The sequence below is a fragment of the Phoca vitulina genome, unplaced genomic scaffold (genome assembly GCF_004348235.1).
Source record: "Phoca vitulina isolate PV1807 unplaced genomic scaffold, GSC_HSeal_1.0 scaffold63, whole genome shotgun sequence".
Lineage (NCBI taxonomy): Eukaryota > Metazoa > Chordata > Mammalia > Carnivora > Phocidae > Phoca > Phoca vitulina.
Genome location: NW_022589766.1, coordinates 5,071,640 through 5,132,587, shown reverse-complemented (window position 1 = coordinate 5,132,587; position 60,948 = coordinate 5,071,640). Strand labels below are relative to the sequence as shown.

At 54.7% G+C, this 60,948-nt stretch overlaps 1 protein-coding gene across 1 annotated transcript; it reads right to left on the bottom strand.

Annotated features, from left to right (window-relative positions):
• Positions 1 to 1,371: 1,371 nt before the first annotated feature.
• Positions 1,372 to 37,083, bottom strand: KCNK3 (potassium two pore domain channel subfamily K member 3). The gene is made up of 2 exons (XM_032391654.1): positions 36,761 to 37,083; positions 1,372 to 2,346 (listed from the first exon to the last, which is right to left on the bottom strand). The coding sequence occupies exons 1-2, from the start codon at positions 37,041 to 37,043 to the stop codon at positions 1,421 to 1,423; spliced, it is 1,209 nt and encodes a 402-aa protein (XP_032247545.1). The 5' UTR covers positions 37,044 to 37,083; the 3' UTR covers positions 1,372 to 1,420.
• Between the last annotated feature and the right edge of the window lie 23,865 nt (positions 37,084 to 60,948).

The following is a 60,948-nucleotide window of genomic DNA, read 5'->3' as shown; positions in this document are numbered from 1 at the left end:
AGGCTGGCTGTGCAGCCAGGGATAATGTCCCAGGAGGACATGCCTGACACTTGTCTAGCTCATTCTGCCCCATTCCCCCACCCCTAGAGCCCCCGCTCCTGGCCTTTCTTCCATGAGCCTCAGCCCTGCTTCCCGGTCTGTAAGCAGGCAATCCAGGGACTGAGGGCTCCTACCCTGCCTCAGGGGCCCATGCAGAAGGCCTGCCTCCCGGCCAAGCGGCGTAGAGGCTGAGCCCCGACACGGCTCCGTCCTGGAGTCTGCTTCTGGTTTAAGCCCCGGGGGCTCACACAACGCCTGGGCGTGCAGGGCAGGAGCCTTGCTTTCAACAGTGGGCAGAGGAGTCCGAAGGAAAGGGCGCTGAGGCTCAGCACAAGCAGCCTGGGTTCTTGTCCCCCTGGGCCTTTTGCCATCTGTGTCACCCTGGGCAAGTCACGTCGCCGTTCCGGGTGTCCATGTCATCTGTAAAATGGGGATGAGAACTCCTGCCCTGGTGACCTAACTGGGGCGTTGTGAGAATCACATGAATGAGTAGGCAGGACAGGGTTTTGGGAGGCTGAAACTCATTCCACAGATTTAAGAGTTGGTCGTTGTCAGCAGCGGCTGGGGATGGCAAGTATGAAGTGTTCTGTTTGATTCTAAGGGCAGTGTCTGAGGCTGGACTTCTCTCGCCCGATGTGGCTGGAGACCAGTGAACTCCCATCGACCACCCTGCAGACTTGGGGTGGGGCGCTGTCTCCCCATCCCTTCCCTGTCCCTCCCGCAGCCTGCCTGTCCTTGCTTCAGTCTGCCTGCCTTCTGGGGACTAGCTCTGGGGACTGCTGGGTTTCCACTTTCTCCATAACTGCAAAGCCATGCAAAACAACACAAAAGGTAGTGGGAGGTTGGGAGACACAGCTGGGGATGAGGAAGGGGAGTGGGGCTGAGTGGGGGTGACCTGAACAAAGACACCCTGGCTTTTGGAGCCTCGGGAAGGTGGGAGACCTGGCAGGACAGAGGTATAAATAGAGATGCAAACTTACACGGAACACAAAGTTCCCTCCGGACGGAGGAGAGGGTGGAGGGGGGGTGGTCTGGGTACCAGCAGGGCCTCTGAGAACTGGGGAGCTCCTTAGATTTCCAGAGGGATGAGAGGCTCCCAGCTTCTGCCTTCCCTCCCCCACCCCCACCCCCCAAATTTCACATTTCTCGGAATTTGCAGGGCGCCGATGTCCTGAGACATCCTCAGAGCCCGGGCTCCTGCCGGCTGGTGCGCGAGCAGGCACAGTTGGAGATGGGGGGGCCGGGGGAGGGTGGTGAGGGATGTGGGGGGAGCCCCACGGGGCCTCCTCGCCGACCCCTACTGCTCCCCCCACCCCGGCAGGAGCCCCCCCACCCCCGGCGCCCCTGCACTCCCAGGCGCTCCAGGCCCCGGCGGGGGCGTTCACACGGAGCTCCTGCGCTTCATGAGGCCGCGGAAGGTGGACAGGCTGTGCAGGCCCGTGGACACGGAGCTGATGGCGGAGCGCTGCGCCCCGCTGCACAGGCAGCGGTGCGAGGGCGTGTCGCTGTAGCGGCCGCCCCCTCCCGGCGACGAGTGGCTCTGCTCGACGCACGTGTCGGACGTGGAGAGGTCCCGCGGGATGATCATGGGGATGGAGTACTGCAGCTTCTCGCGGCTCTTGTACCAGAGGCACGAGCACATGGACTGGAAGTGCAGCACCTCGGCGTAGACGTTGCGGAAGCCGCCGCCGCCGCCCGCCGCCGCCGTGGACGAGCCGGTGTCCGTGGTGTGCGCGCTGCCGCCCGCGCCGCCGCCCGCGCCGCCCCCGCCGCCCCCGCCCGCCTGCCCGTTGCGCGTGAGCAGCGCGCGGTGCTCGGCGTCGCGCTTCTCGTCCTCGGCGTTCATGGTCATGAAGCGCAGCACCACGAGGTTGAGGAAGGCGCCGATGACCGTGAGGCCCGTGAGGATGTACACGAAGCTGAAGGCCACGTACTGCGGCTGCGTCTGCAGCGCCTGGTCCTTCTGCAGCGCCACGTAGTCGCCGAAGCCGATGGTGGTGAGCGTGATGAAGCAGTAGTAGTAGGCCTGGAAGAAGGTCCAGTGCTCGTAGTAGGAGAAGGCGGCGGCGCCGATGCACAGCGTGCTGATGCACGAGAAGAAGCCGATGAGCACCATGTTGGCCATGGACACGTCGGCGCGCCGCATGCCCAAACCCCTCTTGGCGCGGTGCAGCAGGTACTTCACGAAGGTGTTGATGCGCTCGCCCAGGCTCTGGAACATGACGAGCGTGAGCGGGATGCCCAGCAGCGCGTAGAACATGCAGAACACCTTGCCGCCATCCGTGCTGGGTGCCGCGTGGCCGTAGCCTGGGGGAGAGCGGGGGAAGAGGAGAGAAAGCACTGCGCTGTGGGGCTGCTCTTCCAGGAACCCTGCCCCCTTCCCCGGGATCTCTGCCCTCCACCTCCCCGACTTTGCAGATTCGGGCTTCTCCTTCCAGCAGAAGAGAGGACAACACACACTTATGGGCGCGTCCTTGACCCCGTACACTGTGCCAGTCCTTGTTGATGCTCTTGGTTGAGTCCGTAGGGTAGGTAGGAAGGAAGGAGGAAACAGGGAGGGTTAAGTGACTTTTCCAAGGTCACACCCTTTGGAAGTAGAGCAGCCTGCGTCTGAACTACACAGTCTGGTTTCAAAGACCTAACTTTTCTAAATCTAGAGTGGGAGCTGACACAGAGAATTGAGGGAGGCAGCAGGGATAGGGTGAAGGGTGCTGGCAGGTCATTTGGGAGACCTGGCTTCTAGTGCAGTGTCTGTGGGCTTTGGACCTGTTCCTCGTCCTCTCTGGGCCTCAGTTTCCTTGACTGTAATGGGTGGAGGTTGGACATCCCATGATTCAGTGTGGAGGGAGGGAAACTGAGGCATGGATGGCTCCTTGATGATTTCCCTGCTGCCAGCCAAAGCTTATGAGAGGTAGTTGGCAACCAGGGTCCACCAGTCTCCCTGAGGCAGCTGGCCGACCAGTGTCAGGGGAGAAAGGGGACATTGCCTCTCTGTTAGCTGGATGAATGATGCTCCAGGATCTTCATCAGCCACCAGTCTGGAGCCCTGGGGTCATCCTCTGTGCCTGGCCCTGAAGTAGGGTCTGTCGTCATGGAGAGGGGGCATTGCCCTTGTTAAAGCAGGGACCCTGCCTGTCCTTCCAGGTATTACTGTCACCAGCCAGACAAACCCAACCCCTGTCTCCTTTACACTGCCCCCAGCCCTCACTGAGCCAGGAGCCATGCAGAGGCAAAGCCTCCCTCTGAGCCAACCATCAAATGGCCTTAAGTCAGGAGTTGTGCCTGGAGACCTGAAGGGGAAAAGACCCTGGATGGGAACCCAGAAGCCCTAAGCACAAGTTCTGGCCCTGTCACTAGTGGCTGTGTGACCTTGGGCAAATTACTCACCCTATCTGAGCATGTTTCCTCATTTGTAAAATGAGGTCTGCTGGTCCTGGACCTGCTTTTTTCACTGGGCTGTTATGATATTTATTACTTTTATTAATAGGATTACTATAACAAAATAATGCTGGTTGGCAGGATTTCCAATTTTTCCTCCTCTCTAAGCCTTATCAAAAATGTAACCAGATGCTGCTTCTTCCATGCAGTTATCCAGGATTCCTCACTGGAAGTGATCTTCTCTGCTTTGAGTGGCACTGAGAATGTTTAGCTTTGAACTCCAGGGCCAATTTTACCACCATCCCTGCTCTGTCCCCTGGGTCCCCCAACTACATATGTACAGCTAAACACTGGCTGGGGGTAGCGGGGTGGGCACTGCTCTACCTTGTCATGCTCCTTGCAAGCTTCCCCTCCACATTGCCAGCCATGCCCGTGGAGTAGGCCCAAAACATGTGGACGGCAAGGTAGGGTACCATGTGCTTTAATGTCTGATCTGAATTCCCATCCTGACTCTGCCGTGGACAGTTTTTTGTTTTGTTTTGTTTTTAAAAGCTGTGAGCCTTAGTTTCCACAGGTGTAAAATGGGGCTAATAAGTAGAACCTGTCTCCCAGGGCTTTTTGGGAGAAATGAATGAGATAATGTGTATGATGCACTTAGCCTAGAGTCTGGTACGTATCAAATGGTCAATACTGGCTCACGATGATTAGCAATGAATGAAGGGCCAGATTTCCCTCACATTTCCAGGCTGGGGGGCAGCTCAGTTCCAGTCAAGCTGGCATCTCTAGCAGCCCAAGGCCATTTGAATCTGAAACCTCAGGCAGACCTGGGGACAGCTGCCTGAACTGTGTGAGGCTGTGGACTCCCCTGCTCCCCACCAGGGCACCGAGCTGGTTGACTGTGTCACTCTGTGCCAGGGGCCTGGCTAGCTGAGCTGTTGAGCCGCCAGGCCTGGCCTGTCCGCATCCCAGCAGGGTGAGAACAGATCGTGCCCGCCAGCTCGGCCACGGCAGCCAGACCACAACTCACCTCGACAGCTGGGCAGGCCCTGAGCCAGAGCTGCTTCTCATCCTGTCCTCCTCTGTCCCCCGGGGCCGGAGCCGGCGCTGCACTGGTGGGGGAGGGCGCGGCACTGTGGATGGGGCCGGACAGGGATTGGGGAGCATGGGCCCAGCGCCGGCTTGACCACATGCTGCCTGTGTGACCTTGGGCAAATCCATTCCCCTCTCTGGACCTCTTTTGCCTTGTCCGCACTCTGGGGGTGGGTTGAGCTACAGCTGTTAATACCCGCCTGGTGGCCCGGCACCGCGCCGTCAGGGGGAAAGGAGAGACTGGAAGTGCAGGTACTTCAGAACCTGTGGGGTTTGTGATGAAGCAGTGGTGATGGAATCTCATAGGGGAAAGGCCGCCTGAGAGTGTGGTCTGGGGGTAGGGCAGCCTCTGTGGGGTCAGCGAGAAGGACCCCCTCTCGCTGCCACCACCACCTCGCCCCGTGCTCACTCAGAGGCTCCGACTTCTCTGGGACCCATGGGCCTTTAGGAAAACCCAGTGTCTGCGGGCCTGGCAGCACTGTGGCTGCCCACAAGGTCCCCCAGCTGCAGAGAGGCCCTCTCTGGTCTGAATACCGCCCATGTCCCCGCAGACATGAGGCCACCTTCTTCCCCTGGGCTTGTCGGCACACTGCGACCTCCCTGCCTCGCCGGCTTCGATCCTGAGTGCCCTTGTGTTTTCCTAGCTCCCAGCCAGAAGGGACAGCTCCTTCCCCTGCCTGCCCCCTGCTGAGGTGCAAAGCAGTGGCACGTCCGGGCTCACCCAAAGGCTCTTATCAAGCCAGAGCCTTGTGCCCCGCTCTGTCCACCGTCCTGTCCAGGGTGGCCCCAGGCTGGATGTGCCTCATCCTTGGGGTCAGATGCTCCCCCCCCCACCCTAGGCCCACCCTCCCTCCCTCCCTCCCTCCCTCCCACAGGCTGAGGCTTAAGGTCTTATCCTTCAGATACATTTTAAACTTTAATCCTGAAAAACTTCCACAAGGCCATTATTATGACTATCTCTGTTTTATAGCTGAAAAAGGCTGGAGAGGCCTTGTGAGTTGGCCAAGGCCTCTAGGACTTTCTGACTCATCTCTCATTCCGATGCCTCAGAGCCAATTCATCACCCAGGAACAGTGACCAGGATGGGAAACTGAGGCCCCGAGAGGTGAGCCTTCCACTTGGAGCCTCTTCCTTGGGCACGGCCCTGAGCCGGATGTGGAACAAGTGGCGACAGGAGCACGATGCCCGGGGAACCAGATGCTTCTGCAAGTACCTGGCCCCGGCTCAGCATGCTCCTGTCCCTTTATCTGTTCTCTTGTCACTGGGTGAAAGGGCAAGGGAGCTATGAGGACCTGCTGACGTGGGCGCCCAGCTGGGAGGTGTGCCAGCGGGGGTGGAGCCAGTCCCGGGGGGCCCCGAAACTTCTGGGAAGTAACTGGGAATTTGGCAATGCCTGTCTGCCATCCAGCAGGCCCGCCGCCTGCCTGGGCCTTGCCCACACCGGGCGTGGGTTTACGAGAGAGGGGGCAAAAGGTAGTCCCCACCTTCTCCTTGCTGTCCAGCTCTGCGAGTCTTTGGGCGAGGGGCTCCATCTGTCCTTGTGTGTCACTGACACACACGGAAGCTGGCGCTCTGGTCCGAGGACCCTCCCTCCCAGGACCTGATGGACCGGCCAGCCAGAACTCATGGCCCGACCATGAGACTCTAGCCACTGCCTCTCAGAGCCCTGGCTGGGGCTGTCACTGCCCCCTCATCTCCCAGCCTCCCTTCCTGAATCCACCAGACGTACGAGTTCTCGGAGTCAGGAAAGTGCTTCGTGATCCTATGACCCAGTCCTTCTGTTGTACGGATGAGGAGATAGAGGTCCAGAGAAGGAAAGTGAGCTGCTCGAGGTCACACAGCCAGTGAATGGCAGAGCCAGGACTATACTCCACACTCAATGCTCTGTCCTCTGCCCTGTGGCTCAGTGTGACCAAGGTTGACTTGTTCATTCAACAAGGGCCCAGCAGCACCTGCTTGCGAGCAGCTCAGCTAAGAGATGGCCCTGGAACCTGGCCAGAGGCATGGAATTCACCTGAGGAAGCCAGGTGGCTGGACATATCAATTAATTATGTGGTCAGACATAAATATTGATTATGGATATTTGGGGCAACAGGAAAAATGAGAGGTGGGAGGAAGCCCTGGGCCTCAGTTTCTCTGTTTTCCTCCTGATATCACCAAGGAGCTCAGAAACTGGCCAAAGCTGTCTTCCAGGCAGATGCAGAGGGTTAGGGCATCTAGTGGCTCCCCCCCAACCCCTGCTCCTTACTGGATTTTCTCTCTCGGTGGCCTGTTTCCTTCTAGTCAAAGCACAAATAGCCAATCTGAACCCTTGGTGATGGCCTTGGCTGGACTGGGCTCAGCTGCCTGTTCCCCACTGCTTCATGTGCTCCCCCAGTCTGAGTGCCTGACCTCCTACCCCTGGCTTGGCTGGCTACAAAGCCAGAACTCTGGCCACAGCCTTGGGTGGAGAAAAAAGCATGGGGCTATGGAGGCAGGAGATCTGGCGGTCTGGCTTGGCCCTGGCCATAACCACTTTTGTGTCTTGAGCAAGTCCTTTTCCCTCCCTGGGCCTTGATCTTCCTCCTCTGTGACTTGTGGGATAGGGCAAGATAAAAGGTTTCCATTATCTTCCCTGCTATGGATACCTCTTAATGATTTTTTTTCTATTAACCCACCCATTAGTAGAGTCTAAATTTTGAAAGACGTTATTTATGAAGTACAAGGTGTTGATCAGTGCGGGGAGCTGCTGCATAAAACAGAACAGGCACTGGATAGATCATTGTGAAAGCAAGAATTCATTCTTTCCCCCCATCAGAATGAATTAAGAGCAGCCCTGCCAATCCGAACTTCTGATTAGTATGGGCTAACTGATTCTAGAGACTGAATTAAGTTACTGTTATGCTTTTGAAATACTGAAAATAGGTTATTTCTATTTTCTACAGGGGATCTTGGCAGGTTGGTGGTGCCCATGACTGCCCACAGCCTGCGAGGAACTCATCTTCGGGGACCTCGGTTTCCTCATCTGTAAGATGGGACCCATGATCCACAGACCTCATAGAGTTGCTGCGGGCATTTTGAGGCTTTGGCAGACTTAGGATGCTTAGGGCATTGGCATCAATGAATATTAATTATGAGTATGAATATTTTGGGGGAACATCAAGATTAGATTGTCTTTAAAGTTCCTTTTGGCACCAGCAGTTTGATTCGTGTTTCCCCAAGTTAATTTCCTGGAACACCAGTTCCAGGGACTGCTCATAACTGTTGGATGCAAAGAGCGTTGCTTGGTTCGATTAAATGAGATGAATGCTGAATTTAACAGGACTTGTCATCACTGGATTTCAGTGTAGATTTTATCAGCGCCACACACGGGCTAAGGTGTGAGGCGGGTCAAGTTGGGGGAGTGTGCTAAGTGTTCCCGCTTATTTGACCTTTGAGCGCTTTCCTTACGGTGCGTGTTGTCGGACGGGTGTTCCTGGAGCAGTTTGGGAAATGCTCGTCTCTAGCATTAAGAACTCTGAGGTCTTCTCTCTAGGTCTCTGACTTTGAGAGTCTCAGATGGCCCGTCTCTGGTTGGCCCGGCCCTTCTGCAGATTAGAAACACGCAGCCCTTGGTAGTGCCTGGCTGCATCCTGTTTCCTGGTTCCCTGTAGACCTAGTTATCTAATGTAAATATGGCACCAGCCAGGCTAATGTTTGCCCTGAGGGAAGATGGATCAGACCTGTGGCCTGAGGCACCCAAAGGCTGTGAACTCCGGGCCAAGCCGGGCTGGTGCAGAGGTGGACAGGGGAGGGGACCCGCCCTTGGAGCTGCCCCAGGCTTGGTGGGGCAGCCGGAGAGAAGTGGGGGCTTGAGGGAGACACAGGCAGCTCCAGGGGACCAGCTGTAAGACGCAGGTGCCCCAGAGGGTAGCCGGGCCCTCCTTCGGGGCCTGCAGAGGGTAGTCAGGCCTGAGCCCTTCGGTGCCCTCAGAAAGGCCCACTGAGCACGCTGCCTCCTCAGGGGCCTGAGGCGCCGACAGGGAGCCGCCCCCTGGGTCTGGAGATGGCAGCCCTGTGGAGCCAGGAAGTGGGACAGGAGGCTCCACGGGAGTCTAATTGGTGTGTTAAAGGAGATGAGGCGGAAGGAAGCTGGCAGGAGTGCCCAGGCCCTTGGAAGGAGGGAGGAGGCTGCCGGGCTGGGCGGAGACAGGGAGGAGAATGCAGGCCTTCTCCTCCAGCCGCACTGTCCGGCTCTGACAACGCCTTTCCCAGAACCCTCTGGGATCTTCCCTAGTACTCGAGGCTCTGCTCCCCCTGCCTGGCTACAGTGCCCGCCTTTCTGCTCTCAGGTCTAAAGAGGAGTTCTTCAGGGCTCTGGGCTCCCAGGGGGCCAGCAAGTCCCCTCAGTGTCCAGCGCAAGGCCTGGTGGGAACCGCTGTTCGGAAAATGCCGTTCAACCCAGAGAGCTTCGAAGTCTGGGGTGCAGAGTTGGGGAGAGGAACCTCCCCTCAGACACCCAGCAGGGGGAGGGGAGGTGGCCTTGGCAGGAAGGCCTTTAGTGACTCATACCTCCTGTCCTTCTTGTGGCCCCAGGCCCTTGCAAAATGAGGTCAGCTTCAGGGCTCCAGAAGGAATACCCCTGCCCTAGGCCTGGCGAAGGCCTGAGCGAGGCCTGGGAAACCACCAGGGCCTCATGGACCTGGGCTGTGGGGGAGGGACCAGTGTGCAGAACTCCGTCTGGAGTTCATCCCCTCCAGGCTAGAGCTCCCAGGAAGGACAGCGCTGCCGCACAGCACCCTCCCTCCCTCCCTCCTGCCCCTTTCCAAGGCCTCTTTCCCATCTTCCCAGCTCCTCTTTCAGCTCTTCTCCCCATTCCCCACTGGCAGGTGCTCTCCCTACCCCTGCTTTCCCACCACACTTGGCACATGGAGGCCCACTGCTCTCTCCTCTCTCCCTTTTCGCTCTACCCCATCCACAGGAGCCCCACTGCTATGATTCAGGGTCCTCTGGACTAGTACAGCCCCTACCACTCCCATCCCCCCCCTCCCCAGGCCCACGTGAGATTAGGGGGAGCTAAGGGGGAGGGTGCTGGTGTCATGGAAAATCCCTGCGGCAGCCAAGGTCAGTGTTTGCAGACACAGCCTGGCCTGGAGCCAGGCCTGCCTCCCTGGCCAGCTCCCTCCGGCCTATCCCAGAGGCTGGCTTTGCAAGGGGCTCTCAGAGGCACCCCAGGGCTGCTCTGGGTGCTTGGGGCCGCAGGGCCAATCAGTCCCAGAGGGTGAGAGACTCTGTAGTTCAACCCACTCATTTTATAGATGAGTAGACTGAGGCCCAGAGAGGGACAGGGACCGGGACATCGAGTCACTAACAGAGCCAGGACTGGCGTCCAGGGCCTCTGTCCCAGTCAGTCCTCACTGCAGAGAACATCCTAAAATCTGTTCCAGTGGACCAAGGAATAACGAAGGCTGTTGTCAAACTCCATTAAATCAGGGGCTGGCTTGAGGTTGGGCTAGATCTGAGATTGGCAATGGGGCCCAATGGGGCCCAATGGGGCCAGGGTAAGTAGACCCAGATGATCAAACCATGGTCCTTGACCTCAAAACGCTTTGTATCTGAAGTGAATCAGATGAAACATCTCAGTGGAATACTTTGGAAACTTCAATGTCTTGTACAGAGAAGAGGATGATAATGTGTATTGTTATATACATTGTTCAAATGCATGGCCTCAGAGGGAATTATCTTAGGGAGAATTTAAGACAGGGGCTGAAGGAGGGCTAGAGGTGGAGAACTTGGGTTGGGCTATCAGGAGGGGCTTCCTGGAAGAGGCGGCCTTTGCCCTGAGTTCTGAAGGTTGGATGGGAAATGCAGGGTTCTGACAGAGGGGAGCTGCTGAAGCAAAGACACAATGCAGGAAGACACGTGGTACAGTAGGGGCAGAGAAAATGTATCTGTCTGAGGCTAGTGGGCATTCTCACAAAGTGGGGGAGAGGGGACCGACAAACTCTCAGGAAGGCAGCTTCATGATACGCATCAAGAACCTTAGAAATGTGTCTGCCCAGTGACCCTGCAATGCCACTTCTAGGAATCTCTGCTGGGAAAATAACCAGAGATTGGAACAAAGATTTATGAACAAGGATGTTTATAGCAGCATTTTCATTGTGAAAAATTGTAAACAGTCCAAATGTTCACCAATAGGGTTTGGTTAAACATATTAAGGTATATTTATGTGGTGGAATATTGTGCAGCCACTCAATATACTCTTCAGGAGTCTCTTAATTACATAGAAAACCACCATAGAATGTTAAATAAAAATGGCAGGATACAACACTATGTGTAACGGGATGCCATACTAAATATATAAATATAACAAATGTATTCACACACATAGAAAGAAAAGCTGGAAAGAAATATACTAAAAAGCTCATAGAGTTTATCTTTGAATCATGGGCTCATAATTAATATTAATTTGCTCTTATATATTGTGTATTTTCTACAAAAATCTATTACTTTTATAAGTAGATACCAACGAATATTATAAATCTAACACCAACAAAAACTCTGGAGTTCTCGGAGCAGAAAAGTTCACTTGAGCAGCGTAGGTTGGTAAGAAGAGCAAGGGCTAAAATGTGAAGTGCTTTGAAGGGTAGGTGCAGGCGTTCAAATCTTAACTTGAAGGCAGTGAGGAGCCACTGAGGGCTCCTGAGTAGGGGAGGGACATGTCAAAGAAGGGTCGAGATGGATTTTCCTTGCATCCCGGTTCAGGGGGTGGCAGTGGGAAATGGGGGGCAGGAGGTTTCATTAGGAGGCCTGTGCATGCATGGTCCTATTGTCAAGTGCTCAGGCCTAAACTGAGTTCAGGAGGGGAGAGAAGAGGGGAGGGATGGAAGAGGGGAGGGAGGAGAGAGTAGATACACAGCGTATGGGATGCTCTTGCATTTGTGGGCTTCAACTGTAAGCTCGGTGAGGGCAGGGATTTTGGTCTCTTTTGTTACTACTATTTTCCCTGCACCCAGAAAAGTGCTTGGCACGTAGCTGGCATTTAATTACTCTCTGTTGAATGACGCTGTTAGGGAAGGGAGGCATCACCAATGAGCCTGAGAGGTGAAGGGGGCGGAGACAGGGAGGATGAAGAGAGCCTGAGGCCTGCAGCGGGCGGGGCCACACAACAGGGCAGCAACCCCGCTTGTCCTCGGAAGTGCGCTGACCCGGGGCTTCTGGGCTCTATTATAGGCCAGTCACTGTACCAGGCGGCCGTGGCCCAGGCCTCTGGCCTGTCTGCATCCTTATGACCAATTGGCCAGGACATGTGTGAACTCAGAACTTCTAACAGATTGGATCTGCTGGGGTTTTAATTAAACGAATCCACCAGGGACAGTCTGGCACGGAGAAAGTAATTCTACAGCGCAATAAAGTGGACTTGGCCATCTCAGCAGATGGCTGGAGATGCCAGTCCTCCTCTGTGTGCTTCTTGAAAGGCTGTGTCCATAACTCTGGCATCTGGCTGGCCTGAGTCCTACACTTAACACTCTCTGGCTCTTTCTGTTTTGCCCGTGGAGGAGAAGCAGGCGCATGTTGGCATCTCCTTGTCAGACTCCCCCAAAAGGGGCTGAACTGCTTCCAACAAGAAACCCTGTTGTGTCATGGGAGTAACTGTGGCCAGCCCAGATGTTCCCTGTTGGCTGCACCATGTGTCCTGGAGTTGAGCTTGTCCAGAGCCTGGCTGCCTGAATTCTCACCCTGCAGGCAGTGTGACGGGGGGGAAGCAGGGGCGCCGAGGGGCGAGGTGCACGGAATTAAAGAGCACCCAACCAGGAGTCAGAGGCCTGGCTCCCATCCCAACTCTTGCCACCACCTTACTGTAGGATGGGAGTTGGCAAACTTTCTTCTATGAAGGGCCAGATAGTAAATATTTTAGATTTCCTAGTCCATGTGGCCTCTTGCAACTACTCAGCTCTGCCATATCAAGGCAGCAGCCAAAGACAATATGTAAATGAATGGCTGTGCCTGTGTTCCAATAAAACTTTATTTATAAAAACAGGCGGTGGGCCAAATTTGGTTTATAGGCCCTAGTTTGCTGAGTCTGCTGTAGGGCCTTTGCGAAGGCATGCCAGCGTCCTGAGCCTCAGTTTTCTTACCTATCAAATGGAATGTTAGATTAGGAGGGTATTTCTTCTCTGACCAAGTTGTATTTAAGGATTTCATAAATTGCTAGCTCCCCCTGTCCCAGGCACCGTGCAGAGGCCTGGAGGAGAGAGTTGAGTTTCAAGCAGGGTCTGGAGCCCAAACCTGCATGTGAAATTGGTGTCCACAGCCCTTTGGAGGCCACAGCTGCATTTCCACATTGGTGGACACTGCTCATGCTTTTCTCCGTCCTGATGGGCGTCTTCTCTTCCATCAAAGCCCATCTCAAAAGTCATCCCCTCAGTGACACCTCCCCTGATCCTACCCACCTAAACACATCAGTACTCCTGGAGCTCTTCATTCATCACTCGCCATGCCTCAAACATTCATCCATCCAACCAGCAGACTTTGTGAGTCCTTAATACGTGCAGTGCTCTTAAGTTCTAGAATAAGAATATTTTCTGTTCAAACGCGGTTCTCTTTCCACTGCCCCAGGCTGTCTGTCCCTGGGCTCTTCCATGGGAATGAGAGTCAGAAGATCTGGACTCTGCTTCTAGCTGTGCCACTGGGTGATCACGGGAAATACCCTGCCCTTTTCTTAGCCTGGAGGCCCTCCTGTGGGAAGCAACGAGGCTGGAGATGTTCTTGAGGCCCTGTGACATTCTAGGATTCTGGACCTCTAGAGGGGCCATGTACCCTGCCCCACAAACAGTGGAGAAAGCACTGTTGCGTCCCCAGAACAATGGCTCTGAGCCTTTGGGCGCACATGAGATGCACAACTGCTGGGGCCCGCATGTCTGCGGAGCTGCCCTTGCTGGCCCTGAGTAGATGCTGGGGATCCCGTGAGGACCCCTGCACTGTCCTGGGAGGGGGCTGGAGCTCAGCAGTGCTCTAAATAACGCCCCCCAGCTGAGGCAGAGGGACAGCCAGAATCATCTCTTTGGGTACCAAATCGTGCCCCGCACCCCACCCACATCCAGCCTCCTGGCACAGGAGGCCACATGGAGTCAGGGAGGAGACGGCCACATGTCCCATCTGGGTGTCCCAGGGCCAAGATGGGCCAGGGCATCCAGGGAGTCTTTTTGGTCCCCAGGTTCCCCCTTACTGACTGCCGAACCCTTGAGGGACCCCTCACCGCACCCGCATCCAGCCCTGGAGACCAGTCTCCTGGGGCCTCGCGTCTTTGCTTCTTTTTGCTTTTTTGGCTGCTTCTCTGTTTTGTCTTCCTTCTCTTTTCCTTTTTCTCTCCTCCCCCTTCTCCTTTTCTCGTTTTGTACTCTCAAGCTCCCCCTGGACTCTGAGGACAGTGATGGTGTCTCATACTTCTTGGGAGCTCAGTGCCTGGCGCGCAGTAGCTGAGAATACTGGTGGGGGGGGCTGGTAGGAATGTTGTAGTGGTGGTAGGAACAGTGGCAAATAACAAAGCTTGCATTTACTGAGCATTTGTGTGCCGGGCACTGTACTAAGGGCTTTCCACATATCATTTAATCTTCACAACAACTTACTGAGAGCTGTATTACCTCCATTTTACAGGTGAGAAAATGGAGGCACAGAAAGTTCGCAGAACTCATTTAAGACCACACAGCTGATGAGTGGCCGAGTCAGGGTGCACATTCAGGCCTGCGGCCTTGGGCAGCCTGGCCGATGTTAGTTGATTAGATGCTGCATTCTGGAAGGCAGGTGCCTGGGTTTTCCTGCTGAGGAGACTGAGCCGAGTGGCTGGGTGACTCGGACAAGGCCACACAGGTATATGGCAGACAGGCCTTCCTGCTCTCTTCCTTCCGTGTCTTGGTGGTCTCCAGGCCTTCTGGACCGGAGTCAAAGCAGGTGCCCTCTCCAGCTACCATTCCTCCTCCTTCCCATCCAGGCCCTTCTCCCAGGAAGGTGGACCTTGGCATGCCGCAGAGGACACGCTCCCCGGCCAGAGCCAGATGGCAGGAGGCAGTGGGGTGCTCCGAGCCTGCCCTGGAAGAGGGGGGGCACAGCCCCTGCAGTGGCTGAGTGGGCAGCAGGGGACCCAGGAAGGTTGCAGCACCGGGCTGGTCTCAAGAATATCAGCTGGAAAATCAGCGAGGCCAAGATGGCTTCTTTCCCTCTTAGCTTGTCTTAATCAATCAATAGAGCAAACCTCCTCCTCGGCACCAGGCACTCTACTCTGCGCTGGGAGAGGACGCAGGGATGAGGATGGCTCGGTCATGCCCTCCGGGAACAGAAGCAAGCTGGGGGCAGCTGAGAGGAGACTGTCCCTTAAGTAAAGACCTTCCCCAGGCTGCGCTGAGTCTATGCCAGAGGCACCATTCTGTGACGGGGGACCGTGGGCACCCAGAAACCAGAAGGGAGGTGGAAGGCGTAGCAAGCTTGCCAACACTCCTGTGGCTGGGAACGTGGCATGTTCTGTTCCTTAAAGCATCCAGAGATGTCCCTGGATACCTGGGAGCATTGTCCCGGGCGGGCGTGAACACCTGGCTGGCGTGCGGCCTACTCCACCCTCCTCGTCGCTAGAAACCGTGCCAAGGTCACTGTCAGAGCCCATACTGCCCCCTTCCTCCTCCTCCATGTCCTCCTCCTCCCCCACTTCTGTCTTCTTCCTCTTCTCCTCCTCCTCCTGCTTCTACCATTTACTATTTTATTTAAGTAAACTTTTAATTTTAGAACAATTCTAGATTTACAGAATTATTGTGAAGACGTTCCTTCCTTCTTCAACATTCCCCGCCTCCCCTATGCTGATGCGAAGCTGGTTGCTGTGTCTGCCCCCCCCCTCCCCGCCCCCGCCCCGCCTTCTCCCTCCCTGGGGCCTTCTGAGGAGACTTCCTCCAGCTCTGGCCCAAGAGCATCCCTTTCTCTCAGCTCTCTGCACAGCATCCGTCTCTGCCACTCACTTGCCTCTCCTGGCGGACGCTGGCATATTTACCCACCTCCTGATGCACAGTGGTGTCTTTGTGAGCAAAGCTTCAGTTAGTCAAGTCTACGCAGGAAGCAGGGAGGGGGCTGGCCGGCCTGGGGGCGCTGGACACTGGACCAGGTTTCTATGAGGCGGTTGGCTCCCTGGGTGGAGACTTGCCTCCCGGCCCCCCACTCTGTGCGGCTGGCTGTGGGGTGGCAGGTGGGAACAGGGAGAGGATAGAGTCCGAGAGGAAGAGGGGGGAGAGCAAGGGGGGGCATTCCCAGGCCAGAGCAGAGCCTGGGCTTTGTCTGCCCTTAGCGCCTCTACAGCTAAGGGTGACAGTATCAGGTACCCCAGTGCCTTTGCATTAATTATCTCCAGTCCTCGCCATGACCTTCCAGGTAGGCATCATTAGCTCCATTTGATGAGGAAACCGAGCCTCAGGGAGGCTAAAGAGCCCGGGCCTAAAGTCATAGCGATAAAAGTTGGCAAAGCTAGGATTCAGCATAGATCTTTTGGCCTTCAGAGTCCAGGCCCTGTCAGGTGTCCCTGGGACCATGCAGTTTGTTGAGAGAGTGTGGAAAATGTGTCCAAGGGGCCATCATCCTAAGATCACTGTGAGCCCTTCAGGGCAGGACAGTGGCTGTTCAAACCATGTGAGGAGGGAAATGGTGTCCTTCCAAAGGCTGGTCCTTTCTGTCCCAGGGAGCAGCCCTCTGGAGGTCTCTTTGCAGACTGCTGGGATGCTTCAGTATGGCCCTGAGCCGGACGGAGCAGGAGGTGAGGAGGGGGCAGCAGCAGGGCAAAGGGACAGGGCCCTGAGGGAGGCTGTCTTTGGTGGATGTGGCTGGAGTCCCTGCCCCTTTCCTGGGACAACCTTAGTTGAGGGCCTAAGCAGCCCCTTTCTACCACGTGACCTTGGCCTAGGCCGCAGTGGGTTGGACTCGTGGTGGCCCCCGATCCAAGAGGACCGAAGCTATCAGCTGCGCCAATCAGGTCACCTCTCCCAGGGACTGGGATTCCGGGCTGAGGGGCTGGTCGGCTTTTGGGGGCTGAGCTGCAGGGTTATAAAGAGTTGGGTCCTAGGTGGGACCACTGTGAGCCGAAGTCACACTGGAGTTAGAGTTGCAGGGGAAGAGAAGCCAGAGTGACTGGGCACAGCAGAGATGGGCGGTGTCGCCCGAGAGAGCGGGAGGGAGAGGCCTGGGCTTCTGATCACTGGCCCTCCCACTGGCTAAGCGCTGCTGTCCCCTTTTATTCGCACTGGTGCAAAGGGGCCCTGTGCCTCGCTAAGCTCCAGCCGCTGTTCATGGAGGGGCTAGGCTCCCAAGCCCTGAACAGGGTTTGCTCCCTGCGAGGTGACGGCACAGCAGAAGGGCCCTGGCTGGGTTTCAGAAGACCCACCTGGGCACAGCACTCTACAGTGTTGAGGAACATTCCTGTGTGGCCCACTGGGCAGGGGTGGTCTGCATTCAACAGCCGGGGACAGTGAAGCCTGGGCAAGTGGGTGTCTCCCCTAAGGTTATAGCCCCAGAGCTGGACCTGAGAGCCAGGTCCCCTGATTCCAAGCCTGCTGCCTCTCCCACAGCTCACACTGCCCCTCTGATCCCCTGTCTTGCTAGGTAGCTCGGGGGCCTGGGGTTGAGAAATACAGTGTGGAAAGTACCTAGTACAAGGCCTTGCGCATGGAGAGTCTCAGGAGGTAGGAGCTGTTACTAATGCTATTACTTTTTAAAGCACAGCTCTGAGCTGCCACCCACCACCCAGAAGCCTTCCTTAGTTCCCCAAATGTACACAACACAGTCTGGGGTGTCCTCGCCCAGCACACAGATTGTCGGGCCACAACCTTACCCCCTACCTGGCCTGCTCTCTTCTCACTCCAATACTTCCGGTCCCCTCTCTTGCCAGGGTTTCCAACATCTTTCCCGCACCCCACCTCCGAAGCTTCCTCATGTTGCCTGGAATTCCCTCCCTCATCTCTCCTGCCCCCCAAAGACAACTCCGACTCTTTGGGCCCACCTCCCCCTGTCCCCCAGCTGGAAGAATGGCACCTTCTTCTGCCCTCGCCACTCTGCCAGGTGGTAGGTTTTTGCGTGGAGTTGGGTCTCTCTCCGCTGGCCCACCTTGCCCAGTGTTGCCAGTGGATTCCCAGCAGATGTAGGAAGCCGGTCTCAGTGACTGAGTCGGTTTTGGTGGGGAGGTCTTGGAGTGCGTGTGGCCCCTGTAGGCCCTGTCTCTACCACCTGCTTGCATACTCTCCTTTCTGGTCATGGATAGTGGCCCAGACAGCTCTGGGCTGGCAGGGAATTTGGGAACAGATGCCAGGAGATGTGAAGGAGGCTTTTCTTAGGCTCAGCACTCTCCCCAGGGCTCAGGAGCTCAGATGGTGCAGGTTGGCATAGTGCCAGGAGCAGAAGGACTCCAGGCAACACGGACTTCAGCCTGGAGCCAGCTGCTGGGACCTTCTCTTCGCCTGAGCCCGCCTGCAGATGTGGTGTCCCCACCCCCACTAATCATGTGTGCACCCACAAACACATGCGCATACCCGCCCGCTCCAACACCCCGCAGGTCCCCGCAGTAGCCTGCTGGCACCATTCCGTCCACCATCCGGGGCAGAGAATGCAAGAACCAGATGGGGTCCCGGGCGGACAGGGAAGCAGGAGAGTCTGCCCCTCAATAAAGGGAGAGGGAACCCCTCACAGGACCTGGCCTCTGGGCCCTGCTGTTCCTTCAAGTCATTAGGATTTAAAGAAGTCCCCAAATCCAGCCCCTCCCCCACAAAGACAGACTTCTCGGAGGCTAAGATTCCATCACTCTCCATGGAAACACATTTCACCAAACCCTACGCCCTGTCAGAAATACTCCTTAGGCGGAATGAAATGACCAAGGCTCAGGCCCTTCCCTTTCAGCCTGTTGTCCTCATTGGAGACAGCAGGTAGCTGTCCCCATCCTTGGGGACACTGCCCTTCACACAGAGACACAGAGGCAGATGCTCAGCCCCCAGCCTGCCTCCCTCTGCCTGACTCCCCCCGGGCTTGCCATCTCTCTTCTGCCCTCTGATTGCCCAGCCTTTTCAATGGTCTCTGCCGCTCTGCCACCTTCCAGGCCCTCCATCTTCACTGCTGTTCCCAGTGCAGAGTTGGGTATAAGAGGAGAGTGACTTCAAGGCTCCTGTGGCCTAAAGAGGCTGCCTATTTATCCACTGGTGTCCTGAGAGTGCTTTTTATAGTGCCAAGAGCTCCACGCTGGGCAGTGTCCCCAGCACCCGGCCAGTCTCCCCAGCTGCTGCTTACAGTTCCGCCCGCCGTGCCTCCCCTCCCCAGCCCACCGCACCCCAATGTGAAGTCTGGGCGAGCTAGCTTTCTCTGCACTTGACTTTATTCAAATGATAAATGCCTCTGTCACTGCTTCCTCCTCCCGGATTCAAAACAATACTAGCTGACTTCTATATAGTGCTTACTACGTGCCACATTGTTCTAGGCGAGCAAATACATGCTCCTCTTTTAATCCTCAGACAACCCTATTTGGTACGTGCTATTATTATCCCCATTTAAAGATGCAGGAGCTGAGCCACAGCGAGGTGAAGTGACTTGCTCGAGGTCATACAGCCAGAACATGGCCGAGTGAGACCCTCCTTATACTGCTTCTCCTGTTCTTTTTGTGGGCCTTGCTCCCTTCCCGCTTCTCCCATTCAGAGGAGGAGAGAACCCCCCTTCCCAAGGCTGACCCCCTAACTGCACTCTGCCCCTGAAGAGCCCTGGGCTCTTCCTCCTGGGCTTTGCTTCTGGAGGCACACGCTTCCCCCACCCCCCTCCCCTGCCCCCATTTGGCGGTATTTTCAAACTGTCGTCTGCTGGTGTCTCACTATTGGCCTCAAGGTTTTTCAAAAAGAGAAGGGAGGGAGACAGGCCCACCATGCTCTTTCCTCCGTCTTACTCTCCACCCCCCCAGAGAATTGCTTCCCTCTCACCCCTCAGGCTACCCTCACTTCACCAAGACTATGCTTGCTGAAAACCTCAGGAATGTCCTGAGTACCAGAGCCAGTGAGGAAGGGCTGCGCTAGCTACGGCACTCTAGGACAGATTAGAAAAAAATGGGCCCCTCTGGGTGGATGCAGCCTCTGGGAGTGCAGAGCTTGGTGAGGAGGCTGAACTTCGGCTTCCCAACCCATCAGCTGGATTCTTTGGGACAGTGCACAACCTGGACAACCACACATGGTGGTCTTGGATGTTGGCATCCTGATTTGCTCTTCGTATTCTGGCCACACTCAGCCCTGATGGCCAGTCTTCCTCTGACTTCTTTCTGGACACTCCCCACTCCTGCTTCTGCTGGTTCTTTGCCGTTGCACCTGATGCACCCTGATTCTAAGAGTGGGCCAGGACTCTGCCTGAGCTGCTCTGATACTGGCCCCCAGGGAAGGCCACCAAGAACTCGCCTCCGGCTCCACCCCACGTTCCACCTGGCTGAACCAAGACACCCAGGTCTGGTGTGGCCACCGGAAGGCACCGTTCTCCTCCATGTTGACGCTCTGTGTACTGCCTGATTCCTGTCAATGTCCTCATGCCTCAGTCAGCTGGACTGAACACCTTGCCTTTCCTTCCTCTTTTCCCCCACACCTGGCCCCAGCCATTCCTCCTTCTTAGCCCTGTCCTTTCCTTCTGTTCCGCTGTGGTCCAGGTCCTCACCCTTTCCATTCCGGGCTTGGCCAGTGGTTCCTGACCTCCCCAGCAGCTTCCAATCCCTTCCGCTAGCCTTCCCCACACCAACTTCCCAATTATGCTCCACTCTGCTCTCTGCTCAAAATGTCACTCTTCTGCTCAAAAAAGCTTCCATGACTCCCCATTGCCTACAGGGAAAGAAGCCCAAACTTTCAACCTGCCTTTCAATGTCCTCTACCATATGTCATACCTCTCCGGCCTTACCACTGCTCTAGAGCTGAGGAAAGCGTTTTGGAGCTAACCCTTGTCAGTGCTTGTCCACAGCCGAGCTCTCTGGAAGGCTGCCAGGGAGGAGGTGGGTGCGGGGAGGTGCTGGGGGGGAGGTGGCTCTGCCCTCGCCACGGCCATACCAAGCAGAAGCTTTTGATGGACACCAGCAACCTCGCAGCTGCCCCGCACCCCAGGCAGCCTCGGGCAGCCTGGAGTAGAGCTCGGCCAGGCTGTAAATGTGGAAGGCTGGTCTTAGGGCACGTGGGTAAGAGATGAAGGCCACTAGGGAGCCTCTGGCAGACCGGAGTCCCTCGCCCAGGGAGAAAGGCAGGGCTTCCAGAGAGTTCAGTGGGACAGTGTGGGGGCGGGGGGAGGCATTTTTGAATGGGGAGTTAAGCCCAGGATTCCCTCCTGCTTGTGCGACCTGCAGTTTGCCAGTCAGGAAAGCAGGTATGGGGATCTCCCTCCTGAGGAAGCTGAGGCTTGGGCAGGTGAGGTGACTTGATCAAAGTCATGCAGCATGTGCATCAGAGGCAAGACAGAGATGTGGGACTTCCTGGCAGGGTCGCCCGCTGCCCGCCCACCTTCTCGCCCCAGGCTGGGCCCAGGCTTTCAGAGCAGCAAGAACTTCCTTGCCCTCCAGTGAGGAGCTGGCGCACTCTGGCACCTGGTGGGGGGCCCTCGAGGAGGGCTGCGTCTTGCCCTGCTCCTTTCCTGGCCCAAATTGGCACGGGCACCTGGGAAGGGCAGCTGGCCAGCCACGTGCCAGTATTACTTTAAAAATAAACCAGGGAAGAACAAGGCTTAAAAATAACGCCGGGGATGTGTGAAGAGCTAATTACTACTGCAGCCCCCTGTCAGGACTTCGGGGAGTGTGGGCCCCCTGCTGCCCGTGTGTTGGGTCCCCTCTGCTCATCTCATCTCTTCCAGTTGGGGGTCAGGTGACAGCACAGCCAGGGGCAGGCAGGGCCTCCGAATCTGAGGGTAGAAGCTGGAGCTGGTTCTGGGCACCCTGGAGGGCCCCCTTTACCTCCATTGGGAGACAGAGGCCGGGGAAGGAGGAAAGCACCCAGGTTGGGCAGACAGAGCCATGTGCCCCACGTACTGGTAGGGCTTCTCTTGACCCTGCTTAGCTCTGGGGTCGCCTCATGACTTTCCCCTGGAAATCAGCCTGTTCCAAAAGGGACTTTGGGGTCCTGCCCCCGCTCTTCTCGGAAGTGCCCGCAGGTGGTGGTGGCGGCCAGGTAGCTCGTTTGCCAGTTACGCCTCCCTATTTAGAACTCCTGATCACCACTTCTCATGTGGACCATTCTCTTGAGAACTTTGAGGCCCACCTGACTCAGCGGGGTACGAATGCATGGCCCTTCAGACTGCCCACTCCTGGCTGCCTCCACAAGCATCTCTGGCCCATGAGTTCCTGCCTCTGGACCCTCAGTGCCAAGTGGAGGCTGGACTGCAGCCTGGCCCGGCCAAAGAGCCCCCAGGCTCTTTCCCGGAGAGAAGCAGCTGGGGAGGCAGGAACCACACTCCCGTCCCTCGCAGACTGAGGCTCCCCCAAGGCCCTCAGAAAGTCCTGCACATCCCCCCCCCCTTTGGCAGAGGGTGTGAGGACATCCTGCTGTGATGGGGGTGGGGTGGGGAGGGGACATGGGGCCCAGCTGAGGACGCAGCTGAGGACAGACTTGCAGGATCAAAGAGAAAAGGCAGGCTTACCTCAAGGAGGGAGGCAGAGGCCAAGACTGCTGGAAGCTGACAGAAATGATCAAAGGATGAGGATGGATGGGGAGGCGGGAAGCAGCAGCAAGGGGAGACAGGCCGAGCTGGGAGTTGGTTGGGGGCTACTGCACAACAAGGGGCTGTGGGGTCAGACAGGCCTGGACTCGGGTCCCTAGCTGGGCGCCCTGAGCCGATAACCGATAACCGTGCTGGAACTCGGACCTCATTTGCATGATGGACATAATGATAACCACTCATGGGCCTCGGCAGGAGGGCTTGTGAAGCATTTACGAAGAGGCCTGGGGACGGGCAGGTGCGATGTTGTGTGTTCTCTCCACGGCCTCTCTTGGACTCTGGTCCCTCCGTTTGACCTCCAGCTCCACAGATAGGAAAGTCGCTCTTACCCCCTTCTCCCGCTCCCGGAGCAAGCCATGGCCCGCGGCCCTGGGTTTCCAAAGTCAGTGACTCCCAGGGCCACCAGGCTGCCAAATGCACTGGTTGTTTCCCTGTGGCCATCTGACTTGATTTCCCAGCAGTAACTGGCAGCTGATGGCTCCCTCTCTCCTGAAACACTCTCCAGGTTCCTCTTCAGGGTCTGGCAGGCCCCTGTTCCTGCTCCCTCCCTCCCCGTGTTGGTGGCGGGCAGAGGGGGTGCTGCGTGCTGGCCCCCGCTCTTCTCCCCTGCTCTCCCCTCTTCCCAGCTGATCTCATCTAGCCACAGGACTTTAAATATTCTTTCCGTCTGATAACTCCCAAATGTGTATCCCAGCTTTGACCTCTCCCTAGAGCTCCAGGCCTGTCTGTCTAACTGAACCTCAGGGACTTGTACTAAGCATCTCAGAATTAACCTGTGTGTCTAAAACAGAAGTCTCAGCTCTCATCTCTTTACCAAACCTGTTACTCTCTGCATGTTTCCTTTTCCATCTCAGACAACGCTTACCCTCCATCCAGTCGCTCAAGTCAAAGACCGTCCTTGACTATCCTCTTGCCCCGATGCCCACAGCCCTCTCCCTCCCTCCTCTCCCCCCAACACACGCATCCTGTCCAGCATCAGGTCTGGCCCCTCGGCCCTGACGCACGCCTTCCATCCGCGCCTGCCCACCACATCCACTGTCTCCACCTGGGTCCAACCCATCCTTGGTAGGCCTCCCAGCTTTCCTCTTGAACTACAGCCGCCTGACCTCCACAGAGCAGCCACAGTGATCTGGTAAAAACTTTAGTCATATCACGTAAGGACCCTGCTTAAAACCTTCCAGTGACTTCCATTACACTTTGAGTAAAACCCAAGCTCTTGACCATGGCCTCCATGGCCCTGCAAGCTCCAGCCCTTCCAAGCTTCCGCCTCTAGGCTTGGTGCGCCCGCAGCTCACCACCCTTTCCGCTCCTGTTCCTCAAACATGCCAAACTCTGGCCCACCTGGGGCTTTGCATTTGCTGTCCCTCCCCTCTCCTGGGCTCTTCAGTGATTTTTACATCATATAGACCCCTCCCTGTAAGGATTGCCCATCCCTCTCCCTACTACATCCTCTTGGGTTTTTTTGATTTAAAAAGATGTATTTATTTAATTTTAAAGGGAGAGAATGAGGGGGGGGGGCAGAGGGAGAGAGAGAATGTCAAGCAGACTCCCTGCCGAGCAATGAGCAGGGCTCCTTCCCACCACCCTGAGATCATGACCTGAGCTGAAATCAAAAGTCAGATGCTTACCCGACTGAGCCACCCAGGCGCCCCACCACATCCTCTTGTTTTATGGTCTCCTGGTACTCCCTACCACTGAGATGATGTTTATTTGTGATCATATAACTCAGTTTATTGACTACCTACTTCCTCTGAAATGTAGACACCGTGAGGACAGAGCTGAGGCTTTGGGACCTGGAATGGTGCCTGACTCATGGAAGATGCTCAGAAAAATGAAGGGAATGGAGGGATGACCATGTGGTTATCGAGGGAGTGGGAAGGGCCAGGAGGCTGGGTCTGAGGACTGGTTCTATTAATGAACTGCTGGTGGCTGGGGCAGGTCACTCTCCATCTCCCCCTGCCCCTGGCTCTGGGTCTCAGGCTCCTCATCTGGAAGAAGGAAGTGTTGCCCCGAATCAGCGATTCTCAAAGAATCCAAAGGACCCCGGGGATGGCTGCGATGCCATCCAGTGCCAAGCTGAGCCCTGGTTCTGCACGAGCATGCCAGTGTCAGCACCCCGATCTCACCCTTTTCTGGCCAAGGCTGAGGACGATGCTTGCCACGACCTTCAGTTGGTCTGTGTATGCTCTGCACAGGTAGTCATGTGATGTCCCACATACATTTTGAGATACTAAGCCATGGTGGGGACCCAGGGGCTAACCCCGGTCCCTCAGAGATCGAGCAGGTCACTGGTCTAGCCAGGATGTTGAAAGTTGGTCCATGAGCAGGACTTTAGCTCCCAGGGCCCTGGGGGCCTCCGCGCTAGCCTCGGGCCGGGATGGCAGGACTGGCCACCCGTGTACTCACCCTGGGCCGGCTCAGGTCCAGAGGCACCCTGGGAAGAAGAGTGTCTGCAGCGTCTCTCCAGGCCATCCCCCGTCAGACAGCAGGGGCTGGGCTCAGCCTGCTCTCAGACCACGGCTGCCTCCCACATGCCACCCAGGACTATTGCGGGAGCTGCCAGCCGGGGGGACCGCCCTTTCCGGTGGGAGGCTCCTGCATTCCAGCTGTCCCAGGGGTGGGGCAGTGGACTTGCGCTTGCTGATAAGCGGGGCCTTGGCCACAGTCACAAATGCTCTCTTTCTGAAAGGGGTGACTTGGAGGGCCGGTACAGAGCTCTATTCTTGGGACTGGACACAGAGGAAGTCCCTCCAGGGCTCAGCCAGCATGGGGTGAAATGGGGACAAGACTACAATCCCGGGTAGTGTGCTTCTTAGGAGGGGCTGGGAGTAGAGGCCAAGAGTAGGTCCACCAGAGACCGTCAGAGCTGTAAGGGGCTCAGACACACCAGCCCAATCCCTCGCAGATAAGGCCGGGGAGTGGGGGTTGGGACCTGCTGTGGGTCACCCAGGCAGTAGGAGCTGAGAAACAGTGGAGGGGATCGTGGGTCCCACTTTCCTTAGCTCAGCTGCAGTAAGCTAAGTCATTAGTCAGGGCTCTGAGAAAGGACACACAGCCCACCTCCGTGAATCGGGTGGTTGACCCTGAGGGACAGACAGGGGACCTCAGGGCCTCTTTGGTGCCAGGGAAGATGAGTGCTTCCAACTCTGGAGTGCTGAGCTGGGCATGACACCCAAGGGGAGGGCTGCCACTGAATTTGGGTCCAAGTTTCTCTCTCTCTGGCCCCGCTTGGAGGTGGATGAAAGACCAGGAGCCGCCCCAGAGGGTCTTATCCTGTCTAACCCTCCCCGTGGAAAATCCATGATGCAGGGTCATACTGAAGAGGGGGTCACCTGGCTCAGCCAGACCAAAGGCCCCCAATTTGTTCCCAGGTGAGTGATGCTCACATGGCTGAGGGGTCTCGCTGGGGCTGACCCCCTTCCCTGGGGTCAAGAGCAGCCTGAGAGCTAACGCTCTGAAGGTGGAACCTGTCCCTAGGACCTCACTGAGACTCTCAGTCCCCTTTACTTCGGGGATGGGGGCACTGGCCCTTTCTCCTGGGGCCACCCACTGACTCCTGCTGTTTCTGCCACCTGGCTCACCCCAGGAGCTTTCGCTTGTGAACTCCAAAGATTTTTCCTTAGCTGCCCCCTTGAATGTTTCCTAAGTACCAAGGAAACCCAGAAAGAAAATGCTAGCCCCTGGCTGGCAAGCGGCCCAGCCTCTGAAGTACAGAATTCGATTCTAACCAGTGCTCTCCTCCCCTGTGCTTTCCAAACCTGGCTGCAGATCCCCTTCACCAGGGGCTGTTTAAAACTTACAGGCTCTGGGCTTAGTTCGGGCCTAATGAATGAAGTCCGACGGCCAGGCCCTGACTCGCATCGTTCTGGCTCCAAGCAACGGCTGGTACTGGGACAAGAGTCCTACTCGGTGCTCAGGGGGGAGCAGTTAACTTGGCCAAGTCGCCCCTGACAAAACTCCCTCTCTCACTCACTGGCCACTCCTAAGAACCGTCACTCTGTTCTCATTTTTAGGCTTGGGTTCCCCTCCTTTTCAGGAAGATGGCATCGACAGATGCATGAAACTAAGACCACCCCGTGACAACTGCCTTCCCCCAATACTGCCCCTTCTGTCCTCCGTAGGCGGACTCGCACTTCTGCACCGCCCCCGCATCCATGCCATGGGAATAACTGTCTAGGAGGTGAGGGCACCCGTGTTCGGTGTGGGGGTGGGGAGGGAGTGGCTTAGGTTTGGAGGGTCCTGGGTTGACTCCTGCCTCCACATCATGCCTCAGGATCGCGGGAAGTGACCTGATGCTCTCTGGTTTCTTCACTGGCAAAGTAGGAGTAATGATACCTACCCCTCTGGGTCGCCAGGAGCCTCAGAAGAGGTACCATACGACCAAGTGCCCAAGTGCTTTATAAGCCAAGGGCTGTGCGTGCTTTACACTTCCCTGTTCTGCCGCTTGCCGGCAGTCGGCCTTTGTGTGCGTTCCCTAACCCCTCTGAGCCTCGGGTCCTTGTCTGTAACGTGGGGATTGCAACGGCGCCCCCGTGGCCGTGAGGACTGAATGAGGTGATGCGTGTAACAGGCTCCGCCCAGAGAAACCTCCCAGCGAACGGCAGCTATGGCTCCTAACCGTGGAAACTGAGGCCGGCCCTGTGGGGAGTAGCTGCTCCACCTCAGGTCTAAGATCTGGACCAACAGCCCAGGGCAGACCCCTCTGGTGCATCAATCTGGGGCTTGCTCCCGCCTGCAACCGCCTGGCCCCAAGGTCCCGGGGAGCTCCTCTGCGCTAGCAGGAGGCCTGGGGCCGTCCTGGAGGAGAGGGCCGTTTCCTGTCTGAGAGCCTGGCGTCGTTCTTTCTGGCCTGCTCTACTGCTCTCTGGAGAGAGCCCCCCAGACAGTCCTGTGGCTGGCGGGCTGGAATGTGCCTCTCTGGATGTTTCTGAGATGGTTATTTCTGCATTGGAGCTGTGGTCAGGAGGCCCTACACATTCCTGAAGAGGGACACTGAGTCCGTGCCCAGCTGTGAAGGCTCCAGCAGAGATGAAGGGGTCTGAGAGCTGGGGTCTGGGGTTGTCCGTGCAGAAAATATCCACACAGTGTCATGTGGCAGTATCACCTCGTTCAGCTCAGCACTGCCCCGGGATTCCTGCATACCATCCATGAACCTGGGTTCAGTCTGGGCTCCAGAGTGGCCTTCTGGCCCAGAAAAGGAAGTGTGGGAGGGAGGGCAGGAGGGAAAGCACCCCATGGGGGCTGAGGTCTGCTGGGTGACCAGGGCAAGGGTGAAGGAAGGATTCAGGTTCATCATGGAATCCTGGGGGCACCTACTGGTTCAGCTGGGGTTATGAGGGCACCCAAGGGTTCAATCAAGGTCATGGAGGCACCTGCTATTCAACTGAGGTGATCCACTGGTTCAATCAGGGTCATAAGGGCACCCAGTGGTTTAATTGGGGTCATGGGGGCACCCATGGGTCAGGATCCAGGCAGGAGAGTGCAGGTTGGGGGCGGCACTTCCCTCTTCCAGAGCCTGTGCAATCAGGTCCACCCACCAGAGTCCAGAAGTCTGCCCCTCTATGGTCCGCCCCTGCCCCTGCCTCTTTCCTTGGGCACACTCATGCCCCTCAGCCTGCCCCATGCTGTTCCCTCATCTAGAAAGTTCTCACTGCCCATCATCACCTACTAGAGTCCTCACTCCTCATTCAAGCTCCCTCAAGGACTACCTGCCCCAGGAAGCCTTCTCAGATCCCTACTTTGAGTCAGTCTACTAGGATTTAGTATATATAACATTCAGCTTGTGGTTCCAGGATTCCACTGGACCAGAGGCTCCGTGGGGAAGAAGCCGGGTCTTCATTTTCTAGTCTTTCCGTGCCAAGTATAATGCCTAGTACTCAGGAGATCTCAATGATTTTTGAGGGGCTGGGGTCCCTCTTTGGATCCTTGGACTCTCGAGACTGCCGCCTTCAAGATCAAGAAATCAAAGCATCTCAGGGTTGGGAAGAATCTTAAAAGCCCTTTAATGTAGCCCCCAGTCTGATATATGGGTAATGTGATGATCTTTATGATGTGTCAGCTTGGCTAGGTTAAAGCCCTTAGTTATTAATCAAACACTTATTTAGGGGTTGCTGTGAAGCATTTTGTAGAAGTAATTAAAGTCCATAATCAGTTGACTTTAAGTAAGGGAGATTATTTCACATTATCTTAGATAATCTGAGTGGGCCTGATTCAATCATTTGAAAGGCCTTAAGAGCCAAACTGAAGGTTCCCTGAAGAAGATATTCTACCTGTGGACGGCAGCTTCAGCCCATACTAGAAAGACTTCAGCTTCCTGATGGTCTACTCTTTGGATCTTAGACTTGTCTAGCAGCCACTACTTCACATAAGCCCAGTCCTTGTAATGCGTCTCTTAATATAAATCTCCTACAGGTTCTGCTTCTCTGATTGAACCCCAATGGATACAGGTATCTTCTGCATCTTGCCCATCCCGTGTCTTCTTGTATGCTTCTTGTGATGGGGAGCTCACCACCTCTCAAGGCAGCACAGTCCATCTTTGGTCAGCTTCAACTCTAACAAGTTCTCCTTATATTGGACTTGATTAAGTCTTTCTATGGACTCGACCCACTGGTGCTGGTTTAACCCCTTGGGCCCAATCAGCCCAAGGTTGGTTCTTTTATCTTGCAATAGCCCAGCAGATATTTGAAGGCACCATGCGTGCTCTCCACACCTGTCCTTGCCAAGTGTCCTTCATTTGACACGCTGCTCCCCTCCTCTGACTGTTCTCCAGGTTGTTGATGTCCCTCTTAAAGTCTGGCCTTCCACCTGTCAGCTGCATTCCACACCCTTGCTGACAACAGGGTGAGTGTATCTAGTAGTCATAGGACCACGGGCCTGGGGACCTCCCTGGGCCTTTGCTGTCTGGATCCCAGCCCACGGGAAGCTGGGGGCTCTTCTTGAAAGAAGAAATGAGCCCCAACCTCTTCTAATGGTGACTGGAGGCTGCACTGCCCCTTGGGATTTGGGGTAGTTGCCATGAGGGAGGAGCCAGTTTCCCACTTGGACATTTAATCTCTGGGGCACCCCTTCTCCATGGATCTGAGGGGCTTCCCTGGCAGATGGGGGAGGAATGGAGAGCCGTTGAGGACAGCAGATACCCGTTTGCAGACTTCTCCATGGGGCAAGCCCTTCTTCACTCCTCTCCTCCCCTCCCCCTCCCCCCACGTGATTGCACAGCCTGTGACCTCCTCTAGCCTCCAGGCCCGGTTCCTGTGGGGCCAGCCACAGCCCCTCTCCAGCCTCCGAGTTGGGATCCACCAACTCTGAGGCCATTGGCTCTCATATTCCACAACCAGATTCCTAGGGATTTTTCCAGCTCTACACATTCTTGTTCTTAAAACCACAGTCCACACCTCAAGTCTATTTCCCAAAATCAGGTCTCCAGGCTGTTTAGATCCTCACTCCTCAAAAGTGTGGACTACGAGTCAACAGCATCAGTGTCCCCTGGGGGCTTGCTAGAACTGCAGAATCCCAGGCCCCGCCCCAGACCTCCTGATTCAGAATCTGCATTTAAACCAGATCAACCAGGTCTTCCCCTGCACAGCAGTGTTTGCAAAGCATTAATGTATCCGCATTGCTGAGCAGGACTTCTTCAGGTCCCCTTCGGAACATCTCCTCTGTACAGGTGGGAAGACTGACGCACGCCGGGGAAGTGTCTGTTCCTCCCCCAAGTTCAGGGGCAGCAGAAGCAAGAGAGACAGCTAGAAGGATTTGTCGAAGGGGAGAGAAAGAACCCTGTTTCTAGCTCCCAGGCCAGGCTCCTGCTTTGAATTCCAGGCAGCCACGTGCCCCCTCACAAAGGGGTCCTGTGTGTCACTGGAGGCAGGAGCGGGGAGCGGGAGCAGTGAGAGCCTGCTTTTGTGGAGGCGGAGGGTGGGAGCTGGGCCCCAGCCTGGCAGGGGTCCCAGGAGGCCACAGGAGCAGGAGGACTGGAGCGGATTGCTCTAGGTGGCAGCTGAGGCCGGCTCTGGAAAGCAGGAAGGTGAAGGTGCGACTTGTGGCCGTAGCCTGGGGTGGGGTGGCTCCAGGGGAGGGAGAGGGGTGGGTCCCCAGGAGCCGCCTGGGAACTGCCTTAGCCGGGGCAGTTTCTGGACAACGGGGAAGTGTGGACAAGCCGGGAGGCGGAGGCATCACTGGGACCCTTGACTGCTCTCCCCACAGCAACAAGGGCCTCGAAAGGCATTTGTCAGGCGGCTCTGTGCCGACCAGAGGCTAACAGGTGGGTCAGGAGGAGACCCAGGGCTAGCGGAGCAGGCGGCTGGCAGCTCGCAGCTTGCTCTCTTCTTTAAGAGCCTGCGGGGGGGGGGGGGGGGGGGGGGGGCAAGAACACCAAGGGAGGTGTCAGTAAACACGGCGTCAAGGCCAGCTCTGAGAAGAACTGTGAAGTGTAGCCTTGACCATGCCCTTTCTCCGATCTGAATTTTCCCTTCCACCCTGTAAAATGAGAGGGTCGGAGCTAAAATTCTGATTTCTCTTTGGGCAAAATACTCTTGAGGGCGAGGGATCCTGACGCTGAGGCCACAGCTAAGTGTCCTGAGTGGACGCTGGTACCCCATCCAGCATCATTTGTGACATTCATATATAGAAGGGACGGCAGGGGCTCCTTGGGGTGGGGGGAAGGGGACGAGCTGCATGGCTCTGTGAAAAGATGCTCCCTACAGCCCTGGGTGGCCCTTGTGACTTGAACTTCTTTGAGCTTCCCTTTCCTTGACCGTAACAGAATGAGAGGCCTGCCTTCTCCGTCCCAGGGCAGTGGTGAGAGTGCGGGCTGCGAGGAGCACCCCACACACCTGGGGGCGGACGTGAAACAGACACACGTCAGCTCCCCGCGTCCGAGGCAGGGATGGGGCGTGAGGGCGTGCCCATCTGGGTCTCTGATAATGACCTCCGTCAGAGCTGGGTCTCTTCCCTTGTTGCTGGCTGACTGCAGGGAAATCACTTTTACATTTTTTTTTTTATTACAAAATCAACTCACAGATTCACCGTTTGTGCTGCCAGCTGAAAGCTGTTTATAGTGGTGATTTGCACGACACTCATCTGTGCTTGTTTATGTTTTCTTCGAAAATACTTACTGTGTTTGTTCTGTCCCCACTCTGGCCAGGCGTGTGTCTTCTATTTCTGGTCCTATTCTCGCCCCCACTCCCTCCATGTCTCCAGCCCCCAACCGTGATGTGTGGGAACTGGACATGCAGGTAGGAGGCATGACGGTCAGAAGGACCTCTGATCAAAAGCACCCTCTTTGTAGATGAGGAAACTGAGGGTCAGAGAGGACCAGCAACTGAGCTAAGTGGAGCTGGAACTCTTGCCTCCTTGCTCCAATCCAGGGTAGGTTCTCCTACCACTGTGAACTTCACTGTCCTTGACTGGTTTCCTGCAGGGTCTGCCTGCTCAGGGGAGGGAGCACTGTCCCTGAGCCTGGATGTCAGGCAGACTCCAGGCATGGGGAAGATCTGGAAAGGGTTGGGGGAATGGGATTAAGAGAATACAGGGAAGGGTGTGGCAGCCTCTGGCCCCCAACCCCACTGTCCGCCACCTGTTAGGAGGGAGCAGAGGTAGCTGTGGTCTTGGTAATCTTTGGGAAACCGAGCAGTTCCCTTCTGTGGGGGGGAGTAATAGTAATGAACAATAATGTTAATTCCACTGATCATTGCAGATATTGCTTATTAAGCACCAACTGTACCAGGTACTTCCTTTATATTATCCATTTCATCCCGGGTGGCAAATATTATTCTCCCCATTTTGCAAATGGCCAAACAAGCTCAGAGAGACTAAGTAACTTGTCCAAGATCATATAACTAGTGGTGTGGGGCTGGGGGAGGTGAGTGGAGAGGCGGGTTGAGAGATGAACCCAGGCACTCTGGCTTCTAAGCCAGAGCCCACCTTCCTAGACCACCACAGAGAAGGCTTGTGCCGTCAAAGCAGAGGGGTGGCCTGTGGGCAGGGAGGAAGGAAATACTGACCGAGAGTGGGCAGTAGGACTATTCCAGGCTGGGCTGCCCCTCCACCCCAACCCAGCAAGTCAACAGAGGACAGGGAACAGTGGAGTGAAAAGCAACCAGAGGTCTCGGTGCTAAGAGAGATGGTGGGTGGTGAGGGGAACAGGCTAGGGTAATGGAGAGAACTCCAGTGGGGGCATCCAAAGGCCTCAGTTCTAAGTGCTTGCAACTTGCCGTGTGACTTTGGGCAAGTCACTCACCTCTCTGGGTGTTTGGCTGATTGCTGATGTCTCCTTTCACTCTTATTTGAGGACTCTAGGATGTATTGGGTGGCAGGTCACTTCTGTACTTTCCTCCTTCTTGGAAAGGTGCAAAAAGTACAGGTTCCTTCATGAGCTGCCTGCTTGATTTCACAATCTAAGGACCCCCAGGCCACGTGGTGGGTGATGGGAGCCTGTGCTCAGCTGAGAACAGGCCGGAAGCTGAGGAGAGAGCAGAACAGAAGGTTTTCTGCCCCAACTCCTTCAGCTAATCAATCACCTGGCCTCTTGTTGCCTTAGAGCCCCGAGGATTACGGGGGGCCCCCCATGGGAGAACAGCACCTGTGAGTCCGTGACGGTCTCAGAGAGGGCCCGGTGCTGGGCACAGCTCTGCCATGTGGCCTGGGTTGGCCAGGGGCTGGGGTGTGGGGGAGCAGCAGGCCGGCTGCAGGGTGCTGGAAGAAGAGGCGCTCTGCTGGGAAGGGCTTTGCCCGGGGAAAAGACAAGCCTCGTCTCCTCATTGCCCTCAAGATACAAGGGTCTGGGCTGAGTTCTTGAAGTGGAGAAAGAACTGGCAGGAAAGCCAGGGCATGGGAGTCAAAGAGGCTCAGCTGAATCTGGGCAGGTGCCATACTTTCAAGTCACAAGGGCCACGGGTGAGTCATCTACACGCAGAGCCTTAGGTTCCTCCGCTGAAAAATGGGGGTCATAATGCCCCTCTGGGGGGGTTGGCGAGAGAATCGAATGAGAGCGTATGGAGCCTGACAAAGAGTAGACAATAAACGGTGGCTGCTAGTATTATTGTTGCTGTTCCTGCTGTCAATAATAATAACAAATACGAGGCATCCTGAACGAGTGGAAGGAGCGGAGGCCCAGGAGTCAGGTTCGGCTGACCCCTGGCTGGGTGGCTCCTGTCCCCTCTCTGGCTCCTTATCTGTAGGAGGAGCGGGTGCCACCGGCTGATCTTGGGTCTCTTTCTAGCCCTGACAGCCTCCGGGCTATGAATAGATGGGGCTGGGGCCCCGGAGGAGTTTAATGACTCAACAGCCAGAGAGGTTAAGCTTTCCCAGAAAAGAGTTTCCGTTTGCGTTTGATGAACTTAGGGCACAATAAAGGAAGGGTTTCCTGGCTGGGAGGCTAGGGATGAGGAAGCTGGAGGAATCCTTGCAGCCCATGGAGACTGTGACTAACCAGGTGAATGACTAACTTAGACCCTGCCGACCCTCAACCAATCGGGGCTGCCCGAGAGTGCAGCTTGAGCACGTCCTGGCCGTGCCTATTTCAGCTGGCTCTGGGCTTCACAGCGTATGGAGGCAGAAGAAGCAGCCAAGAGACCGGCAGGGAAAGAGCACTGGGCTTGGAGTCAGAAGACTTCAGGCTCTAACTCTGCTGCTCACCAGCTGCATGACTTTCGGGGAGTCCCTTCCCCTCCTTTCCCTCCATGCCTCCATCTGTGCAATGAAGCTAATAATTCCTGCCCTGGCAACTTTCCTGAGCAGCGAACGCTGAGACTCAAGTGATGAGATGAGTGTGCATTGGGATCACTAAGTGGGAGGCTCTGTCATTTTTCTATCCCAATGTGAGTCCCGGTGCCTCAGGAGACCTGTTTGGGTCCCCAGAGGGGTCAGGTGGACAGAGGTTGTTGCCCCTGGGTTTTGGGTCACCATCAGTTTCATACAGGGCCCCTTCTGGCCATCTGATCACAGCCCAGACAGGCTTGTCTTAGAGCAGAGCCCCTGTGGACCGTTTCCAGCCAGATGGTGTAGCCAGAGAGAGAGGTGACAAAAAGCCAGGGAGGGTTGGGTGGGGCAGGAAGTGGGCAGTGCCTTTCTGGGGCCCCCACAGAACTAGGGTGGTGCATTGATGCGGTCTTTCCTCTTGCCCAGTGCTGTATCAATAAATATCACCAGAACGGCACTCGGTCTGCCTCTACCCCCAGCTTTTAGCATCTGTCTGGGTAAGAACTATAAGCACTTTGGGAAACGGCAGGGATGGAGGGGAAGGATGATGCCCTTTCATTTCTGCACACCTTCAGCCCATCAGCAGCATTCTCTGAGTGCTCGTGTGCCAGCGCTGGGAGAACAGAGATGGGAACCACAGGGCCCTGCCCACACGGAGGTTAACTGCAGTGCAGTTAAAGAGACAAAACACATCCCCTAAAATGTAAATAACCACGCAAGAGAGCCTACACTGTGTCATCCAGGTTGTCCTGACAGGGAGTCCTGCAGTTGAATAGAGTGGGGGCCTGGGATGGTCTGGGAGACTTCAAGGAAGAAGTGGGATTGGAGCTGGACCTGGAAGGTTAGCTTGGACAAGACAAAGAGAAGACAGAGAAAAAGGTGTGCCCCACAGGCACACTGAAGGTGTTCTCAGGAGACAGTCTGACTGCAGTGGAGGGATCACGTCAGTAAGAACTGAGAAATGAAGTTGGAGACAGAGTTAGAGCCAGGTACGAAGGCCCTTCGAATTTGGAATAAGGACCAGATTCCACGGGCAGCTGGAAGCCACTGAAGGCTTCTGAGAGGATAGTAGTATGGTCAGAGCTGCACGCTGGGGAGATTCCTTCTGGCAGCCTTGTCCGGGGGGAGCTCATTCCATGGGGGAATGAGGCTGGAGGCAAGGTCAGCTGGGAAGTTACTGTGGAGCTAGGGACCATGGGACTGAGAAAGAGGACACACAGTCAAAGGCACCACTTGTGGGAAGAGGAAGGGGGAAAGCCTAACTCGTTGTTCAGTGCTCCTGAAACCCTGACACATGGCAGGGAAGTGGGGGAAGGGAGGCTCCTTTCTGGGCAGGTCTGAGTTTGACTATTCTGCCCTAAACTCACAGGGTGAGCAGGACCCAGAGGTGCCCCCATTTGGGCCACATCTACTCCTGGGGCCCTTTTCTTCCTCTTCTAAGAGGGGAATCCAGAGACTACATAGCAGAGATCCCCATGGACCCCAGAGAGGAGTGGAGCCTTGGGACAAAGTCCTGCAGTGGATAGACTGCAGGAACAGCGTCCAGTCCTGCTTTTTACCCCCTCAACTCCTGTGGACTCCTAGGAAAACACTGCCATCTTGTCATGGGCTATGCCAAGTGGCAACGAGCCCCTGGGAGCTCAGCCAAGGCAAGGAGGGGGACCAGAGAGAGGAGAAGGAATGGGAAAGATGGAAGCCTGGAGGCATCCCAATGGGCTTTGGGGGAAGGTGGGCTGGGAGCATGCCAGCACTGGGCGGAAGGCTTGAGATCATTTTAGCCAACCCCTCATGGTCTGGAGGTGAGCCTGAGACCCAGACAGAGGAAGGGACTTACCCAAGGTCACGTAGCGGGAAAAGTGATGGAGCTGGGCTGGAATCAGAGTCTTGGGAGCCGGTGAGGTGTTTACTCCTATCTGGACACTTCCAAATAGCACTGGAGATTCCTTTCCCGGACATCCATTTGTGTGCTTTGTGTGTGCGTGCCTGTGTCTGCCCTGTGTGTGCTTGTGTGTGTACCTGTGTGTATGTGTGCCTGTGCCTATGTTGTGAGAGAGTCTGGGTGTGTGTGTGGCCTGCCGCACCGCTGTTTGGAGAAGGGAACTGAGGCCATTCCTGCGGGTTGACTGTTTCCCCGGGACAACAGAGAAGGCAGACAGAGCTGCATCTGGCTTCCAGCACCAAATCTGCTGCCCTAAGAAAATTAAAGGCACTAGCTGGCTGTGCCCAAACTCTGGGAGCCGGACACACACACACACACACACACGCACGCGCGCGCGCGCGCGCGCACACACACACACGCACGCACACACACACACACACACACACACTCCAAGCGGCACTCACAGAGGCAGTTAGAGGATGTTTTAGGCACCCAGAGTAGGCAGGAGTGCCACGGAGTGCCAGAATACCTGCATCCACACGTCTCCCTGGAGCCCCAGCCGGTGTAGACACGCCAAGGTGCGGAAGCCCATCTGCCAGGGACCCGGAGTTGCGCGCTCCCCGCCGCTCTACACTCAGCTCTCCGCTCCAGGGCCTGGCCCGGCCACACCCCTCCTCCCCAGCCTCCGCCGGTCGTTCCTGCCCCTCTCACACACTTCAGAGTCCCCTGAGGCCCTCGCGCAGCCTGGCAGGGACAAGTTAGGGCTGGCCCGGCCGGAGAGTCAGGTCCGGAGCCAGGAATCGACGCCTCCCCCGAGTCCTGTCACCGCGGAGCAGACAAGCCAGGCTGAACTCGGGTTTCTGGCAGCGCGGGGTTCGGCGCCTAGACCCTCTCCGGGGGATTACCCCCCGCCCCGCCAGCCCCGGCCGGCTCGGGACTACCCCGCGACGCGGCGCCCAGCCCCCGGGTCCCCGCCCCCCGCCGGCGAATAGTTACCGATGGTGGTGATGACGGTGATGGCGAAGTAGAAGGAGCCGGCGAAGCGCCACTGCACGCCGGCCTTGTGCGGCTTGAGGCGCAGCACGACGCGCTCGAGCTCCTCGTAGCCGCCCTGGCTGAGGTTGTAGCGCGCCCGCAGCTCCTGCTGCCGCAGCTCCAGCCGCTGCCGCTCGATCATCTCGGGCTCCGACTCGAGCGCGTCGAAGACCGCGGCGCCCACCAGCAGGTAGGTGAAGGTGCACACGATGAGCGCCAGCGTGCGCACGTTCTGCCGCTTCATCGTCCCGCCCGAGCCGCCGCCGGCCCCCCGGCGCCCCCGGCCCGCGCCCCGGCTCCGGCCGCCGCTGCTGCTGCCCCGGAGGCGGCCTGGGGCATGGCTGCGCTCGCGGCTCCCCAAGCCGGGCACCCGCTCCGCGCCCCGGGGCCGCCGCCGCCAACGCCGCCGCCGCCGCCGCCGCGGAGCTGTCCCTTCAGCACCACCCACCGCCCTCCTCCGCCCGGCCCCGCTCCCGCCCCCCGCCCCCCGCCCGCAGGCCTCCTCCTCCCGCCAGCCCTCCCGCCCAGCCAAATAAGGACTGGGGAGACGCGCCGAGGGAGGGAGGAGGGGGGCTGGCGGAGGGGGAGGGGAGGGGGAGCGAGCGGGAGAGCGGCGGAGAGACCGGGCAGGACCGAAGGAGAGAGACCCAGGGAAAGAGATAACTAGACAGAGAAACGCCTGTAACTACAGAGAAAGAGAGAAAAAGAGGCAGAGGGGGGTGTGACAGATAAGGAGATAAAGCCAGAGGTAGACTCCTAGGCACAGAAAAAGAAGCGGCAGGCAGAAAAATACGGAGCGAGAGAGGCAGAGAGCGAAAGATGGAAACAGAAAGAGCGACAGAGACAGGGAGACCTGGATAGCTGGAGATAAACTGAGGACGGAAAAAGAAAAGCAAGGGAGGGAAAAGGAAGAGGCAGAGCGAGCCGCCTCCCGCCCCCCCCCCCCCCCGCCCCGCCTCCCCCCATCTCCACCGAAATTACAGCATGCTTTAGTTAGAAGGAACCTTGGGTCTTGCTGTCCTGCCCTTTATTATGTCCATGGGGAAACTGAGGCGCAGAGAGGTCAAGTGACATGCAAGGGCACACGGTGAACTAGGGCCAGCACTGGGATTCAGCCATGCTTCCCTCCACCCAGGCCACACCCCCCACCCCCCACCGCACACCAGCACACCAGGCTGCTGGCTGTCTTAGAAACAGCAGGGCACAGCTGTGGACCTGGGCACGCTGAGACCAACACCCAAGGGAAAGCTCTGCTCTCATGAAATGTGACCCTTCCCAGGTCAGCGATGCTCCTGGAACTGGCTAAGAAAGCACAGGCTGAGCCTAAGCCAGTAGTGTTGAATCCCAGGCTCTCCTCCGCTCCCCTGGGGCTGTTGCGTTGTCTTGACATCCATAGCCCCAGTCCTGCACCAGTGGGCCAGGCTGGGCTTGGGGTGGGCTGGCCAGAGATAGTGTCGGACATCAACAGGGGGCATCCCAACAGAACAGGGATCTAGCTAGCTGAAAAAGGGCAGGTGTGGCCCAGACCAGGAGGCTTGCTGACAGACTGGGGGAAACAGGAGGCCTCTCTGTGGCTCAGTGTCTTCTTTTGTCAACATGGTGGCAGTGGCGGTGAGGAGGGGCAGGCCGTGGGACCTCAGATGAGGTGTCACTGCCCCTCTCAGAGTCTCACTTCCTTATCTCCTCGATGAGGTGCCATGGCAGATGATCCCGCAGGCCTTGCTTAGCTTCAAACAACTCCAGACTTGGATGGGCCGAGTGAGCAGAATGATCGGAATGCAAATCCCACTGCCAAGGAGGGTCAGAAAGTCTTTCATGGGACCCTGACATGGGCCACGAGGAGAGACAGGGAAGAGGCCCCAAGGCCCTGACTAAGGGTAGGTTGAGAAGGCAGCCATCCGAAGCAGGAGAATCATCTGCCCACAGCCTGGCCTGACCTGTCACTGCTGGGCATTTCAGTGCCTCTCTGAGGAATGTTACCGACCCACTGCTTCTTTCAACCATTCATTCAGAGAGTATGTATCAGTCATCTGCTGTGTGTCAGGCTAGGCAGGTTACATTTATTATCTCTAGTCTTACTACAACCCTGAAAGGTAGGTATGGTTATGTCCATTTTAGAGATGGAGAGACTGAGGCAAAAGACAGTGCAGAGAACTGTCCAAGGTCATTCAGCTGGAAGCCTTCAGTCTGCCTTCCAAACCCATTCTCTTCTCCATACTGACCCCTGGAGCCTCAGTTTTTTTTCACCTGTAAATGGAATAGCTAATTACACTAGAGTCTTTGATCTGACACAAACTTTCTGCACCCTTGGCCATGAACTCAGCCTACTGCAGACCCCCCACCCCTGGCATCTTCTGGCTCCCTGGAAGACAAGCACTGCCTTTCCTGGCTTCCTCGGGATGAGGGCACAAGTTAGGTTCTGTCCTCCTGGCCACGACTGCCCCAGAAGCCACTTCCCCCAAGGCCCGTCTAAATAAGCAAGGCTCAAGAGGCCTGGTTTTCAGTGTGAAAGGCTGTGTGTCCAGGGTCTGCTCACTTCTGGCTGCCAGTCCAGACTGTTGTGCAGATGAAAGGTGATATTATGAGTGAAAGAGCTTTGGAAAAGGGAAAAAGCTCTCTTTAGGGGCAGGGCATTTATTATTAATTATGATGAAGCTTGTTCTCACAGCACTTCAGAACTAGAAGGACCTTTAAAGACCAGCTAACCTGATCCTCTCATGTTGCAGATGAGGAAACTGAGGCCCAGAGAGTAGGAAGGGGGTTGCTCAAGGTCACACAGGGAGTGAAGGGGGGCCAAGACTTATATCCCATGGCTGGGGTCTCTCCTGTAGCCCCCATATGTGTGGGATCAGGACACCTGCTGGCAGGGGAGGGCAGCACATCCCGTGTCCCTGCAGCCCAGGAGGTCAGCTTAGGTTGCACCCTCCGGTCCCTTCTCCCTTTCTTCTCTTCAGGAGGGGGAACTGGTTGGGGGGAGCCAGGCCAGTGCCAGTCTAGGTTTCTGAGTAGGCCCTGGTCCTGCAGGCAGGAGTCCCATCAGCTCACCCTTGACCTGCATGGGATAGCGCCAAAGATCTAGAAGCCTATCTCACCTTCTGTCCAGGACTCCTGGGACCTGCCTGTATGTCCCCACCCCTCATGGGGCTGCTTCATCCTCTGCCAAGGGCCACATGTCAGAAAGCACCTCTATCAATCATGTATTTATAAATGCTAAAATCCGCTCAGCTATGACTTCTCTGTGTTCTATTTTTTCGATCTATCGGTGATTCCAATGGAGAATGCCTTGGGCCGGTTCGAAAGAATTGTTTTACATTCCTCAAATCGTGATACTGGCCGGCCTCCTGTGTGATCATTTTCTGAAATCTGATCCAGTATAGAGAACATGGGATGGAGAGTTGGGGTGCCTGGGCTGGGGTCCTGTCTCTTCCACTTGCTTCCTGTGGGACTCAGGGCCAGTCACTCCTTCTCTCCGGGCCTTGGTTTGCACATCCATAAATGGAGCGGTTTGGACCAGGACATGTCTATGCTCCTTTCATTTATAACATCCCATGACCTTCCTGGCCTGCTTCTGCTTCTTTAGTTCTTCCAAGAATCAGGTGCAAAGAGGATTTAGTCACTACTTCTAAGACTTTAGTTTGTGAGGAAGAGTGCACAATCGGACTTAGGATAAATGGTACAGAATGTACCATTAGTTGCTGCATATTATTATGTACTAAACTTTATACACATGTTTTCCAGCTTTGTTTTCCATGTCATTCCTCTCTAAGCTCTGGATACATCTAAGTACTTTCCTGTGTTACTCCTGACTCATGTGGCTCCCATCAGCTGGGATGCTGGTACTTCCTTGACTCTTCCATTGTTTATCTATTGAACTCCTGTTCAGGCTTCAAGACCCAACTCAAGGGCCACTCCCTCCATGAACCATTCCCCATTACCTCCAGTCAGAACCACTAGCTCCTTTGTGCTTCCATAGCACCTTGCCTATGCTTCAATTCAGTAGATATTCCTCCTACCTAGTAGATTGGTCAGTTCTTTAACATCTGTCTTCCCCACTGGCTCATTATCTCCTCCAGGGCGGAGACCCTTCTTATGCTACGCCTCCCCACAGTGCGGAGCTCAGTGCTTTGCACATCAGAGTTATTCCACATGTTTGTTGTGTATTCGGTGCACAGCGAAGTCCTAAAAGCATCTATACATGTTGGGTTAGAGACCAGCAGCGTCAGTGGGGACAGGAGTATAGAGAGCAGTGTCTGTAGGGGGAAACACCAGGCAATTTGCTTCTGTGACTCTTTGTCAACAGACACTTCTAAAGCGGAAGCAAGCCCTGTCTGGCTGAGGAAAGAGGGTAAAGACACATGTGAGCGTCCTAAGGCCCAAGGAAGCGTGTGGAGAGGGCACTGAAGTGGGAGTCTAGACACCCAGAGCTTGGTCCCAGCTGCCACCAACTACCAACTAGTTGGTGGACTTGAGAGAGTGTCACATTGCCTCTCTGTGCCTCAGTTTCCTTTTCTACAGGATGAAAGGGTTGCCTATCTCAAAAAGTCCCATTACTGGTTGGATTGGAGCCTCACATGACATTCTGGTTCATCTTGTCTAGACCAGACCATAAGCTCCTGCAGGGCAGGGCTAAGGCCTTACTCATCTTGGAATACGGTCCTTGGTTTGCTGTAGGAAGGAGTACCCAGAACCATCTTAATATCCACTGAGGAGGAGGCCTGAGAATGGGGGGCCTGGTAGGCCCAGAAGCTGCAGCAGGCTTTGGTTGGTGGAGATCGGCACCAGGGATCCTGGCCTCTGATGGCCCATGGCTGGTTGAGTGGATTCGGGGTGCTTTGGGTATGACTGAGGTGTTTCTTGGTGTATCCCTGAGGGAAAGACATGGAAGATTAGCCTGGATTTACAAAGCATAACCAGTCCCAGTGCAGCCGGCTTGCATTTGTCAAGAGACACTATTTGTTTAACATCTCAAGCCCAAACCAAACACGAAAGGCAGCTGTTCACAAAGGAGAGGCTCTGGGAGCTGTTGGGGAGAGAGCGCCACGCTAAGGGGTGGACACCTGGCTCTGTCCTTAGTCCTGCCCCAGAGGAGCTGGGTGAGCAGCTCTGGTTACAGATCTGGGTCTCTCACTAGTGGGAGTGAGAACCAAGCACTTGCTGCGGGGGTCAGGCTGGCTTCATTCGTTCACAGAAAACCTGCTGCAAAGTCTGCATCCTCCACATTTGACGAATCCCTTCCCCTAGGGACAACCTCCTTGGTGGCCTCCATCTCGGCGTCCGAATATCACCCTGACATGAGCATCTTCGAACGTGTGTCCTTGAGGACCTGCCGGGCACTTTCACTGGGGCACATACTCAGAAGGGTCCCTCAACACTGCTGGACTGTCCTCGGTTCCGCAGCCTTGGTTTTCACTCTCCCCAGCGATGCATGGGATTGCCTGCTTGGCCCTTACTGACTCTGCTGTGATTCATGTTTCTGTTTTTGCCATTTGTATGCGTCTTAATTTTCTACTAATTTCCCCTTTCTCTCCCTTTCCCTTCTCCCTTTAACACCTCCCTCTCTCCCACACTTGGGGTAGGGGCAGTGAGCAGAGCCCCCACTACTGGGGTCTCAGCCAGGCCAGCAGGCGATGAGAGAGATCTGGAAGAAAACCAGCCACTGTTCTTCAGCCTGGGGCATGTGTGTGTCCATTTGTCCGTGTGTATGTGTGTGGGGTGAGGGGAGGCTGTGAGTCTAAGACTCTTAGCTTCAGTCCTGGTCTTCCCCTTCCATCTCCTGGCCCCTCTTTTCCCTGCACTCACGTTGTCCTCTGTGTTTGGCCAAGGCTCCAGAAGAGTTCAAGCTAGAGGAAACCCTAGAGCCTGCAGTCCGATGAGGAAGCAGGCCTGGCGCAGGGAGCCAGCACAGTTCGCTGGGCTGGAGCTGGGACTCAAGCCCGGCTCTGCCTACTTGGAGCCTTTGGCCGCAAGAGAAGTTCCTTCAACTTGCTTCCATCCCGCAGCAAGAATGAAGTCTCTCGCGCCTCTACAGAGACTTGGAGCAGCCACGGCCTGTTTCCCAGCAAACACAATGCTGCTGAGGGGAAAAGCGAGTCTGGAGATCTAGTCAACATCCTCACAAATCTTGAAACCCTTCTTTGCAGGTTTATAGCTTCTGAGAAACAAGCAGAGGCAGCCTGTTCTCAGGACCCAACGCAATAATTATAATAGCACTTGTAATGATTAATCAGCCAGTGAGTATTGAGTGGCGCCTGTAAGCACCCAGAGCAGCATGTGTGCGCATGCGTGTGTTGGGGGTGGGGAGGGGGCAAGAGAGGTGACTTGACTTCCACCGAGCAGGTTTTAGGTGTCTATGGGTCAGTGGAGGGGCTGGGTCGCCACCACCACGGCACGCCTTGGGTAGCGTCTTGTTCTGGTTAGGGCTGCAGTTCTTTCTGCTGGGAGAGGAGTGCTGACCCCCAGGGTCCCAGTTGCTGGGCTCCCGACCATGCTGGGAGGGAGGAATTGACAAACCGAAGCAGGTTTCAGGCCCATCCATGATTCCTGAGATTAATGAGGGGCCTCATTAGCACGATGGACCTGGCACAACCCAAGGAACTTGGGATGCTCACCTTGGAGAAAAGGTGCAGGGGGCATGGGAGCTGTCCCATGGAGGAAGGCTTAGCTTTGCTCTGGGTGGCCTAGGAGGGGCCAGTGATCTGTGGGGAGATACGACAGTGGAAGAGCTTTCAGCTCAAATAGGTAGAACTTCCTCTACACCTCAGAAGAAGGAATGGGCTGCCCATGAGGTAATGAGTTCCCGGTCAATGGAGGTATGCAAGCACAGCCTGATTCGTCCTTTGGGTTGAGGCTGTTTTAGAAGGATCCAAGGGGCTAGTACAGTGCCTGCTACATCGTAGGTCTGCAAGAAAGGCCTTTTGACTTGGTTGCTGAATCTACTGAGTTTGGGGCTGGACTAGATACCTTTTGAAGTTCAGTTGGACTCAGTTCAGCATGTAAGGAGCAGTCCCTCTGTGCCAGGTGCTTTGTCCCTCCAACCTTGAAATGCTGCAGTTCCCTGGCCCCAGGGAGGGCTGCACCTGGAGTCCTTGCTAAACCTCCGCAGCCCTGCTTTCTCCCAGCCACCCCAACCTGACCAAAGCCCCACAGACTTATACCCCGTATCTGCCTGCAGAGGCCCAACACTCACAGGTTGGAGGAAGGGCCTAGAAGCCCTAAGACTCCAGCAAGGGAAATGGGCCTTTGGCAGGCTAATTACTGGGAGCTGATTCTATTAAGCAGATAGCTCGCTCTAGGCAAAGCAATTACATCTAATCAGCCCCTTGCAGAAGTCCAAAGGGACAGCCGTTTGAGCCAGACACATGCGTGAGTAGGAACATCAAAGCAGCCTGAGGCTCAGGCCTCAGCCGGCTGGTCTGAGGCCAGGGGCTGCTCAGAAAGTGGTGCCCTGGCCCCTTCCCCAGGGGGCCAGATCTTGGGCCACAGGGGCTGCAGCACTATGGAGGTGACCCAGCACGGGGACTCAAAGACCTAGACTGAGACTTGGCTCTGCTGCTAAGGAGCCGAATTTCACTGGGGAGAGCGCTTCTCTGACCTGAGCCTCAGTTTCCCTGCCTGTCAAGTGAGTAAGATAAATTAGAGAGGATTCATTCTGAGTTTAAAACGGTAGTCCATCTCAATATTGTGCTGTATACTTAAAAATTTCCTAAGAGGGAAGATCTTATGTTAAGTGCTCTTATAAAAAATAACAAGAATCATAATAAGTAAAGAGAGCAGAAGGAGGTTTTTGGAGGCGCTGAATGTGTTTATGGCCTAGACTGTGGTGATGGCTTCACAGATGTGTACTGATCTCTGAACTCGTCAAGTTGTATACATTAAATAGATAGAGCTGTTTGTATGTCAATCATCCCTCAATAAAGTGGTTTAATGGAAAAAAAAAAAAAACAGAACAAAACAGAAACACGGTCTGTCTAGTCCATGTGGTTTGGATTCTAGTCCAAAATGGAAACATATATCGCAGGGCCGAATTACTCAGACTATGTTTTTAAAAGTAACCGAAATAATGTTTTTTAAAATGATGATGCCCTCTTGATATTCTTTCCTCTTCTAGAAATGTAATGAAATGTGTGTTTCCAAAAACCCAGCCATGATTATTATTATTATTATTTTTTTGACCACGATTTAGTGGCTTCTGAGTCCCAGATTCTTAGAGGAAGTTGGGTCATGCTAGAGAGGGAGAAAATGGGAGAGGACATCCCTGGACATGAGGGAGACAGGTGAGACCCCGGGCCATGGCAGTGCCCCCTTCTATCTGTGCGGGCTCCCTTCCCAAAGGAAGAACTTTGTCAAAGATTTCTGGACACTGGCAGGATGCAGAGGAGAGATTTTTTTTTTTTTTTTTGGACTCATAACCATATTTTTTACTCACAGTAAAAAAAAAAAAGCCAATTTCACTTAAGAAGATCCTTGATGAAAGAGTAAAAATTATTAATTCTTTTTTTTTTTTTTTTTTTTAAAGATTTTATTTATTTATTTGACAGAGAGAGAGACAGCGAGAGCAGGAACACAAGCAGGGGGAGTGGGAGAGGGAGAAGCAGGCTTCCTGCCGAGCAGGGAGCCCGATGTGGGACTCGATCCCAGGACCCTGGGATCATGACCTGAGCCGAAGGCAGACGCTTAACGACTGAGCCACCCAGGCGCCAATTATTAATTCTTTTATATCTCGACCCTGAGTGCATGTCTTTTTTTTTTTTTTTAATTAACATATAATGTATTATTTGTTTCAGGGGTACAGGTCTGTGATTCATCAGTCTTACACAATTCACAGTGCTCACCACAGCACATACCCTCCCCAAAATCCATCACCCAGCCACCCCATCCCTCACATCCCCCTCCACACCAGCAACCCTCAGTTTGTTTCCTGAGATTAAGAGTCTCTTATGATTTGTCTCCTAGAGGAGAGTTTTTAAACATCAGTCCCTTCCAGCGCTGAAATTCTGGGATTCTCGGTTGGCACCAAGCTACTGGTGGGACCCAAATGCATCAGCAGGGCAGTCTCACGCAGGGCATGGAAGGCAGGAAACCACGGCAGTGACCAGCTGTGGGGCCTGAGCGAGCCGTGGCCTCTCTGTGAACCTCAGCTTCCTCCCTACACCACAGGAAAATGAGGAGAGCAGTCTCCACATCGCCTCCCTCATATGGTGGTTGGGGGACTCCAAGTGAGATGATGAATGCAAAACTAAGACTAATTAATTCAATTAAAAGGTGAGAATGTAAACTAAAAAGCTTCTGCACGGCAAAGGAAACCATCCACAAAATGAAAGGCAGGTTACGGAATGGGAGAAAACATTTGCAAATCATATATCTGATAAGAGATTCGTATGGAAAGTATGTAAATAACTCCTACAACTCGATAGAAAAAACTCTAACGATCCAATTAAAAAAGGGGCAGAATTCTGAATAGACATTCTCCCAAAGAAGACATAAATGGCCAATGGGTACACAAAAAGATGCTCAACTTCACTCATCACCTGGGAAATGCAAATCAAGACCACAATGAGATTGCACCTCATACCTGTTAGAATGGTTATTCTCAAAAAGACAAGAGATAACAAGTGTTGGTGAGGATGAGGAGAAAAGGGAGCCCTTGTGCACTGGTGGTGGGAATGTAAATCCGGCATCCATATGGAAAACTGTATGGAGTTTCCCCCAAAACATTAAACACAGAACTACCATATTATCCAGCAAGTCCACGTCTGGGTATTTATCTGAAGGAAGTAAAATCACTACCTCAAAAAGATATCTACACCCCCATGTTCATTGCAGCATTATTTATAATATCCAAGACATGGAAACAACCTACGTGTCCATTGATGGATAAATGGATAAAGAAAAAATATATATAATGCAATATTATTCAGACATAAAAAAGAAAGAAATCCTGCCATTGGTGACAGCAAGGATGGAACTTGAGGGCATTATGCTAGCTGAAATGAGTCAGAGAAAGACAAATACTCTGTGATCTCACTTATATGTGAAATCTGAAAAAAACTGAACTCATAGGTAAGGAGAACAGATTGATGGTTGCCAGAGGGTGACGTGTGGGTGAAATGCGTGAAAGTGGTCAAATGTACCAACTTCCAATTATAAGATAAATGAGTCCTGGATGTACGGTACAACATGGTGGCTACAGTTGACAATGCTGAATTGTATATTTGAAAGTTGCCAAGAGAGTAGATCTTCAAAGTTCTCATAACAGGAAAAAAATCTGTAACTATGTGTGGGGATGGGTGTCAACTAAACTTATTGTGGTCGTCACTTCATAATGTGTACATATGTTAAATCATTATGTTGTACACCTAAACTAATACGATGTTATGTGTCAATTATATCTCAATAAAAAAAGAAAAAAGATGAGAATGTTATTATGAATAGCAGGGACCCAGCTCTCCCTCTCCAGCCCTTCTCTCGGTTTGATTTTCATGATTGTAGCTCTGAGAGCAGGATGGCCTTGCCCGAGCAGACTGTGAGGGCCACCTGACGTCCAGCTTTCCCCAGCCTTGGTGATCTCCGATGGCTGGTGCCCATGTAATTAGACCAAAGCCTTGGTCTGTCCTCAAGGAGGAGCCCCCGGTGCTGATTGGCAATCAGGGGCCTCGCTTGGCCACGCACAGCCTTTGAGCATCTGTTGGGGGGAGGAGAAGCAACCTTGATTCAGATGCCCGGGTTGAGGAGAGCTGATTCCCCTGGATTAGGCTGGCAGGGAAGGGGACGGGGGTAGGCTCTGGAGGGGGGTGGGAGCACCCAGAAAGCTTGGATCGCCCTGCTCCTCAGCACCCCACACAAATCATTTTCCAGGAGAGAGGCCAAAAGGAAGAAGCTACTTTCCTCCCCATGTTATTCCAGGAGTGGTGGGAGGGGAGGCTGGACCCAGAGCTTGTTGGAAAGCCTGGAGCGCCAGCCTGAGAACCGGCACTGATGAATGGAGGAGGTTTAGGGACATGACAGGTGCGAGGGCGGGGCTGTTCACCCAGGAGGCCTTGGCCCTCTGAGCAAAGCCTGCATTCCTCCGTGTGGCTGCCACAATCTGCCCATCCAACCTCTCTGGCCTCATCCCCTTTGCTTCACTTAAGGTTCTTGCCACCAGCCATCCCATATTATTCACAATTCTCCCGGCTCTTTCTTGCCTTTCTGCCAGAAAGGCACATTTTCCCAGGGACATATATGATTGCACTTTAGTGCTCCCCAAAGTCCTTGGAATGGCAGCATTCCCATTTTACAGATGAGGAAACTGAGGCTCATAGCGAAGCAATTTGTCTAAGCTCTTATAGGTAAAGAGACGACAGGTACAACATTCGAGCCCAGGTCAGTTTTACTCCAGAGTCTATGCTTTCACTTTTCTGCCACATTCCCTCTCGAGAAAATGGTTGAGGGCAGAGCTAGGCAGCAATAGGGGAAAAGAACAGAAGGTGCTATCAACACCGGGCCTGGCACATAGTTAGAGCTAAAAAAAAATACTAGCTGTGTGAATGAATAGGTATCTCAGAGAGGATGGCCTTAGAAAGGTCCAGGACCCAGGACCTCGGTTTGCCCCAGGAGGGACAGATGCTTGACTCTCAGTAGGACACAGGGCAAAACTGTGGGGGAGGCCAAGTGACTCTGGCTTGCAGAGGGGCTGGCTGGGAGACAGGGCTGTCAGGAACAAGCTGGACTCCATGACCCATCCAAGGTGGAGGTGAGGGAGGAGGCCAGTTGCCCATGGCCCTAGCGCACACAGTGCCCGGGCATCTAGCCTAGGCAGGAACTCAGACGGGTCTCTAAGCAGTGCACAAATTGAAGGATGCCTTTGAGGCTTTGAGCTGGGTGCCTAGGAGAAGGGCAGTGTGTCCAGGGGACCGAGCAATACGAAGGGGAAGGGACCATTCAACCACCTGGTTGAGGGTTTGTCTTAGTGCTTAATCCTGGGGAGGCCCAGGTGAGTACCCGGTCTCTGCACTGTGCAGATCTCAGGTGGCCCGGAGATGGTGCAGTCCAGCGATCCGTGGAATCCGCAGCACCTCCGGGAGATGGAGATCAGCTGGGAGGCAGCGCTCAGGCGGAAGGGCACGGAGCCGTCAGCGAGATGGAAAAAGTGATGTCGTTAAAGAACAATGTGGCCCAAGGAATGAGCTGTAACTTGCTGGATCCAAAAGGACAAATGGGAAAACGGCTGCCAGAAGCCCAGGGGTGTCTGATGATGGCCTGACACTGCCCTGGGGGAGGGACTGAGCCCCAGCCTGGAGGCCAGAAGAGAATTACCCTATAGGCTCCGAGGACCTTTTCTGTCCCCTAATACCTTGCCAAGCAAACCTTCTGGTCTATTAATAAAGGCTTGATGAATTGAGTCAGGACAGAGAACAGAGAACCCTGCCCCATTTCCAAAGAAGATCTAAGGAGGTCCGCTGTGAGGCCGAGGAAAAAGCGAGGGTTGGCATCCCTGGGTGGGTCTTAGCCCTGCCCAGCTGTGAACCTCCCTTTTGAAGATGGGTTGCAAGGATAGGTGAGATACAGGATCACCAGTCCTGAAGTCGGGACTGGCATGTGGAAAGTACTTTCTTCCCTTCCCTCTTACCCTCTTGCCTGGGTAAGGGCTGGGGAAAACCATCCCTGACGCATAGGCCAGGGAGGAAGCCAGCCGCGGGGCTCAGGCGACCTGGCTGAGGAAGGGGGCTTGCTGGGTCTGACAGGTGGCGGGGGGGGGGCGGGGGGGGCATGGAAAGACTGAGCTGGTTAGAGGCAAGCAGACACTCAGCAGAGACTCAGTGGAAATGTAGACTCTTGAAATAAGCACCACAGGGCACTTATGTGTGTGCGTATGTGGGGTGGTGGGTACAGGGACGTGATCTGGTCTCAACTGTCACTTAAGAGATGAGGAAACGGGCCGAGAGTGGGGAAGGGTCAAGGGCATGCCATCTGATGACAGTGCTTGGTCTTGATTGAGTTGGACTCCCATTGCTGAGTTTCCTAATAAGAAAAATCTCTGCCTAGCACCGAGATGATAGGGCCCCAGGCAGTGGCCAGGGCACCAGACTTGAGCAGAGGTAGTTGTGTTGACCTTTGGAATCTGGAGAAACTGGGACGTGCTTTCTTATTGTAGTCAAATTTGTTGAGAATCCAGTTAGCCCTGGGTGGGGCTCCAGCTCACCTCCCACTGCCCTGTGGGGCCCAGCATTCTTCAGAAGAGGGTCTTCTCCTGGGAATTTTGGGCCAGGAAGCTTTGGGTATCTGGTGGACTGGGACTTCAAAAGATGGCTGACCTCCAAGGGCTTGACTGGGGGGATACAAATGGCATACCAAGGCCTCTGTCCACCCGCCAGTGGTGACCCCAGAAATAGCTCTCCGGTTTGCCCCCAAACTCTGTTTTAAGCGCACAGATGCAGTTTGTACGGTCCCACTATCATCTCCATTTTTCCAAGGAGGAAGGATGGCTCCATGGTCCACCAGACAGTAAATGGTGGAGGTAGGATCCTGGGTATTCCCCACAACATGCTGCGGTCTATGTAACTTCCTCCTCTCTCTGCACACACTTCCAGAGCCTTCCTTGGGGCCTGTGGTTCCCTTCAGCTGCCAGACCAGGTCCCCTGAACTCCGTTAACTGTGAGTGCCACTTCTCAGCTCCTGTAGCTGAGCCTTTTTGCTTTCTGGCTGGACCAACTTGCTCCCCAAGAATTGAGAGAGGGATGCAGAAAGGGAAGGCTCTGTTCCTCTGTACACAGAGGGAAACTGAGGCACAGAACTGGCTTGCACCAAAGCTAGGATCCAACGTCCCTGTCCCCAGGTCCAGCAAGAGAGGTCTAGAGCTGTAAGAAAGAGAGCAGGCAGAGAAACACTGTTCTGTTTTCTTAAGCTCCCAGCTGGGACTGAGAACACCAAATCCTCTTTGAAAAAACAGAAAGGGGATTTAGAAAAAAATCAAGATATTAACCTTCTGAAACTGGACACCCCCATATAGAGATTAACTTCTTTCTTAAGCGTTTTTTTTTTTTTTTTGCATTTCTATAAACATCTTAATTCATGCCAACCTCATGGCCAGCCTGGATTATGGCAGGATGGAGAGAGGGATGGTCTTGTCCTGGCCACACACACACACAAACACACACACACACACACACACACACACCCCTCACACCTGGGGCAGGAGAAAGAACATTGGAAGAGGAGCCTAAGACCTGAGTTTTATTTCCAGCTCTGCCCCCCAACCTTGAACCTCCATTTCCCCATCTGTAAAGGGGTGGTCGGACCAGGCAGTTTTGGAAGGTTTCTTCCCAGCCCACTCTCCGGAGCTGCTTGCTCAGGCGCTGTGGGCTGGCCCCCCTTGCTTATTTCCCTCTCCCTCCCCTACCCCCACTTCTCAAGGGCCCTGCTGGTGTCTTCCAGAACTTCTCTGACTGCCTTCAGGCCTGGACAGCAAGCACTGGGAGGGAGTGGACGGGGAGGCGGGCATTCTGGATCTGTGCGGGGCCAGGATTGCTTTTATGATTCTTTCAGCTCTGCTGTAAATGCAAAGTCACATGGGAAAACACCCAGCCTGGGGTCGGTGCTTCTCAAAGCCCATTTCCCCCTTCTGCTCCCTCTTTTTAGTTCACCTGGATGCCCAGCCCCATCTGGGGCCAAGGTCCCTTCATCTGCCTCACCCACAGAAGAAGCCACATCATTTTTTCTAGTTTCAGGTTCTCTGCAGCCTGTGTCACATGGATCCAATCTGAATCCCCCAGTGGTTCTCAGGGCTTTCAGGATGAAGACCTGGACCTCACTGTGGCCTGAGGGCTCTTGTGGATCCACCCCCGCCCCACCTCTCCAGCCTGGCTTTGAGCGAGGTCCACTTGCCCTGGCCCTCAGGGCTTTGGGATCCTTCTTTCAGGTCCCCAAACCTACCATGTTCCTTCAGTCTCTGCCCCCACGTGAACCCTACCCCTGCCCGGGCTCTCCCCTGTCTCTAGCTGGCACCCACCTGCTTCCCCAGGGAAGTCCTCCTTGACCCCAGAGAGGTTAGGTCCTCCTGCTCTGGTCCTCTGTCTCCCCTCTCCTCCCTGATCGTGAAGCACCATCCCAACAACAAGACCAGTTGCGCCTCCAGCATTGGATGTCTGCCTCCCTCCCCCACTGGACCGTAAGCTCCAGGAGGGCAGGGACAGGCCGGTGTGTCTGGTTCAACACTGTCTCCCCAGCACCTGCCCAATGTCTGGTGCTCAATATGTACTCTCGAGTACATGAATGAGTGGCATCTAAAATTGCTCTCTTTAAACACACCTGAAACCGGGCTCCGCACCTTCCATGAAATCGGGGCATAGAATTCCCTAAAATAGCTTCACTCTTCTGTGGGTAAATAGCTGGCTGTCCCTACAGATTCCTCCTTTTCCCTCAAGTTTCTTTTTCTTTTATTTTTTTTAAAGATTTTATTTATTTATTTATTTGAGAGAGAGAGAGAGGGAACACAAGCAGGGGGAGTGGGAGAGGGAGAAGCAGGCTTCCCGCGGAGCAGGGAGCAGAATGCGGGGCTTGATCCCAGGACCCCGGGACCATGACCCCAGCCAAAGGCAGACGCTTAACCGACTGAGCCACCCAGGCGCCCCTCCTCAAGTTTCTTTTTAAACTTCTCTCTGACCTGCCAACATCATCAGCCAGATCAAGCTTCACATCCACCTTTCAGTTCCTTCCACCTTCTGACAAGCCCGATCATTTTCACACCTTGATTATGTTCTGCTCTTGGAGCTGCAGCCGACAGCGGTGATCCCGGGCACCGGGGAGGAGCACAGCTGTGGGCTAGCCCCAACTCAGCGAGGACTGCGGGAGAGGTGCTGAGGGTCCCCAAGGGCCTTGGGGACAGGTGGGCCACAGTCTGGTTCTGGCTGGAGCAGAGGTTCGAGGAACCCCTCTTTCTCATTTTTGGTCGGTATTCTTCAAGGTAGGCTCATGGCACAAAGGTTCCTTGAGATGTTCTACAAAAGAAAGAATCTTGTGCTCAAATATATTTGGGGAACGAGCATCACTCAGTTCTTGTTTGCAAGCATCAGGAGCTAATTCTGCTAACGGAAGCTTAAAAGCAGTTTATTCTAAGGATCTTGGGTAACTCACAGAATCGCCTGTAGGGCCAGAAAACCAAGGTCAGAGGGAAAGCAGCCAGGGACAATGACCAAAGGCATAGTGTAGGACTGGCCCCGGGAAGTCCTCACCGCGGCCGCCGCCGGGCACAGACACGTTGGCTTGTGCCGCCGGCTCGACCCACACTGAACGCTGCCCCTAGAACCGCCAGCAGGATAGCTTCTGGAAAGAGTGGACGGTCACCGCCACGGTGTCATCTTTCTCTCCACAGTGGGTTCCGCAGCGTTCCTGCTGCTTTGTGTCACAAGCTTGGGGTTCAAAGCCTGGGGAGGTGCAGCCTGATGCTGGAGTGAGGTCCCGTGCCTGCACCCCGCCTCAGGACAGGTGCGACAATGTGAACTGGCCACTTTCAGCCTCTGTCCTGGGAGGCAGCCGCTGCCACCCAGCATGGAGGAAATCCTCACACACGGGAAGGGAGAGCAGATCCTGAGCACCCCAAAGAATGACAACTGTTCTCTTCACTGCAGACCCTGGACACTTCCCTTGGGAGTCTGCAGTGCTCCGGGCCCGAGTTTTCCATCTCGGTACTGTTGACATTTGGGACCAGATGATTCTGCGTGGCGGGGCTGTCCTGTGCACAGCAGGATGGTTAGCAGCATCCAGGACTCTACTGATCAGATGCCAATAGCACTCCTCCAGTTGTGACAACTAAAAATGTCTGAATACGTTGCCAAATGTCCCCTGGGGGGTGGCTTTGCCCCTGGCTGAGAAACACTGCTCCAGGAGATCCGTGGGAAATCTGTAATACGTTTGAGGAACCAGGATTGATTTAACCTTATTGACCATGGAAAATTTTTTTCCCCTAGCACCCTTTGATTCTTATTTCACAGAACTTACTCTGAGAAATGCTGGGCTGGTCACTGGGGACCTCATTCTAGAAATATCTTGGAGGTTGAGGTTGCCTAGGCCAAATGGTTTAATGTGCAAAGAGGTCTCCCTGCCATTACCTCCCCAACCTCCACCTCCCTGAACAAGGCTGGGGGCTCCGGAGTTCCTGCCCTGTGAAGACCCCCACTCTGGGGTGCTAGTTGTGACTCTGGGGAACATTCCCAGGGTCCAAGGGAAGAGCCTGCAGAATGCCATTCAACTTGTAAGTCAGTCTTTTCCCCTTGGCTATGAACCTGGCCTGCAGGCATAAGTATTACTCTAACCGCCAGGGACCTTGCCTCGGGGACAAACGTCCTGACTCTGGCAGCCCACGGCAGCCCCCTGCACAGTTTGACAAAGATCCCACAGGATTCAAGCTCCAATATGTGGGTGCTCTCTGTACCTCACACATGCTTACCAGGCCAGGGCCCTTATTACTGCCCAGTGACTGCCCTGGACACAGGGTCAAGCTCACCCCAACCCAGGAAACATCCCCTCCTCTGTGATGCAGGATGAGGGGGTCGTGGACCCCTGAAGGGTGCAACCACCACCCACTGGCCTTGCCTTTGAGAGGAGCTATTGGAGCTGTTGCTAGGCCAGGAAGAGGAGCGAGGGCAGGTGTGATCTGGCAGTTTCCCCACATGGGTGGCTCAGCTCCTGCTTGCAGCTTCATCTTTGGAACTCCCTCATGTGGCTTATGGTGTTTCTCAGCGACCTTGGCTCTTAACCTTGGGCAGCCAGCACAGTGGAAGATACGGCAGTGTTAGGGGCAGACAGACCTGTGTTTGATCTTGCTTGTGCCACTCACTTGTGGTGTGGACTCGGGCATGCCACCTTTCTCTCTGAACTTCAACTGCACTGTGTAGATTTTTTAAAAAGCATTTTTCTGGCTCTTACATTTTAGAATTCTGTATTTTAGTATTAACAGGTGGCTCCCGGGTGGCAGAAGGTGGGACTCCCTGAAGCCTCCCTGAAAACTTAGGAACCCATGCTCTGCCCCCCAGGATGCATTGCAGGGGGCAGGGGAGACAACTGGGGAAAAAAAAAAAGCTAAAAAATGCCTTGGATCCCAACCAGCCAGAGGATGTGCGAATGGAAAATTCCTGCTGTGTGTCAGAGGCCCACCTGGCCCGGGTGACAGCCAGCCGAGCCGGACACGCAGGCCCCACTGCATGTTTAGACAGCACTTTCCTGCCCTGGCCAGAGTTCTCCCTGGCCCTTACCATCACCCATCCTGGGAAAGTGGGTAGAGATGTGGGGTCCTCCCCCCAGGTTCAGGAGAGCGTCCTGTTTCCATGACGGAGCAGGGGCTCAGGAGCGGGAGGGTGAGCTACAGGAGAAAGATGAGGCTCAGGTTCAGCCCCAGGGCGGCCCGGAACCCATCTCTGGGACCGGGGAGTAGCTGCGTCGCTGTTGTGGCTCTCAGGGTCCTCATCTGTGTCGTGGGGGGCAGGGGGTGCGTGGAGAGGTCTAGCAGGTCCTCCTCACCAGCCTTCACATCCCGTGCGTGGAGGCCCACAGTCTCAGGGGTTCCACATCTGCCTTGGGAGAGGCCAAGGCCCCTTTCATCAGCAGGCCCTGGGGCAACTCTCGGAAGCTGCCCCGACACTTAGGCTCGCCCTCTGAGGAAGGCGGCCAATGGTTGTCTGCAGCTATAGGACAATGACTTTGCCAACTCTCAGCGCCCACCGAGATTTATGAGGGTGATCGCTGGGAGGCAGGCTTGGGGTGAATACACTGAAATGGACTCCCTTCACTCCAAGCCTGGGGGCAGAGGAGGTGGGGGTGATGGACCTGGGAGAGGCAAAGAGGAGCCCTGAGCCCCAGGGGGCAATGTCTGTTTAACACCATTCAGGGGAAAGTCCCTGAATCTAGAATGCTCTAGAGGCCAAGCCTCATGCTCTGATGTGGGCTGAGAACGTGACTGGGCTTCACCAGCTGGGAGGGAGTGGCCCTCAGACTTTGCCCAGATCCCACCCTCACAGCCTCAGCTGCCCAGGGGCTCCAGGGGCAGGCTGGGGCAGGCTGGTGGGGGCTGTGGGTATTCAGAGCCCTCATTAGGGTTGAACACATTGGCCAAGGCTGGTCTGCAGATTCCCAACTTCGGGGAATGTGATTGGCAAGTCAGCCCCATGGACTGGATCCGTTCTGAGACCCTGACAAGGTCTGGTCTGGGAGAATGGTCAATTCACCAGGGTGATGCCATGTGAGAGGTCCCATGATTAGTGCTATGTGGCCTATTGGATTCTCCCCTCCATGCTAATCTCCCCTTCTTGGCTCAGGTTCCCACAGAATGTCTCTCAGTGCCTTTTACCTGTGCCTTTGGTGCCTAGGAGATGTGACAAATCTCGACCCCAGGCCACCTCTGCTTCTGAACTCTGCTGTGCCCAGCCTCCTCTGCCCACACCACCCCTCAGGCACATACTTGAAGGAAAGTTCTGGGATAGCTCTGCATACAAGCCCGGACAAGGACAACCCTGGCCCTTGTGATTTCCCTCTGGTTGGCTGCTTGTACCAGCCCACTGGGGAGGGGTGTCCAGTCCTTGTCATGGACTAGCCTTCCTCCATCCTCAAGCTCTTTCTCTGAGCTCCCGGTCACTCAGAGAGAGCCGTCCCTGGGTGCCGGGCCCTGGGCGCCGGGCCACACCTGCCCTCTGGAAGGCCCGGCTGCTGGTGCCAGCAGTGAACTCCAGGGCTATTGTCCCTCCTGAGGTCAGTTCCAGGAGCCACTCCACTCAGGAAATCCCTCCTCCTGTTTCTTGTTTTCTCAGTTTCCAGCCCATGCTTTCCCTCCTCTGCTTCCCTACATGCTCCTCGGGGATTCAGGTCACCCGGAAATATCTTTCGCTTCTTCTGAGGCCTGGAAGCAACATCACAATGTGCATCTCTGAAATCCGGGGAGGCTCAGGATGGTATAGATGGGAGTGTGCACGCCCATGTGCGTGTGTGCGTGCGTGTGCGTGTGTGTGTGTGTGTGTGAATTCACATGATTTGAGGACAGCTTTGGTCCCCAGAGAGCATAATGTCTCCCACTTACAAAGGTCCTCAAAGACCTGCCTCCCTCCTTCCACGTCAGCTGGGCTGGGTGAATGCGGGTTCTGAGGGGCTGCTGGACTCTTTCCTGGTCACACCACAAAGCAGGGAATGGTTTCCAGGAGCCCTGAGCCCTGCCACGGGGGCCCTTTCCACAACATGCTACTTGGATGTCAAGGGAGGGGGGTTTGAGCCCAGAAATCCTTACTGGGGGGTGGTGGAAGATGCCTTAATCTGGGGGATGGGGTCTGAGCTCGGTGGGGTGCGGGATGGAGTTTGGAGGCAATCACCATCACTCACTTTTCCAGAGTACTCCTTTGGTCGTGCAGCTCAGGATGCATCCTGTTTTATGGGGCACAGGATTCCAGCAGCTCTGGCAAGTGTTCTGGTTTTTGCTGGGCTTGAGCTCCTGGGGAGAGGTAAAAGGGAGGGGCCTGCGCTGGAATGTTAGGAGTTAGGAGGTTGAGGGGCGGAGCCTGTGGAAGGCCTGAAGCAGGCACCCCAGGATGCTTCCACCTGCCTTTGGTGACAGACCCCCACAAAAAAGGAGGCAGAATGGGAGCCCCAGAATGGGAAGCAGTGGCCTCGGAGCAAACAGGCTCCCTGGGGAGCAGTTCCTCGCCATCATCCCGCTGTGGGGTGTTGCTTTTGCTTCAAGATTGAGCTTTTTTGCCACAAAGCTCTGCCGGCCATCTTTACTGAAACCACAGAGAAACCATGTATGTTGTTCACTCACTCCCATTTAACAGATAAGGAGACTGAGGCCTTAGTTTTGTTTTTTTTTTTAAAGATTTTATTTATTTGATAGAGAAAGACACAGTGAGAGAGGGAACACAAGCAGGGGGAGTGGGAGAGGGAGAAGCAGGCTTCCTGTGGAGCAGGGAGCCCGATGTGGGGCTGATCTGATCCCAGGACCCTGGGATCATGACCTGAGCCGAAGGCAGACGCTTAATGACTGAGCCACCCAGGCGCCCCGACTGAGGCCTTAGGTTAAGAGAAGCTGAGTGGTGCCACTAGGTCTCCCAGCTAGAAAGTGGTAGAGCCAAGCTCCAAACCTACATCTTCTGATTTTTAAGTTCTGACTCCTTCCATGAGCACCGACAGCCCCCCTCAGCCTCAGCAGAGAGCCTTTGTGTGGCGAGGGGCAGGGATATGGAGGTTTCAGGCAATCAGGCCTGGGCTTCAATCCTACCCCCTGCTAGTACTGATTGTGTGAATTTGGGCAAGTTTCTGAATCTCAGTTTTCTCCTAAAAAAAGTGGACTTAGTGAGCCACTGGGAGCCGTTCTGGCTCCTGAAAGCCAACTGTGCATATTTCTTTCCGATTCTGCATTTCAGTAACGAGGGGTGGGCTTAGCTTGCTATGGGCCATGGGAGAAGTGTTTACACCACAGAAATGAGCAAACCCGACAAGTCCTTCTTTCTTCCATTTAACAAACATTCGCAGATTGCTAGTCTTCTGTCAGGCTCCAAGCATGGTGTTAGGGAAGCAAAGATGAGTAAGATAGAGTCTTATCCTAAAGGATTTCATGGAAGAGAAAGAGGAAACAAGCATGAGAAAGAGCCAGAATCTGACCAGGGACCAGAGGGGCTCACAGGGCACAGCCGTAGTCAGTTGGGGGTGGGGTAAAGAGTAAGAAGGATATTTCTCTGCAAAAGAAGCAGCTTCAGAAGCAGCTTCAGTAGACTCTTTCATACTGGAATGTTCTGGGAATTGCAAACATGGGTTTGGGTTTAAATGCCTAAGCTTTGGTTTGGAGTCACACAAGCAGAGTTTGGGACCCTGGCTGTGCCGGGCACTATGTGTGTCAACTTAGCCAAGTTATTTATTTATTTTTTTAAAGTAGGCTCCATGCCCAACATGGGGCTTAACCTCACGACCCTGAGACTGAGAGCCTCATGCTCTGCTGGCTCTAGAAGCCAGCCAGGCACCCCAACTTAGCCAAGTTATTAAACTTCTTGGAGACTGGCTCTTCATTTGTAAGATGGGTTGATAACTTTCACCTCACAGGGTCATTGTGAGAATTAATTGAGATCATTTATTCAGCAAGCTATCTTTTGGCACAAAATACCTACTATGTGCCAGACACTATTCCAGGCATGGGAAGGCACAAGTGAATAAAATAGGTCAGGTCCCTGCCCTTGTGGAGCTTATATTGGAAGGGGACAGACAGTGAACAAATAAAATGTAGCATCGTGCCAAGTAGCCATAAGTGGGTTGAAAATAATAAAGCAGGTGTTTGGGGTGGGTTCCCCAGGAACAGTCCCTGGGATGCACATTTGCTAGGGAAGTACTCCCAGGGAGAGTGGTAGGGGAGAGAGAAGCAGGGCAGGACAGGGGAACCAGGCTAGTGCGCAGATGAAGTCCCACAGAGGGCATCCAGCCTGATCCCCCAGGGCTCTGGAGGGTAAGTTATGCTCAGAGGGCCCCAAACCCTAAGGCAAGAGAAAGATTTCATGAGTCAGTACGAGCTTAGGATTGTGCCTTGCATGCATGTTAGCCAACAAATGAATGCTCCTTCAGCCTAGTCAGTCCCAGTCTCTGTGCCACCCCCCTTCCCCCACCACTGTGTGACTCAGTGACCCAGAACAACTTATAGTTTGTGTGAACACTCCGAGTCCTCTCATGTTGGGTACCTCTGCCCACGTTGTTCCCTTCCTGGAATACCACTGTTCTCTCTGGAAAATTCTTAGTCGTTCTTCAAGTCTCAGCTCAAATGCTGCCTCTATGTCTTTGAAGACTCTCCCAGGCCATCCTGGGGGTTTCTTCCTGTGTAACTTCTGAATTGGTACCAAGCCCCCTGGAGCAATAATATTTCTTTAGAATTACCTATTCATGACTGTCTGCACACTAACCTGGAAGCTCCCTGATGTGTGTGGACAGGTCTTTCAGCTCTGGGTCTCCAGAGTGTTGGGCACACAGTAGATCCTCAGGAAACATTTACTGAGTGAAATAGCTTGATCATTGAGTAGCTTTGTGCCCTTTGGCAAGTGAAAAAAAAAAATCTCTTTGAACCTCAGTATCCCCCTCAGTAATTAGAGCTGCACCTAAATCTTAGTGGTTCTAGGTGATCAAATAAGATAATGAATATAAACTCTGAAATGCTATCCAGATGTTTTATTATAAAAAGGTAGGAAAAAAAAAGATCCAGTCTGGAGGTCAACAGTGGCTGTGGTGACCCAAATGTCTCCAGAGATCTTGGCTCAGTCCAGAAGACATCTGGAGAGCATTCCAGTATGAGAGCTCTAAGCAGGTGACAAGATAGCTCCCTACCTTCTCTGACACTTCTTCTGTCACCAGCCAGAGCTTGAAGCTGGCCCTGGGAAGGAGATATAACCCTCCATGGACCCTCATTCCCCACTTGCAATGAGTCACCAGTAACCATACATACCCAAGCTAGTGGTATTGAGAACTGAAGCTTCTTCCTGCAGAGGAAGGATTGAAGAAGGAAACCTTGTCAATGGGTATCTTTGTCCAGATAATGAGCACGGGACTAATATGTGGTCACTGTTGCAGGTGAATCTTGCATAAGGATGCTGTGACTCTGTAAACCTTGTTCCAGGTCACATCCAGTGTCTTCCAAGGCTGGTCCCTCTTTTCCTGACTCTCCAAAAGTCTGTCCTCCCTTCCCAGTCCCATTTCATTCTCCCATAGCATCTGCCAAGCTCTCTCTCAGTTACCTTGGTCCTCAAGGAACCATAACCTGATCTTTTCCTCCATTCTCCTCTGGCTCCAAGTTCTCTGGAGCCTTCAGTGTTGTTTCTTCTTCAATCCCATCTTGATGATACCTAGAATTTGAGAAACTTTTTTGGTTACATTAAAGAGATAGTTCTCATGGAAGAGTTCATGACTCTAGAGTCCCTTCCTCAGCCATGGTATATGGCCTAAAGTTCTTCCTTTTATATGTAAGATAGTTATTTATTCTTCAATATATTGTCATCAAACCACTTCTTAACTCCAGGTGGGCTGGCTTGCATTCCCACCATTTTGCAAAACTTCTCTCACTCTCTCTAAGACACCAATAATCTACTCTTGGCCAAGTTCATTAGCCTTCCAGCTTCAGGCCCACTCCCAAGCCATTTAGCCAGTGCCTAATGTAAATGGGTACTGGT

What these genes read in the sequence shown, in the direction of transcription:
- KCNK3 (XM_032391654.1), bottom strand. Translation starts at nt 37,043, where the DNA reads ATGAAGCGGCAGAACGTGCGCACGCTGGCGCTCATCGTGTGCACCTTC. An exon ending in CACCGTCATCACCACCATCG is followed by an intron (nt 2,347 to 36,760) that starts GTAACTATTCGC and finishes GCTCTCCCCCAG; the next exon opens with GCTACGGCCACGCGGCACCC.